Source organism: Vipera berus (genome assembly GCF_964194415.1).
Source record: "Vipera berus genome assembly, chromosome: 2".
Classification (NCBI taxonomy): Eukaryota; Metazoa; Chordata; class Lepidosauria; order Squamata; family Viperidae; genus Vipera; species Vipera berus.
In genome coordinates, this window is record NC_138203.1 from 158,601,777 (window position 1) to 158,673,865 (window position 72,089).

Consider the following 72,089-nt stretch of genomic DNA (forward strand, 5'->3'; position numbering starts at 1 on the left):
CCAAGGGGAGTCTGTGTGTGTGTGTGTGTGTGTGTGTGTGTGTGTGTAGATGTCATCTATAGGCATGATAAAGCTTCCTTTAAGTCAAGCCTGACATCTTGGCAACAGAGCAGAACAGAAGCCATTTGCCCCTGCCTTCTTCCAGGATGGTTTTGATTTACCAGTCATAGCTAGCTAGAGTCTGAGTATTCCCTGGAAGTCTTCTGTGCAACTTCTAATTATGCCGAACCCTGCTTAACTTTCAACCCAGGTTTAGCCAGGCACTACTTATTTGCATATGCATGTGTGTATGTAAAAACATGCCTCATCACCACGGTCAGAAAAAAGGTCCATTTATTTATTTATGTGTTTGATAGAGGTGTGGCTTGCATTTTCCTACTCCTGATTTATCCATCTTCTACAACGGGGTTCTTCAAAGGTGGCCCTTTTATGACTTGTGGACTTCAACTCCCAGAATTCCTCAACCAGGCATGCTGGCTGAGGAATTCTGGGAGTTGAAGTCCACAAGTCATATAAGGGCCACGTTTGAAGACCCCTGTTCTACAACAACACTGTGGAGTGTTTTGGGCTTAGAGACATGGCCTGACCCAATGCCAGCCAATGGTCTTCAATAGCTGTCAGAGGACTCAATCCTAGGTCTCCAGAGCATCACTCCAATGATTTAACTACTACGCTATCCTAGCTCTCTTTTACTGCAGACTATTTAAGCGTCCATGTAGAACAAGGGTGTCCAACCTTGGCAACTTTAAGACTTGTGGACTTCAAGTCTTGTGCGTAGGGAATTCTGGGAGATGAAGTCTGCAAAACTTAACGTTGCCAAAGTTGGACTCCCCTGATCTAAAATATAGCCTGTTTCTTGGGGGGCGGAATATTGTGTATGTCACAACTAATTTAATCTGGAGACTAAATTCTCCAGGGAAAAAAGGTTAAAGAGTGAAATTAAAAATCAGGATATTTCTTAGGCAGGATCCTTAAATGGCAACACCTGAGTCCATGTTTTCCTTCAAGCTTTTCTGAGCAATGAAGACATGGAACATAGTAGTAGACTTTTTTATGTGCTTGGCCTGACTACATGTACAACCTTACAAGAACCTTTTATTAGGATAACCTGCTCCAACTTCCAGAAGAGCTGGACTTCAGAAATGACTATGTAAACTAGGAACTATGGAAATCCAATACATCTCAAGACCACTAGAAAGAAAATTTAGAAAATTAATAAATTACTTCAGGTTGCTCACTATCTTTCTAATACACAAAATAAAGTGTTTTATTCTAAGTAATGCATTACATTATTTCAAGTACAATAAGCAACTAACACAAGAAATCCCCACTACGAAAGCATTTTAAACCATCAGGATTACAGTAAATGGATTATGACATAGACAAATCTATGGTAATTACATGGATTAGAGATGATTCTGTTTGGTATATGGCAGAAATATTGAGCATCATTTAGATAGGAGGGTACAGCTGCAATAGCAAAAGTATTGAAATACAATGCAACATAAAGTGATCTTCCTTGTTTCACAAAGCAGTATGGTATATTTTTATTGCTGTGTGCCACCGGTGTAATAAAAGAAATAAAATTGTTCTGGCCATAAATCTCACAGGATGATGGCTTAGACCACTTATCATCTTGGAGCTCAGTCCTACCTAAGCTGATAACCTCAAGATCCCTTTCAACTCTGTTACTATTACTATAATATGTTTTTAAATGCAACTCCCGGGTAGTGGGCAAGGAATTTTTGACTTACAAAATTGCTGGGAGGAAGGGAGGGGGAAATTTCCTGTGAATTAATCAATTTCTTTAAGCAAATTTGATATAACAGAAAAGTGCTTCGTGATAATCACTAGTATGATAGGATAGAAATATATTGTGGATGGGCACACAAACTCACCTGTATCCCTCTGTGTGTCTGTGTTTGTACACAATAAATTATTAGACAGTTGAACATACACTTATGTTTAACAGAGTCACTGTGTAATGTAAATGTTAAAAGAGTTTCCCTCCCCCTACTGTTAGAGAAGTACCCCATATTCTACAAAAATGCACGGTAGTGTAGACTCCAGTTATATGTTTAGCTTGGCCAACAAATTGGCAGTCTGGCTTATGCTGATGGCCTTATTCTCCTGGCAGAGAAATCCACTAGGCTGCAAGAGAAACTTGATCATCTGTCTGTTCAGTGTGTTCCACTCAGCCAAATTGCTTAACACTAAGAAGTCATTTAACCTTACCAGCATCAAAGGTGGGAAGCATAAATGCATGCCCCTGCTAACAACTTTCTATCAGTATGTGGGCAATTCTCTCCACACCCTACAGGCCAATGACTCAGTGAGATACTTAGATCTCTAGTTTAACTGGAAGGACCAAATCATCCCCAAACATACTGGCACAGTGGACAAGACGTCTCTAAGCCTAAGGCACCACTTAAGCTTCACCAATGGCTTGCACTTCTGAAAACATACTTGGTGTCCACATTCACCCATGAGCTTGTACTAGGTCATGCCCATTGTAACACCTTGAAGAAACTAGACTGTTTCATTTGCTCCAAAATCAGTCGTCTGGTGATGACTACCATAGGATACTTCCTTAGGTTACTTTTACTCCAATGTCAAAGACAGAGGCTTAGGAGTTTCCTGCTTCTCCATCTCCATCCTGCTTCTGCAAAAGGCCCAGCTGGAGAAGTTTGCAGAGAATCCTGCCATGCTGTTTGATATTCTTCAGTGACAAGATGTCTTTCGCTACCTGGGGCGACAGCTCAACAAGCCATCTAAGCTGAACTCCATAGTTATCACCAAAGCAGAAGGGTGGGCAGGCCACATGGAAGAATCTACTCTCATAATCCATCAACAGCTGAGAGCTGAGTATCCCTAACATCAACATAGCCAGTAACAAGGAGCTTTCCCTGGTGTTTCCTCACCTGTACTTATGGTACATCCAGTTGAGGGATAGAGTTCTCCCCACCAAGTCCAGGAGTCTGCAATGCACTTCTCATCACTGACAAGTGCTGCAGAGGTGCCTGCCCAAAATGCTCAACCAGATCCTGCAATTCTGCGAGGTCACCCACAACCTGAGATGTGCACAATGTAATCATGTTCTTCAGCACCTTGAACAACTTTTGCACTGAGACAGTGTCCACTCCTGGGTCAAGCCCATCATTCCATACAGATCATCATTCATGAAATCAGATCGATCATGGAGAGAATGCATCAATTGTGGGTACTTGACATCTCTGTGGTTGTCAGCTACCGAATGAAAGAGGCATGGGACTTGAAAAAAACAAAGTATGGTCATACCAATCATGTTTGGAGAACTTCTTCCCTGAGCCAATTCCTCAGTTCCAGTTCACCATCTGCCCATCACCATCTCCAGTTAGAGACTGTTCTACAATCCGTTGAGTAATGGACTTTGGGCTTTGGGTTTGAGCCACCAAGACATCATGGACCTTTGTTAACCTATCCTCAGAGGCTTCCTCAAATGCTACAACTTACATACCCGGGGAATTAAGCCTGGCTGTTTCTGAACTGTCCAAACACATTTATAATTTATGACCTGCCTGGCGGTGACTACTCTTATGTAACAGTCTGTAAGTGATTCTATCACCTTAGAGAGTTGACTTATGGGGGTAGGAATTGTTCTGTTTGAGATTACCCTTTCTTTGCCTGTAAAGTTGATCCATCTAATAATAAATGCTACATAGCTGAATATATATCTGTAGTATTTACTATGCCATACCTTCTGTTCATAGACTTCTTGTTATTGGACTGGTCAACCACAGGCTATATGTACTGAAGATTCTGACTGGGTTCTCCAATCACATTCCAAATGCGCTCTCATTTCCTGCTCCCCAGGTCATTTTGTCCCTTTGAATCATTGTTGTAGACCGATGATGCAAAACACTGAGCAGAGCTCAGAGCCGCCAATGCTCAGGGCCATCAGGCTCAAGGAGTGGATAATTAATATTGAAAGGTGTGATTGCAGTCAAGTGGGATGGCTAATCAGCTACTGATTTCTCTCTAATGTCTTAGATTATTTAGAAATCTAATCTCTATGGGGAGGGAGGGAAGGGATCTGGGATAGTGGAATTGTAGTAGAAACATGCTATCTCGTTTCAAATATAAACATGGAGCAATTATGCCAGCAAGCTGGTCTCATTATTCATTAGGCTGTGTCCTCAAGCAAGGACAAACTTTTCCTTGGCTGTTTCTTTGACGTTGCCAAAAACAGACACAAAAATCACATTTCATATCATCAAAATCGAAGACCTGCACCATAAGACAAACTATAATGGAACTAGACATTTAAACATATATTCTTCCTATACCTGTGTGGCCTGTCCTTCAGATACATAGATTTTATTTTGAAATGGGGAAGAATCCACAGTATTGTTTTAACCAGAGGTGGGAGGGGAGTGTTAATCATGATTTGTGGTAAGGGAACTGATATATGAATATGTAAAATATATTACAAAATAAGTAGGAAGCTCCATCAAGTAAGCTCCTTTTTTTCAATATGCAGGCGCATGTATCAGAACTGCAAGACAGAAGTTCCTGTACACCTATATTTAAACTATTACAGTACAACATTGTTGACTCACTGATGTCAGAGGAAGTATTTTGAAGAAATGATTTGTAGGTTGTGGGTCTTCCACCAGTGCAAACCGGAGGTTTCAAGAAAATGAGGGCATCCACGTTAACAATATTTGTTTTAAAAACAGTTAAGATTCCACCAAAACTTGAAGTACCTTCTAAGGACTTGGTGTGAAGAAGGCTCACTGGTTGTTTGCAGAAGACAAGTCCTTACATTGCAGCTTCCATCTCACTGCTAGCCGAATACTGAAGCAATAACAAGGTCAGCGTTAGGTGTTCTGACATCAGAATAGGATTTTCCCAGCAATCACATAAGAAGGCTTCCTTTGCACACTTTTAGAGATTTCAGAAAATGTGAACAGAAGGCTCGCTTTGTCCAAGCAGTCACCAATCTTTCCATTTGGGAGCCAGTTTGGTCTAGTGGTTAAGGCACAAGGCTAGAAAGCTGGAGACTGTGAGTTCTAGTCCCATCTTAGGCATGAAAGCCAGCTGGGTGACTCTGGGCCAGTCCCTCTCTCTCAGTCCAATTCCACCTCAAAGGGTTGCTGTTATTGTGGCAATGTATATATATATATATATATATATATATATATATATATATATATATATATATATATATATATATATATATATATATATATATATATATATATATATATATATATATATATATATATATATATGGAAGAAGGAGCACTAGGCATGCTTGTCACCTTGAGTAATTTGTGAAAATAATAAAGGCATGATATTAAAAAAATAAATAAAATTCCAAGGCCTTTGTGCTGTGGCTGTGAGAAATATAGGACACTTTATTTACGCAGCTTTCTCTTTCACTCATGTTCGTTCATATGTTCTCAGAGAAGGAAATACTGATCTTTTAAAAGACTGAATGCAGGGTTGCCAGGAGGTCAATATTCTCAAGAATAGTCTCCAAGAAAAAAAAACAGGCCTCTGTCTTTGAGCTTCAGCATTAGTCAGATTCTTGAAAGGGCTTATTTCCCTCAAAGCACTGCTTTCATATGCTCCGTAACACATAATGGGACTTCTGAAAAATCAGTACAGGTAGTCCTTGACTTACAGCAGTTCATTTAGTGAACATTCAAAGTTATAACAGCACTAAAAAAAGTGACTTATGATCATTTTTTACACTTACAACCGTTGCAGCATCCACATGGTCACATGATCAAAATTCGAACACTTGGCAACTAGTTCGTATTTATGATGGTTGCAGTGTCCCAGGGTCACGTGATAATTCACTTAATAAATGTTTCACTCAGCAACAGAAATGTTGGGCTCAGTTGTGGTCATAAGTTGAGAACTACCTGTGCCTGATTCTCAGTACCTGGAAGAAGAAACAAAATGGCTGTTTCAACAGCCCAGCCTCCCATTAAGGGCTGGCCACTGGGAGGAGCCACTCTGTACATAGAACTATCTAGTTTTTTTCCCCTCTGCTGGGAATCCACCATTCATTCACCTGAAACTGTCATGTGATATTTATTTTATTTTATTTATTTTGATTTATATACCGCCCTTTCCCGAAGGACTCAGGGCGGTTTACAGGGTATTTAAAACAAGAAATACAAAAGTTAAAAACAATTTAAAAAATTACATCAATCCCTGAAAAAAGTAAAAACCCCAATTATATGGAGTGAGGGAAGCCACACCATCAGCCTCGCTTATTTATTTAAGAGTTTTACATGGCCACCTGTCTTAAACTACTCTGGGCAGCTCAAAACAACAGTTAAAACCAGTAACTATAAAACATAAACCAATAAAACAGTAAAACACGATCAAAACAAAAACAAAAGCCAGATACCTTAATCATCCCATTAGGATGATTGCCCTGCAATCCAGCTCCCACCAATCGCCCTCATTTGGTAGTAGCACAGTGATTAGAATGCAGTATTGCAGGCTATAGTAACTCAGCTCATGGCCAGGAGTTTGATCATGACTGGCTCAAGGTTAACTCAGCCTTCCATCCTTTTGAGGTTGGTAAAATGAGGACCCAGATTGCTGGGGGCAATTATGCTGACTACTTAGAGAGGGCTCCGTAAAGCACTGAGAAGTGGTATATAAGTCTAAGTGCTATTGCTATTTCTTTCTTTCTCTTTCTTTTCTATCTTTTTTTGTATCTAAGAACTTTTGTACATCTAATAACTGCAGTTGCAATGATGAATCAATGTATCAAACTCAACCACAGAATCTTTCAAACATGGATGGTGTTTGTTTTAAGGAAATCCTTTAAGAAGAACATTATGACTCTTAATACGACTTTAGAATGAAGAATAATTTTAACCTAAAAAGAATCACTTCCTAACAAAATATTATGTGTCATACTGCATTCTTATAAAATTTTATAAGGCATACAGCTGGAATACTGCAACCAATTTTGGTCACCAAATCACAAAAAAGATGTTGAGAGTCTGGAAAACATTCAGAGAAGAGCAACTAAGATGATCAAAGGCCTGGAGACTAAAACATCCGAAGAACGGCTGCAGGACTTGGGTTTGGCTAATCTAAAGAAAACAAAAAATAGGGGAGACATGATAGCAGTACTCCAGTATTTGAGGGGCTGCCACAAAGAAAAGGGGGTCACGTTATTCACCAAAGAAACAATGGTTGGAAACTGATCAAAGAGAGAAGCAACCTGGAATTAAGGAGAAACTTCCTGACAGTGAGGACAGTTAATCAGTGGAACAGATTGCCTTCAGAAATTGTGGGCTCTCCATCACTGGAGATTTTCAAGAAGAGACTAGACGTCATTTGTCTGAGATGGTATAGGTTCTCCTGCTTGAGCAGAGGGTTGGACTAGAAGACCTCCAAGGTTCTATTCTATTCTATTCTATTCTATTCTATTCTATTCTATTCTATTCTATTCTATTCTATTCTATTCTATTCTATAGAAGGACCATGGGGCAGAGCATTTGGTGTCTACTACAGACTTTGACATTTCCCCTTCAGGATGAAGAAAATGCTATGGTTTAAAGCAGTGTCCCTCAACCTTGGTGACTTTACTGTAAAGCTGTATGGAATTCAACTCCTGGAATTCCCCAGCCAACCAATAAGCCAGTTCCTTTATCCCTTCAACTCCGCCCAGCAAGCTTTGAACACAGTCCTCCACCACTGAAGCTTTACAAAGTTACAGCAGACCCATTTTTATTCTCCACGGCCTATTATGGCTCATAATTAAACTTTATTCCTGTTGATTTTAAGGCTTTTGGTTTTAGTTTCATTGTAGTTTTATCTGATTTATATGATGTGAATTTATTATGTGGCGCTGATGTGATGTGATATAATGTGAATTTATTAGCACTGATAATGTTACCTAGTTAGGGTAATGAAAAGTTTGCAAGAAAACAAGCAAGCTCAGAGAGCACCAAAGACACCTAATTATGTGGCCCTTCTTAGGGCTACATAGTGAGATATAAATCCTCTAGAATATCTGAACTACAAGTCCCAGAATCCTTGCTATTCATCACAATGATTGGGATGATGGTAGTTGTAGTTGAAAAAAAAAGATTATTTACCCTGCTAAAGGGGGATAAATAAGCGTCCAGATATTTGGAACTACATTTCCCATCATTCCAACCATTGTGATAAATAATACAGATTTTCAGAGTTGTAGTTAAGACTGTTGCCCCAACTACACCCCAAACAGGGATTACAGGATCATAAAAAGGGAGATTTTTGAAATTTTTTATCCCTGTTGAAGTCATTCAAACTGCTGTCCTGGGATAGCATGTTATAAGGATTTTACTGCCTCTGCTCATTCTAATGCTTAAGGTGGAAAGTGTAGACCAGGGGTGTCAAACTCAATTTCATTGAGGGCCGCATCAGCATTGCGGTTGCCCTCGGGGGGGGGCGAGTGGGTATGGCCTGGGTGGGCATGGCCTACTGGGTGGGCGTGGCTAGAGTGTGTATGACCTACTGGGTGGGCATGGCCAACTTACATCGTTCGCATCAAGGGTGCCTATGGGGGCCTGGGCAGGAGTGGGACAGATCTGAGGGTGTCTGGCAGAAGGAGGGTCTCTGGGCCAGGGCCAAGTGGGGGGCCGTTCTCTCACTGTTTCCAGGATGGCTTCGCAGGCCACATGAAACCACTTCACGGGCCGGATCCGGCCCCCGGGCCTTGTGTTTGACATGTCTGGTGTAGACTGATGCTCTTAGCCTTACATTCATTCAAACCCCATAACTGTCTCTCCATGCACAACAGCACTGATGCCTTCAAGAATATGAGTGGAATCAGTAGCTCAATCTTCAGTTCAGTGGTGAACTCCCTGGCCATGCTATTTCAGCCAGTCCTTCCTTCTTCTAGCAAGCTGTCACATGAAAAGGCTACATTGGTGAATTTCAGTCATTATCCAATGCTCAAGAAATGATTTACGGTCATGATCCCTAAAAGTATAAATCACAGGTTCTTTCTCAAGATATATCAACTATATCTGATCTACACACATCCTTTCTCTCCACAAAGCAGATCATGACTCATTTTTTTGACTTAAGCAAACACCTGCATCCTTTTTGTCTGCACAACACTGTAATGACAGTCATTCTGTAAAAGCCCTGGGAATTTCTCTCTTCTGCTGATCCGTCTGGGCTGCCTCCCACCTGCTCTTTTGGGAAGGCCAACATTCCTTCAGAAACTCAGGAGGAGGGTGTTGGTGCATGTTGCTCAATGAGGATTAAAACCAACGTCTTTTGCCCCCAAATAAAAATGCTTTATTTGTCTCGGATCTCTGGAGGATTACTGTGTTACTCGCTTAATTAAGAAAAAAACGGTCTCTTGCAGTGTTCTTTTATTTTTCCATTTAGCCTTGTCTTCTGCTTTTCTCTTTGATCTTCTCTGCTCATGTACTCTCAATCACTACCTGTTTCCTAGAAAATCAGCTAATACAGATCACTTCGTTAGGCCCCATCATAGCACTCTGCTGGAGAAATCACATTATATTTCAACACACACACACACCCCTGCACTTTTTGCATGTGTGTGTTTGCACACTTTTTTTGTTTCTATCTCTTTAATTCAGTCTCTTGCGACACAGGGCTCCCATTCTGGGAGGGTGCATCCTTTGCAATGTCTGTTTATTTTGGCTATGAAGCCTAATGCCTCTGGCCTGGATGTTAGTCAAACTGACCTTTCCTGTTTTCTGAGTCAATGATCTTAGATCCCTAAGTCAGGCACAAGATGTTGGGAATTAACCAGCATCTACGGACTGACAAGAAAGAATTTGGGCAGGGGCTAGGTAAAGACTAGTTCTTAATGGAAAGAAGGTTTCATGGTATTAAACTTGCTGATGTGACTCTCGATCACATATGCATTCAATGGGATCATCTAACCACAGCAAAACTGACATCCTGGCCACAGTCAGGGGCAACATTAAGCCAGTTAAATCAAAGCACTCAGATAGTACTGTGTCCTATGCCTACCAAAATGTGATGCAACATGCACACCAAAACATCTTTGCAGATTAGGCATATTTCCTTTTTCTCTCAGGGAATAGTTGCATGATATAATCGGATCAGGCCCCACCATCAGACAAAGTGAGACATTTGCCCGGTGGTAGATAGTAAAAGATGGGAAACAGCTGCAAGGTACTAGAAAAGGGAGCTGATTGTCATATAGCCTGGCCCAGTGGTGGGATTCAAATATGTGAACAACTGGTTCTCTTGTGTGGATGCCACTTCCGGAGGTCCATTCTCGGCCTGGGCAACAAAAAATTAGCTACCGGTTCTGCCAAAGTAGTGTGAACCAGCTGAATCCCACCACTGGCCCTGTTGCCTTTATATCCTTAACAAATCTGCTGTCCTCCGTGCATGGGAAAATGCTACCTTCCTGCCATTTTAGCTGCCATTCTGTTCAGTGGGATGGGGATTCTGGCTTTCCACTTCTAGCAGAAGATCATCAGCCATCCTGCTTTCCATAACTGCTCTGCTTTTCCTTTTCTTAATACCAGGTTTCTAACGAATGCAGAGAAGCTAAGAGAGAATTGCTTCCAATAGCCTTTGTTTAAGGAATATCATCCGTAATTCGGGGCTTACCTTAGAAGATCATATAGTAGCCGTGACTAGGGGGGCTTTCGCTCAGGTTCGCCTGGTGCGTCAGTTGCGGCCCTATCTAGACCGGGATGCCTTGTGTACGGTCACTCATGCGCTCGTGACCTCTCGTCTTGACTATTGCAATGCTCTCTACATGGGGCTTCCCTTGAAGACCACTCGGAGGCTCCAACTGGTACAGAATGCGGCCGCGAGAGTTGTCTTGGGAGTTTCCCGGTACTCCCATGTTACACCTTTGCTCCGCGAGCTGCATTGGTTACCAGTTGTCTTCCGGGTGAGGTTCAAGGTCTTAGTGATGGTTTTTAAGTCCTTACATGGCATGGGTCCGGAATACCTCGGGGACCACCTGCTGCCGGCGTCAACTCCCCTCCGCCCTGTGCGTTCCCACAGAGAGGGCCTCCTCAGGGTGCCTCCGGTCAGAGAATGCCGGCTGGTGGCCCCCAGGGGGAGGGCCTTCTCTGTGGGATCAACTGCCGGTTGAGCTCCGGATGGCACCGGATCTCTGCTCCTTCCGGCGCGGGTTAAAGACCCACTTATTCGAACAAGCTGGCCTGGCCTGATGGGGAGTTAATTTTGGGTTTTAAATATTTGTATATTTTATTGTTTTATTTTGGGCATTAATTTAATTCTATTTTAACTTTTGTATTTTTGTATTTTTATTATATGCCCTGTTCACCGCCCTGAGTCCTTCGGGAGAAGGGCGGTATAAAAATTTAATAAAACTAAACTAAACTAAACTAAACCTAATATTTTGATCCCATTTGCAGGCTCACTCCTAACTCCTTTCTCGTTGGAGGAGTCCTTTCCCACAGATGAGCTGCAGTGATTCTGTCTCTCTGTGTGTGTGTACACAGGGAGAGTAGACACACAAAACTATGATCTTGGATGATTACTTATTAAAAGCCTTGCTACAGACTTTCTTTTATCCAGATTTTTTTAGGAGATCTGCGGAGCCAACTGAACTGTAAAACCAGCCTTCTATTTTTTATTTTATTAGTGCCGAAGAGGTTTCTTTGCTTTGTGGAGGATTACAGGCCTCCTTGCCTAACAATCTTGGATGCAGGGGTGGGACCTGGTAGAATCACGGGACACAGTATAACTGTAGTACAATATAAGGAAACATCATATTGAATGTTTTGGGTTCCTCTGCTCCTGAAACAGAGGCTGAGAAAGTCCAAGGGTAATACGTTCGCTTAGTAAACATGTTTCATGTGTCAAGGAGAGGATGACATGAGACTTAACAACCCTACAAATAAATATGACAAATAGTACAGATATATTTGATTCCTTGTAGCCCTCTGTCCCAAACACCTCTACAAATTTGCTTTGGAACTACATTTTGTATATATTCCCCTGAAAAACCTAATGCCAAAATGCCACAGCAGGTGGCAGCCTTTGGTTGACTTTGGCACAACTTTAAAAAAAAAACCTAATCAAAATCCTAGCAGATCTGCCCCTGAATGGGACACCATCAGGAGATCCTGGTTTTTATACTGTTGCCATGAAAGCTTTGTGGACATGCCCACCTCTGCTGTGAAATAAATTTCCATAATGAGGACCATCACCATCTCCTAACCCATGAAGGGGAGGTGCTTAGCTGCTGTCCCCATTCTTAAGTTATTCCTCCACTGGACTTACAGAACACTGTTGCACTGATGTTTAGCCTTGAACCCCATCTCTAACATCAGCCCCCTCAAAGGTCATTCAATCTGCTCCCCATCCTTTACACCCTACCCACCACCCAACCTACTCCACTCTTTGCTGCTGCCAAATGCCATGCTATAATTATGGGCCACTTGCTGCTCAAATCCACCAGACACCGAAGGCATTATCCAAGACCCTGTTTTCCTTCAGGTCCATCCAAAGCAACGTTTGACACTGCCAGGCAATTTCTGAGGGCAAAATAATAAGCTGTTCTCAAGGAATGTCATCATGAACCTGTCATAGCAAGAAATGAGCCAAATTCTTCCTTTGTTTCCAATTTGTGCTCTTACAGCCCCCCCTTCCCCCCCTTTCTCTTCTAAAAAATAAAGGCAATACAATAGATCCTTTCAGGCTGTGCCAAGCTGCTTCTCAACTCGTCTCAGATAAGCACTGGCAGGAAAGGTGACTGTCATCAATATTTTGGTGAATGTTAACTACCTGGGGGACAGCTTTGTGAGGGAATAATCCCAAGTAGTTTCGAAGCATGTTTTAAAACACAGCATGCAGGAACGCCTCCATCAGACCCTTCTTGTCAGACAGGCATTTAGGCAGCCCAGCTTCCTAATTACAAGAGCAAAGCCGATAGTCCTCCTTGTCAAGGTAGGTTTCCCCATCCTGGGTGCAATTTCTATCCCTTTTTTCATTCCTTCGTTCATAAAGATCTTTCATCTAAAAATGTCTTGAGGGTGGCAGCACATTTTTCCCCTTAATATGTTCCTCTGGGACCATGAGGTAAACATCTTGTTGGAAGATTTGTGTAGATCTAGAACGGTTTTGTGTTGGAGCTCTCAATATGAAAGCCGCAGTCCTTGAAATCCCAATTCAGCTCTCCAACCTACAAATTATATGGATGTTTCTAGTCAATCACCGCTCTTCTGCAGCGCAGGAATAACAATCTGGTAGTCACTGTACCATTTTGGTATTCAGATTGTTGGGGGCAATTAAGCTGACTTTGTAATAATGCCGCTTGGGGGGTGCATGAAAGCCCTAATAAGCAGGCATATACATAGAATGAAGGCTACTGCTAAGCTTGTAAGCCACCCTGAGTCTTCGGAGAAGGGCGGGATATAAATGGAATTAAAATAAAATAAAATAAAATAAAATAAAATAAAATAAAATAAATAAATAATATATATATATGTGAATTGTTTTGAACCCTCGTTAAGGTTTTATATTTTTTTTCTTTCTGAATCTATGCCCCCCTCTTTAAAATATTTCTATCCTCTGGTGTTATATAGCATCATATACCACATTTATATTTATAATTATCATATTTTAAGCAACCTGCAATTTTCATAACAGATAAAATGAATTTATGATATAAGAATATTCCATCTCAGAATTATGTCTAGGACAAGTATCTGCAACATCTGACACAATAAAACCGGGTAGAAACCATGATCGTGCCAAAATATTATTTATCTGAACTTGACTGTGCAAACTTCTTAGGTAAACCCATGTTTGATTATCCTAGGATTTGGGATAGCCCCCAAGCCATAGGAATAAATGTGCATGTTTTTGCAAAAGAGACCTCCTTTGATCAAAGCTGCAATGATATCATTGCTGCTTTTGTTCCCTGCCATTATTTGGAGATATTTGTTCCTTTTGTTTGAATAATATTCTCCACCTATTAAAACATCAGATGGCATGAAGGACATAGCCGAGCAAATATATGTTGGTGAATATATATGCGCATGTGAGCTCATGTATATCAGAGATATCTGCAGCTACAATTGTAAATGTTATGAAATTGGAAAGAATAGAAATGCAGCTCAAATTTAGTGTATGGTAAATTATGAATTAGAAGGCCATTATTAATTCTACATTCAGATCACTGCTGTCTCTACATCTTCTTCTAAAATACTGAGGGAATGTGTGACTTGGGCCCAGTCTAAGTCAAGAGAAGGAAAACTAGGGTGCTCCAGATGTTTTGAGCTTTCCAACAATAGCAGTCCATACGGCTAAGGGCAAGGGACTGTGACAGTCACAACTCAAATTTTTAGAGCACAGCAGGTTGTCTGCCTGCAGCACTGCTGGGACTTACTCTCCACAACTGTACACTCATATACTGCTCAAAAAAATAAAGGGAACACAAGATAAGACATCCTACTATTAAATACAGTACATTGTGTTGTTTAAGTGTTCCCTTTATTTTTTTGAGCAGTATATTTTTATTTCCCACTTATGGGCATGGATGTGTACACAAGCAGTCTGCAAGGGCTTTGGGTTTATCATATATGCTCACAAACATCTACTGCTCTGAGGGACATGATCTATGCCAGCAGAGGCAGAATTAAAACACTTGCCATCTCACCACACAGGTGTACAGTGCACAACTGAGACTTGGTCTTTAACAAAATGAGTTCCTATATTCTCTATTGCAAACCATTCCAATCTGATTCTATATTCTGCCACAAAGAGATAAACCCAAGTCAGTATTAAAACTAGTCTTATGCAATATCAACATGTTTCTAAACATCACCAGAGAGTTTTGTGTATCTTTCAACCAAGACTGGTGTGGTTGCTGGGACATCAGCAAAGGGTCAAGTCTCCGTTGACATCCTCACTCAAACCCCAAGTAAGGAATCTCAGCCAGTCTTGGGTTTTTTTTTTTTTTTTGTCTAGCCTACTCTACCACTTTGTTCTGACAATTAAATAGGGATGAGGGTTAAAAATTGTGTATGCCATTTGCAACTTTTTGGAGGAAGACCCCAGATAAACTAATCTGTAAAGCGAAAGACTCAGTTCCAGGCAGTTTATCAAACCACGGACTGGTTGATTGGTTTACCATGCTAAACTGCAATAGTAGTTTCTATTGGTATCTCATTTTCAGATATTTCTTTTAATTAGTGTTTTTGATTAGGCATATCCTAATTTTATTATGCTGCCTGTTATAGACTTTCCCTGGAGATTTTGATTAATTTCATCAGTCATCCAGGGAAAGGCAAGCATTTTTATCATGGACTGTATGGGTGCTATCATCTAGAATTAATGAATAAGTTATTGCATACAAACCGGTAGTACATTAATAGCAGTGGCATATAAATTTGTATCTCTGCTTACACTCGTACGTAGCCATATACTTGACAATCTGTATATATTATGGAGTAAAGCAAATCTGAGTTTTTAAAACAACTTTTCCATGTGTAAACAAACTCCCCACCTTGAGCAAACTTCAAGCAATCTCTGAACAGATTTTTCTATTTCTGAAATAAATCATTATTTCAAATGATTGTGGACCTGGCAGTTAAGATTATCCAAATGATTCGATATTTGGGGCACTATTTTGAAACAACTCAGGTGAACTATTTTACAAGTTTGAGAAGTAAATTCTTTCTTTCTTTCTCTTTCTTTCTTTCTCTCTTTCTTTTTCTTTTTTCTTTCTATATTTTTTTCTTTCTTTCTCTTTATTTCTTTCTTTCTAATTTGAAGGGCTAGAAGGGGAGGGAAGGGGGGGTGCTCTTTGGCCCATAGGAAATCAATGACCCAGAGACATCTGCAAGCGATTAGGACACAGACTTCAGGTAGCTCATAGGAACACGTGCTATCCATATTACACTCTGCAAGTATATTTCCACAACTTTACTTCTGCAAATAAACAGTCTGGCTTGTCCTGCATTAGCAAGAAACTACACAAACAGGTAGAGAGAATGGCTGTTCTATTCTCTCTTCCAGTTCTGATGGATTTCTCGCAAGCCATCACTTGGCCATGTAATTTGAACGGTTCCCTGGCAGTAATTTAACACGAGCCTGGTTTCTAAACAGAATATGGCTAGCTTTAACTTACTGTCATTTATTTATCTCTGCTATGAAACATCATATATAATTTTCACAGGATGTTAGCTTTGACGTACATGTCATAATTTAACAGCTGCTTGCAAAAGTATAAGAAAAATCAACACTGGGAGCAATAATAATAGTATAATGTAAAATAGACTGGTTTACAACATTGCTAACATAATTTAATTTTGAAACCGCTGGTAATTGCTTGTGTTGAGAGATTGTAGTAATTTCTTGTACAGAGAGGAATCAGTGTACTTAAGACTTAAATCACTTATCTGCAATTTAAGTGCCCCTGAATTCCATAAGATTCAGTAGATATACATAAAATTTGTCCTTACCTATTCAAGCATGAATATTGAAAAAGTCTATATGATAGACTCCAATAGAATTCTGAAAATAAACACAGTAAAGCTAAATAAAAAATTATACTATGACTGAACTAGTAAAAAAAAGGAAAGTCAGGGAAGATAAATTATAGTTTCAGCTTTTCCAATATACACTTACTATGTGAGACTATTAAGAGTTTATGCGATAATCAGCCATAACGGGAAAGTAATTAAATACTTTGAAAGTCAGGGACCTCCCCCCCTTCAAACCAATAAAATTTTTGTGAACATCATGTTGAAATCAACAAGGTTGAAGACTGTTGTAACAACCTCCCACCCACCCTTCTCCATTCTCCAGCAAGATTTAAACCTGATTAAGCTCTTTTGGGGGGAAAGGAACCAACAAGATTTAAACAGTAAAACTGAGTATCTTTCAACTCAGCAACTGCAATGAAATTATTCAGTCATGTAGCTGCAGAGGTATTGATTGCTTATAAATAAATTCTCCCTTTTGAATCAAACAATCAAAATTCCTTAGAATTTTTTTTTATTGTGAAAAAAAATGCACTGGAATCAATAGGGCTTTGGAAAAAGAAAGTTTTCCTGTTTGTTGTAAAGCCCAGTGCTGAGGACTCCGCCAGAACATAAGCTATTCAGATAATTTTGTGTCTAAAGGTCCTTGCTGGCTAAGGAAGCTCCTGCCCAGACTCTGTGTGCACATGTGAACACACTCACTGGACCTCCAATACACCTAAAACCAGGCAGAGCTTTATCAGATTGTTCCAACACAAATGGCAATAGGAAATATAATCCAGTTTCAGTTGAATGCTTTGATAATCCATTGATTTTATCTAAACGAAAGGAAAATAAAAGTGTTCAACGTGAGTTTGATTATCCTCCCTGAATGTTACACAGTCATCTTTGTTTAATAAATCTGCTATTTCATTGTCAGGCTATTTTGAATGTGATGAATTCACACATTCTTATCAGAATAATTTCAATATGCCTAAATGGAAAGTAAAATGGATTAGAAATAAGCCAATATTTTCCAGATGCTTTGCTGTTCAACTGCTGTTAGGCTAAGCCAACATTTCCAGTGCAAAGATAATGAAGGCTATAGTTCAAAGCATCTGCCTGCTTCTGCTCACAAACCTATCTTTTACTTTTTGTTTCCAAAACGTCCATGGGGAAGGAAGGAAGGAAGGAAGGAAGGAAGGAAGGAAGGAAGGAAGGAAGGAAGGAAGGAAGGAAGGAAGGCAAGTGATTGTATGCATGTATTTTTTAAGCAAAAAAAAAAATCCAATGTGATGAATATTAAGAAAAATATTGTACTTCTCCCTTTCTACAATGTGCTTTGGATTCACTACTCATTCAGGGTAGAAAGCATGGTCAAGATGTTTGCTTGGCATCGTAGTTTACATCTTAGAACACTGGCCAAAATGCCCTAAATGGGAATTGTGGGAAATAATAAGATCAACAAAGCGGGGAAAATATTTAAACAAACATTTTAAGCATGTTTTAACGGGGAAAAATTAAAGAGTTTGTATAGGGTGGGGGATTGACAGAATTTCACACCTATATACTTGAACTTTTTTAAACATTCACTGAGGCACTGTTTGGCACCCTAAATTTTCATTGAAGAATTTTAACTGCATGGTAGCTTAAAGTCAACTTTTCATTCTAAAAAAAAATAAATTGTAGCAAACTGGATTAGAATGAATTTATTAGTTGGAAGGGATATTTAAAGTCAAAGTCCAGTACTCCTGTTACAGGGCAGAAATCCATTAAAATGTCTCTGAAAAGTGGCCACCCAGTCCCCATTAAACTACTGTCAGCAGTTGGGAAGTCAACGACTATTCCAGGAAGATGGCTCCACTATTTAATAGCTTACAAAAGTCCTTCAGCCTTAAGCTCCTTTCTTTTAATTTGGCCATTGGTCCATTACCTGCTTTCAGTTTCAACACAGAACACAACTTCTTGCCCATCGCAGTGTTTCACATGGACCTCTACAGGGAAAGTGACCAAATGTGCATCATATTATAATGCAAACTCCTTTTGTGTGTAAGCCATGATGGTAGATACAGACATATAAAAGGCAAAGCTTGTGTCACAACATCATGGCACACATTTCATCACTTTGACAGAATCTCAGTTTACTGGGACTCAGGGCTTTTTTTCTCATAGAACGCTCAGAACGGAGTTCCGGCACCTTTTTTGGATGGAACCTTGTAGGATAGGCAAGGCGGGTTACATAACATGTGTGAGTTCCGGCACCTTTTTCTTTTACAAAAAAAGCACTGCTGGGACTATTATATATTTGTAAATCTCTGTCACCCCATCCCATCCCACTCAGTCTTTATTGTTATAAAAAGCCAAACTCCTTTCATAATTCTTCATAGGAACGAGTTCCAGATCTTCTATCATCCTTGTAGCTTTTCTTTGAATTCACTCCAGCTTCTCCATATCCATTGACATAGCACTCCAAAATACGGTCTAGCCAGCAGCAAGTATAATGGAATGATTGCCTCTGGTGAACCAAATGCAATGATTTGGTTAATGCAAGCCAGGAGTGCATTGTCCTTTCCAGCTGTTGCATCACAAGGATGGCTCATGTTCTGCTGGCAGTACACTGGTACTCTTAGCATCCCTTCCATTTCATCCTCCATTCCATTTATAAAGGTGCTGAATAGCAGTGAGTCAAGGATGGGGATTTGGTGGGGATTTCACCAAATATTTCATTCCAAAATAATGCAGAACTATTTACTAGCACCCTTTGCGTCTGAGCTAGTAGTATTTAGCTGCATTTCTCTTTCTTGTCCCACAAGGATATCATGAGAGGGAAACACCACAGGTAGTCCTCGACTTATAACCATTCATTTAGTGACTGTTTGAAATTATAACAATGACTTATGATTGATTTTTTTCACACTTACGACCATCGCAGCATCCCCATGGCCAGGTGATCAAAATTCAAGAGATGGCAACTGGCATGTATTTATGATGGTGGCACTGTCCCCAGGTAATCTGATCATTTGCAACCATCCTAGCCAGCTTTCAATAAGCAAAGTCAATGGGGGAAGAACCAGGTTCATTTAACAAATGATTCACTTAAAAACTGCAGGGATTTGCTTAGCAGGTCTTAAAATGGGGCACCTGCCTTGCTTAACAACAAAAATGTTGGGATCAACTGCGGTTGTTAACCCAGTACTTAGCTGTATAGTACCTTTGTTGACCGCACTAATTAGCTTGTCATTTGCTAAGAAATAAAGCAGGGGTCCTCAAACCTGGCCACTTTAAGACTTGTGGACTTCAATTCCAGAATTCCTCAGCCAGATGGCTGGCTGGGGAATTCTCAGAGAGTTGAAGTCCACAAGTCTTAAAGTGGCCACGTTTGAGGACCCCTGAAATAAAGGAAGGCCAAGGTCCATATTTGTTCTTCAGAAATACATGCTAGTTCCTGGGAATGGCAAGTGTTTCCCCCCCCCCCTCATATTGAGGGTCCCTTGGTTGTGCTCTCTGAGTTTGGTTGTGCACTATTCCCATCATCATAGTGTACTTAGTTTGGGTAATGAAATGTCTGCAAGAAAATAACCAAGCTCAGAGATCTCCAAGGACCCCTCGTTATAACCCTGAGCTACAAATATTCTCCTGTATTTTCTCATACTGCTTGATTATCTATTTTTGCACAGGACAGGCATCAGATTAATTTGTTTGAGCTCTTCTAGAGCCCCCCCACCACTAGCAGCCTTTTTCTCCTTTTTGAATATTAAAAGCACATGTGCTCTTCCCTTCATTTCTGCAGTTCCCAAGTTTTCCAAGGGTTTTCAGTGATTACAAGCAGCAGTTCTAAGATCACTTTTACCAGGTCTTTCATAAACCTGGAATATAATTCATCTGTTCCTCGATACACACATTTATATAAGATTGCGATGTGGGTTCTTTCCATATTTTAACAATTCTGAACTGTTTTTCTTTTTTTCATTTCCTGGATCATGTGAGGAAGAGCTTTATTTTATTTATTCATTTAAACCACTCATCTTTCAGCCTATAAAATAGTAAATAATGCATTGAATTAATGCTATGGATATTATAGCAAATTAAGACATGCACTTTAAAATCCAGATTTTGGATATGGTGCAATTCCAAGTATAAAATTACAGTCCAAGAATGGCTTCCAATTAAAATTAAATGCTATATTGGATTTACTTTTCAAATACAAAGTTATTCTATACATCAAAACATACTTCCACAATTTAATTAACCATTCTTCCAAAGACAGAATCAAAGCATTTTTATTGGAAAAGTGTATAGAATTCCCGCAGCTGCTACAATGCCAATTCAGTATATTTTGAAGGGATATGTGTTTAGTGAAATTTAGTAAGAAAATCTGAGGTTGCAATGGGATTGTAACTTTCAGAATTTGTTCCATTCTTTAATAAATCATTTTCTGATATTATTAGGTTTTATAATGCTACTACATATGAAAAAAAGATACAACCTTCTTATATTTTAAAAGTTTTTTAAAAAAATATATTATTCATTTTAGCAATCCAATCTAGAGTGATAGACCAATTGTAAAATATCTTATAACCTCAGAGAGGGCCTCCTCAGGGTGTCTCCGATCAAAGAATGCCAATTGGTGGCCCCCAGGGGGAGAGCGTTCTCTGTGGGCGTGCCAGACCTATGGAACCGCTTACCGGTCGAGCTCCGGATGGCCCCCGACCTTCGCTCCTTCCGGCGCGATCTCAAAACCTTCTTTTTTGAACAAGCTGGCCTGGTCTGACAGGATGGGGTTGGGTTTTTTATAATTAGTTTCAATTTTTAATATGTATCAATTACTACGGGCATAGTTGTTTAATCACTTTTTAATTTTTGTATCCTGTTTTTTATTTGTATTGCCCTGTTCACCGCCCTGAGTCCTTCGGGAGAAGGGCGGTATACAAATTAAATTATTAAATTATTAAATTATTAAACCTCTCTAAGAAAAAAAAATGTTCCTTCAGATTTATTTTATTAATATGCCCTATCCAAGCTTTTCTTCTTAAATTGCTTTCCTCTCCACATTAACCTCATTTAAAATTGTAGCCTTCCTAATTTCCATTTGTGTTCATCTATTAAGCTCTTTATTCATCCACACAGACATCTTGAAGATTTTCTCATTTTTTTCCAGGATCTCTTCTCCTTTTAACTTATGATTTAAGAAATTGTAACAATAGAATATCTACACTGCACCTGAAGTCAATAAATTCAGTCTTCCTGAAGGCTGAGATACTTGACTAACTAATCTCAGTTAGTGGCATCTTTGGTGCTCTCCGAACTTGGCGGTTTGTTTGCGGATGTTTTATTACCCAACTAGGTAACCTCATCAATTGCTTCTGACCTTGTTGTCTTGAAGTCCTCCATGAAGTTGTTGCTTTTCTCCAAGATGTCTATCTTCCAGTATTTCTTGTTCAGGATAAAATCCAGAATTACTGACTTTTTATTTCTTCCACTTCTGCAAAATGAAGTTGATAGCAAGAGAGATCAGATTTTTTTTAGCCTTCCATGCTTGGCTCAGTTAGTTTTCCATCAAGTTGGTTGAAGTCTCCCATTACTGCTGTACCTTGTGCTTTTAAGAACTTGACAATTGGTTTTAAAAGGCATTTATCGTCCTCGTGTTCTGCCTGGATAACTGTCTGTAGTAAGTTCTCACATTAATGTCCCTCTTGTTTCCTACTCATTTTAATCTTAAAGGAGGAAGTGAGAAGATATATATATATTTCTTCAGGTATGGGGGTTTCTCAACCCGTCCCTTTTCGCTGGATCTGTTTCTTTTGAATAGGTTGTATTCTTCAACTCTACTTTCTAATCCTGACTCTCATCCCATTATCTTATGTGATAATTATCATTTTTGTACGATAACTAACACATTTTTTTCCATATTAGGACTTTTAGTCCCCCACTCCCACCCCATTTGTTCTCTGGGCATTTGTTTACAAACATTGGAGACTGGCAATGTTATTGTTTTCACTATCACGTTTTGAGGATTTCTGATACCATTTCCTGTTTCATACTTCCTTATCACATGCAACCACATTCCTAAGATCCAGGACTTATTTTTTTTCTCCTGCGCAAGTTTAATTTAAATCCCTCCAGATGAGGTTTGCATGGCTCTTTCCAAAATATCTTCTTCCCTCTCCTTATGAGCTTCCTAAGAGTCTTTTCTATTTCTCTTTTAGGACTCTTTCAAGCATCCTATCATTCTTGGTGACATCTTTTTAACCTGTGGGTACCCTTTCCCTATTTTCTCTGTTTCTAGATAACTTTTTGTTCCCTGTTCTTCTCACGAGGCTCATTATGCTGGGCTTCTGCGCAAGAATTGTGGGCTCTTCCACCTTTCTGGATGAGACATAAAGAAGAAAGGCCTCCTTCCTTTCTTCTTCTCCTCCAGTAAGGAATCAAACCTGCATTGCAACAGGTACATTTGGTTTAGTGTATTCTTCTGGTAAGAAAACAATCATGCCTAGCAACTAGCAAGTTCTTGTTATCACCTTAAATTGCCTTTTGACTTGTTCCTCCCTTCACTAAATTCCATCATAAAATCCCCAGTCTCTTCTGCTCATCAAGAAGTCCTCAAGACTCCTGGCTGAGACTACTATAGCTAAAGACAATTATGATAGGGTACACTATAATCCCTTGTTTCAAGAAACATAGTTCCAGATCCAGCAAAGACACTCATAAAAAATGAGTGATTTCCTTTTACTTCAGTTTTAGAACAATATATAAAGAATCAATGTTGTCTATTTGTTCTATCCAATTCATCGTTTTATGGCACAAATTCAGTTAAGTCATATTTATAAGCAGGAAAGCTTCAGAAAATAGGATAAACCAATACACAAATTTTACTAAACCTCTATAAGTTAGCTATTCAGTTTCACAGTGCATATTGCCATCGCATGTAAAAACAAGAAATGCTAGAGAAAGCATGTTGCTTTATCTCAATGTCTGATCATTTTCCTGTTCTAGATATCCTTTAAACCATTCAGATAATGTACAGCTCCTATACACTCCGACAAAAAGGCATTAGAACTGTTCAAAAATCCTCAATAAGAAAGTTTTATGATAGAATCAGTGTGATGTTATAACTCTTACACATCAGTCTTACGGGAGTTCTCATTTGCTTACAAGAAGTTGATTAAAAATCCCTCACTAGCTCTTTATTTACCATTCTACTGGCTATGTCTGTTTCATGCTGAGATCCCTCCTCACAGAAAGAACTTAACTCACAAGTAAATTCCTTCAGAGATCAAGGGAGATTTCTCCCAGGTAAGCGAGTACAGGATTATTTCATAATTTTTCCAAGAAAAAACATTTAAATGTAATGCAGTCGTTTACCAGTAAATGGTGAAGTTGTTTCTTTTGAATTAACTAATGTTGTGCTTTTTTCAATATCTCAAAAATCATACTTTTGCAGAAGTGCAAACAAATTGGTAGCCATACTGTGGTATTGTGGAAGAGATATTATAATAAATATGTAACTATATCCTGTTATTAAATTTTATCTTTAATTTTAAAAGAGAGGTTTTAAAAATATATTCTTATTTAATATAATACAAAAACATTTATTGAATATAACGAAACAAGTAGTACAATGATTTGGGGGATTGATATTATGCATAGAAAGCACACTTCCCAACATGGCTGGGAATTTTGGAGATTAACAAATTGGGGGATTGCAATACAAAGTAGTGTTTTTTAAAGAATAAATCAAGAATTGTGACTCTTTTCTCTAAATGTATAAAATCAAGAAACATAAAACTTATTGTTTTATTTGTATATCATTATATGTCCACAGAAATGCAACATTTATATTTCTTAAAAATAAATATAGAAAAAGGTAATAAGAGGATCAGGCTTTTAGAAGCATAATATTAATGGGATTACAAGTGGTTGGAAATTGTAATTATACTCCAATGCAAATTAAATATCTTTCAGTGCAACAGTAGTAAAATGTTTAGCATGCGATTCATCATCTTAGTGAAATTATTAAAGTAAAAGTCTTTCTTAATCTTTTTAAAGCTAATCATATCTTAAACTGCCAAAATGGCGAAGAAAATGCATCAAAGAAATAATTTCCACAAGTAGGCTTTTATAGGTGTTAACTGTTGCATACTAGAATTTCTTATAGAATAATTTACTTCTGTAAGTAAATTCAAAATCCTAAATTATTCCACTTTGCTAATTTTCTTACATTCAGAATCTGCCTCCTTGGGCAGCTTTTGAGAATACCTAAACATAGTATGTATTGCATAGATAGGCACACATGCATATATGTATATGTGCATGTACATGAACAAATTGGGTAACCATAAATCATTACTCCCTAATTTCTACACCAAAATGTAAACTAAACAAAAAAAATCACTTTTGCTATATTGTCAAACTTGTGGTAATGAATATTATGACTGGGCTAGACATTCAGGCCTTGCAGGACAAGTAGCCAAAATGGATGGGAAACAAATACTTCACATAGTGGAACTTGCAACTTTAAATCAGAAGTGGACAAAGTTGCACAGGCTAGTTGCACTAGCCCGTTAATCAAAACCAGGTAGAAACTCCAAGTTAAACTCCAAGTAAAGTTAAATGGAACAACAACAGAAGGCAGATGAGTCAATGGCTCACCCTACTCCACCAATAGGCTTATTATAGAGATGGTGGTCAAAGAAATCATTGCTCTTGATTCAGAATTTGAACACTAATCTCTCGAAATAGCTATTAAAGCCAGGCCTGGTCAAAGACAACCATTTAAAACAGGGGGGAGGGGAAAAGTCAGGAATAGGGGGATGACAGTGAACATAAAGCATTGCAAAGTTGTTTTTTTAATATCAATTTTAAAATTATTCCTTCAATTAAATTCCTATTAACTATTAAATGTTAAACTATGGGTAGTCAAAAACTGTTGGCAGCTTGCTGCCCGTCATCCAGAGGTCAGTTGATTTCTGATGTCTCTTTGATCACCCTTTGATTTCTCCCACAATTAGATAGATAATCTTCATTGTCATTTTTTACTGTGGGCACAATGGCACACATTAAAAATGAAATTTAGTTGCTTGCTCTCAAAGTGTACACATGCATAACACACACTTAAGCATACTATACACAACATATCAGTCACCAGATGTAAAAGGTGTCTTTACCCTTTTGATTAGCTAGAGCTGAACTTAAGGAAGGAACTCTACCTGAAGCTCAGCCAAACAAAGGATGAGCAACATCTCATAAAAAGAAATCATTCTATATAATAGGTAATTTCTATAAGTCTAGCAACACCAGGCAGCCAAATTTTCTTCACTCTAGCAAAGCACAAAGAGCACTTGCTCACTCACTGTCTATCTCTCTGATGGCTGGCAAGATATAAGGCTGAACTTCTTGCCACTGCCTACTAAAACTGGAGTCGGTTCTGTTTATAATGGTGTCAACTGTGAAAAGCCTAACAGTAGTTCCTTAGTTTCAAGAAAGGTTTTAGCTCTTGCTCCTTTTTTCAGAGAAACTGGAGCAAATATCTGCCCTTCTTCTTCTTCTTCTTCTTCAGAAACAGGGGAACGAGGGAGATTAGGATGTACAACATATTCCTCTTCTGTAACCTTCTTAATTTGGAACTATTAAAAGTATCTAATAGAAATAGTATCCCCTTCTTGGAAACACTTAAAAACTTTCCTCTGTGCACAAGTCAATCACAGCCTTTGAATCTCCCTCCAGTATTTCTAGGGATCTTCCCTGGGGTAGGTGGGTGGGTGGGTGGAATAATAAATAAAACATTATAAAAGAAACTGACATGGGTAAAATGCCTTTGATAAAAAAAAAGCGATTTAACGGATTAAAGGTGAGCTTTTCCAATAAACAAACAAACAAAAAATATCCCTATCATATATTTTATTTAAAAGTGGATTTACACGGTTTGGAAAACACCAGAGGAAATAAAAGGATATTATTTCATCTCCGGCGTGTCGTCGGGGGTTGGCGGGGTTGGCGGCCGGTGAAATTCATTAGTTAGGCGAGATGGGCTTAAAGCAAAATCCAGGGTCCTCTCCCCATTGTGTGCCCTGCGTGTGTGCGTGTGTTTCGAAAAGGCTTCCAGCGCGCCTCTAAAATAGAGGGGAGTGGTGGTGGTGTGGGGGCTGGGGGGGTGTCTCTTGCCTTTGATGGCTCGAGAGCAGTTGGCTACTACAGTCTTTAGAAAAATCAGGTTTCCTTCCGCGGCGGCTCAGAGAGACCCCAGCTTCCCCACCGGCATCGCCCCACCAAAAACTTTCCTCGCGCCTCTCTTCGCGGCTGTGTCCCCCCCCCCCCTGCACACACACACACACCCCTCCTTTCGCCAGCGCCGGCCGGCCGGCTGGCTCTCTTTTGCTTCAAACCTTCTCGCCGCTTCGTCACCGCAGGTTTGCGGGTGACATCACGCTTTGCAAACAGCAGCTCGGGGGCCCGAACGCTCGGCGCGCCCAAGGCGAAGAGCGGGACGCCTTGCAAAAAAAGTTTTTGGGAATGGCGGGGGAGGGAAGGAGGCGGCGGAGGCGGGGGGGGGGGGCGGCGGTGAGGGAGGAGGCTGCTGGACTTGCAAATCCTGCAAGTAGCTCCAGAAACGAGCTCGTAACGTAGCCCGGGATGCGAACTTGTAGCACTTCGCAGGGACCCCCCCGCCACACACACACACACACACCAAAACGGTGTCGGGTTTGCCTCTAGCGACAGCGACCCGCTTGGACCTTGGTTCGCCTGATCTGCACCCGGAGGGGGGTCCTAACCATCCCTCTCGACCCCCGGTAGCTCGGCAGAGAAGCGCTCCGAAAACTTTAGGGTAGCAACGCGGTCGAGGATAAAGCCGCCCGCCTCCCCCCCCCCTCCTTCCCCCCGCGCCGCTTTTTTTGAAATGCAACTTCTCAGAAAACTCTTGATACTTGTCCCTTATTTCCAAACTGGCTTTAAAAAAACATGGGAATAAAAGTGGGAGAATCAAAAGAGAACAGCCGTTGCGATCAATCTCCACACCCATGGGGAAATCCAAATATAAAGCACTGATAATGGGCACGGTCGACAGGTCCTCTCTCTATATATCGAATTGGTATATAGGGTATGGTTCCAACACCCATTTTTATTGTTATTATTATCCCTCAATCTTATTAAAATGAAGTTTATGGGTGGGTACAAATATAGATCCATAGTCAGGGATGGAGATGTGATCACGATAATATCGTTTCTGCTTTGGGGCAATTGATATTTTAGAACGAAGAATGTTAGCTTTACTTAGTTGATTGCTTCTCATAACGTCATCCAACTAAACGTTTTGTTTTGTTTTGTTTATTCCTGCCTATTCGACATAAACGTGCAAAGCCACCTGGTTTTCCCGATCTCTTAATTTTCGGCAAAGTCTGATTTTTTTCCCCGTTTTGTTTTCTGGAGGATGGGGAAAAGACGAAAGAAATGTTTTTAGTTTGACAAAAGTGAAGCTTTTTGCCCCGCCGAAGAAACCCTGAACAATAATTGTTGCTTCCAGTCTCACAACCATCTTCTCCGTTAAAGGAAAGTGTTTGTGCCCCAGACTCATAACAAAGCAAGAGAGTTAGTCCTAAATGCCATTGGGAACTAAGAGAGGCTAAGATTTAAACCGAATGCAATAATTAATCGCTGGCAAATATGGTGCCAAAGAGATCATTTATTTCCCACTGAACTAGGGAGTGAAATGTTGCAAAAAAAATATACAAAGCGATAGATTCATTTCATGGGTGTTTCTCCCCCCCCTTGTGAAAGCTTCCCCCTTTCCTCGGCTAACCCCTTATTGATCGGTTAACTCTCCCTACCCGCTAATTATTGTTAAATATATTGGGGGCGGGGAGACACTACTATATTGGCGTGGTGGTTAAAGAAACAGCTCTCACAATTTATATTCTGTACCTCAATCCTTTTAAAACATTTTTTCCCATCTAGAATATCCAATCGGGTATTAGGATCATTCAGTCCGTGGTGAGATAAAAACACAAGATTCTCCTAAATACAAGTGGCCTTTGGGAACGACCTAGCAGCACAAAAGCTACAGGGGGTGGAGGGAAAAGGAGAAACCTAGTTACGGTGCAGACAACTGGGAGTTGGAACTGCGCGCGGATTCATCAGAAAGGCCGCGGAGTCAATGCTTTGCAAGGAGCAGCCCCCTTTTACGGAGATTTTTTTTTCCCTTTAAACTCGGAACTTACGTAAACTCTCGCCCCAGTTTGGACATTGAGCGAAGAGCTGAGCGCAGATCAAAAAAGCGGACAGGACGCTCAAACAGGGCAATCTCATATTTCCCTGTTTTGATGTTAATGACGATCCTATTACAATGGTAACTGTGATAGTCTAATCATACCATCGTTGAAACGACTTTTAATTTTTTTTAAAAAAAATAAATGCACCTAAGAAACCGACCTCTGCAGTCTGTGAAACGGATTAGCTAACCAGGACAATCTCAATTTAAGTGCCGCGTCTCGAAACGGAGCATTCCTCTTGAGGAAAGTCCGGTTGAAACGTCCCCCGGTTGATTCAGGCTGGGAGAAACTTAAGATCAAATTGCGGACAGACAGTTGCTCAACCGTTCCTTCGCCCTCTTCTCTCCCCATTAGGGGAAATGGCTGCGCGTATTCCTTTCACCCTCGCCTCACTTTGCGCACTGAGATAGGGAGAATGCATAAGCATCTTTTGGCAACCGATAGGGATTGGATTTTAAAAATGTCTTTCTTTTAAATAATTCGGGGAGACACACACATAATAATAATAATAATAATAATAATAATAATAATAATAATAATAATAATAATAATAATAATAATAATAATAATAATAATAATAATAATAATATGATGATGATGATGATGATAATGATGATGGAAGGGACCTTGGAGGTCATCTAGTCCAACACCCTGCTCAGACAGGAACCCCTATACCATTTCGGACAAATGGCTGTCCAGTCTCTTCTTAAAAACTTCCAATGTTGGAGCATTCACAGCTTCTGGAGGCAGGTTGTTCCACTGGTTAATTGTTCTGTCTGTCAGGAAGTTTCTCCTTAGTTCTAGGTTGCTTCCCTCCTTGATTAGTTTCCATCCGTTGCTTCTTGTCCTGCCTTCAGGTGTTTTGGAGAATAGCTTGACTCCCTCTTCTTTGTGGCAGCCCCTGAGATATTGGAATACTGCTATCATGTCCCCCCTCGTCCTTCTCTTCATTAAACTATGTGACACTTCACCATCTAATCTGGCAAATGAGACCCACCGAGGTCAGCCAAACATTTTCCACCTTATTATTGCGCTGCGTTTCGTTAAAATCATTTCCCCAGTTTCTTCACTGAGATTTACTCCGAGGTTAAGTACGGCCGTCTTCACCGGGGACCCTGCGTGTCTCCCATGTTTCCTACTGATGCGCGATTGTGCATCAATATTGCGCATACCTACGTTGTAGCCTTAATTGTAAGGCGGGTGCGTGGTAATTGGATGATAATGCAAAAGAAGCAGTTGTTACACACCTGGAAAAATTCTGGGAGGTGGAAGCGGAGAAATGATTTGAAGTAGTATAACGAGGGGGAAGAGGTCCGCTCTCCGCATAAGCGCCACTGCCACCTTTGTAGATCTCTTTGAAAACACTGCCCTGTTATTCTAAAGTCCTTTGATAGGTTTATCATTTGCATTGACTTTAATGAGATTTCATCAGCATATTTCATTAATTTCATCCTTGAATCACAAACGAGGCAAAGGAAAATACTGACTGATGAAATCGCCAGACTTAATCCGAGTTTTAGTGTTCGCGGGAGGGGGGGGGCGTGCTCTGCATGCGTACGAGTGTGCGTGTGCGCGCTTTTTAAACAACCTTCAAGAGACATCTTTTAACTTTAAAAGCATAAAGGCGGTTAGTTTCTGAGCCTATGGCGCCCCCTCTGGATGGAAGTGGGAATTACACTTTATCTGCCGCAAAGGTGATTTGTTTACTGTATAGAAATAACTGTTAAATGCCAAGAAGAAGAAAAAAAACGAGACTGAAGGGAGAGTGGAAAAAGCGCAAGCCAAGCCAAGGGAAGGCGCCTGTCCTCCCAGGCAACATGACAGCTAATGATTTAAAGAACTGACAATGCGGGAAGCGCCCGTCGCCGACGGGCTCCCTAAAAGACCTTGCCTTTGCGGAGGATGCCCACGTTGTCTCTCGATGAAGGGGCGATTATATCAAGAGGCCAATACATCACTCAGTGCACCCGGTTTCTTTCTAGCCATCTTGACTGCTTGGTTTTACTCTTCCGCCTCACTTTCCCCGGACGCTGCACTGACAACTTAATCGTCTGTTCATTGGCATACTTTTCCTCCTCTGCCTCAATTAATTTTAGAAGAAAAAGGAACGGAAAGCACTGTCCCCCTCCCCCCCCCGCAAACATTAAAAATGACTCGAGATTCCGGGAATTAAACCTTAATTTTAAAAGCTCACAAATTCACGCAGTACTGATACCCATTCAGTAAGGAACCTCTGAAATCAGCGACGACTATGGACGCTTTTAAAACTAATTTAGTAAAAATTTCGCCTCTCTTAGGGAAGGAGGTGAGTGGGAAGAGTAGGAGAGAGATATACATAGGTCTGAAGTTTGTCAAGACGTTCAACAAGCAAACTCAGATCTTCAATAGAAAAGACTTAGCTTAAAGAAGAAATAACTGCATCTCTGATTATTATATATCCCCCTTTGCAAGCGTATTCTGTTCCCATTTCATAAAAGCTTGCCGTGCGCGCTCTGTGCCGTTTAACTCAGTCCTACTGCATCCAAAGGAAGGTTAATTCCCACGTTAAATCAGAAGTCTAACCTTAGATATACCTGCTATTTTTTTTACTTTACAAATGCTTCGTCGACACAGTCTGAAAGGGAAGTCTTGTCATATAAGAGAACGTTTTTGATAACATCATTAAGGGAAGATTGAGCTGTCATTTAAACAGTTTAAAAAGGGGGGGGCATTAACCTTACTTGCACAAAGCGGGATAGGCGGCTTTAAATGCTAACCGCTTGATTAAAAGGTTACGCTAAACGACTAGAAAAAACGTCGCCTTACTTAAGAAGCCCCTAGCTCGATTTTCTTCCTCTCACGCCGCCCCCCCGACCATCACCATAGCCCCTCCTGTCCCGCGAACGGCAGCTTAGCGCGTCGGCTCCTTCTTCGCCTTGAAACTTTTCAGCACGAGCGAAGCATTAAGACGAGCAAAATCAAAACAAAACCCTCCCATAGGAGAAGTGAATCACAACACACTGACGGGGGGGGGAGGAGGAGGAGGAGGAGGAGGAAGAGGAAGAGAAGGGTGAGAGACAGAACGAACTAAGTTCTTTCTCCGAGCAAACGGGAGAGTGGGATTTGCCGCTCCGTTTTAGTTGAAGCGATGCGCGTGTTAGGGATGTCAAGCCCTTCCTTCCCCCCCCCCCCCGCAAGCAACCCCAGAGATCTACTTCAATCGGTGGAAAAAGGCAAGGAGAAATTTACTCGGAGGTCTCGCAACAGTTGGAAGTACAAAGACCCAACGGCAGCGTGCGACCAACTTTTCCTTTCTTCCCCCCCCCTCCCTCCCTCCCTCCCTCCGCCTCGGCGCCCCCCTCCCTCTCCAGAGGGAGGAAAAAACTTTTTCAGCCAATCAACGGCGTGCCAGCCCTTCTCAGCAAGGGCTGCCATTGGCGTTTCTACGGCGAAATAGCAGAGGCAGAAGTATTTATTAAAGAGAGTCGCAGGGAGCGTTAGCAGAGCCGAAGTTGAGTATTAAGCAGGCGATCCGGGGAGCCTTACGACTCTTTGCTTTACTCCCCCCCTCCCTCCAGCGAGCTGAGGAATTCGTCTCCCTTCTTTTCCGAAAGAGGTGGAAAACAAAACAACAACAACAAAAAAATTTTTTCCCCTCCGACTCTTTTCAACTTCGCCCGCCGGTCTCAGCCAGCTCCGCTTCCAAGCTTCCGCGGACGGGAGCGGCAGCTCGTCCACATGTCCGTTTCTTGAGATCCGTTTTCCTCAAGCGACGACTTCGGAGCAGCGCGCCCGGCAGCCGAGTTTCTGCAAAAAGACGCGGCTTTGCGCGCGGGCGCGGGCGCGAGCGAGCGAGCGAAAGAGACGCTCGGCCTGGGCGCGTGCGGGGGTTTTTCCTCGCCTCCTTCCCAGCTGTCCGTAAAGTAGGCGCCGCTCTTGCCGCTTGCTTAAGCCCCCTTCCCCGTTCTCCTCCCCACCCCTCTCTCCCCTCCGCCTCGATATATATATATTTTTATTATTATTATTATTTCCCCCCCCCGCTCATATTTTGGCTTTCCCCACCCCCCCCTTTTCTCGCATGAATCTCCTCGACCCCTTCGTGAAGATGACCGAAGAGCAGGAAAAGTGTCTGTCTGGCGCTCCCAGCCCGACCATGTCGGAGGATTCCGCGGGGTCTCCCTGCCCTTCGGGCTCCGGCTCGGACACCGAGAACACGAGACCCCAAGAGAACACCTTCCCCAAGAGCGACCCGGACCTGAAGAAAGAGAGCGACGAGGACAAGTTCCCGGTGTGCATCCGAGAAGCCGTCAGCCAGGTCCTCAAGGGCTACGACTGGACCCTGGTGCCCATGCCCGTCCGGGTGAACGGATCCAGTAAGAACAAGCCCCACGTCAAGCGCCCCATGAACGCCTTTATGGTGTGGGCTCAAGCGGCTCGCAGGAAGCTGGCGGACCAGTATCCCCACCTGCACAACGCCGAGCTGAGCAAGACGCTGGGGAAACTCTGGAGGTAAAAGGGGCGGCGGCGGGGGGGGGGGGGAGAAAATTAGTGCAATTAGTGCAGGTTCGCGTCCCACCAGGCTCAAGGTTGACTCAGCCTTCCATCCTTCCGAGGTAGTTAAAATGAGGACCCAGATTGTTGGGGGCAATTAAGCTGACTTTGTAATAATGCCGCTGGGGTGTGTGTGAAAGCCCTAATAAGCAGGCATATACATAGAATGAAGGCTATTGCTAAGCACATTGATTTGTGCTTCTTAGATTGTAAGCCGCCCTGAGTCTTCGGAGAAGGGCGGGATATAAATGGGATTTTTTTTTAAAAAAAAGCCAGGCTGGGGCGCCCGGGTGGGCGAGGGCAGCCGAGGAGAAGGAAGCGGCTCGGGGCTGCTCCCAGAAGAAAAGGGCGCGAAGGCTTGCAGACTCGCCCGGCCGTGCGCGGGAGGGGCCGAGAAGAGCGAGGGCGAAGGGAAGGAGCAGCGTTACGGCGGCTGGCTGGGCACGGCTTGGGATCCACGAGGGAATGCATGCCTTGCAAGGAGCAAGGGCCGAAATCGCGCGTGGCTTGAAGCGCAGCAGGCCAACTTTTTTAGTGCGGCGGCAGGAGACTGGAACTGGGCAGGAAGGCGGCGAGCACTTGGGCGCACAGATGGAGTTCGCTGGGCTTTGCCCGGAGACTCGCTTTTTTTTCCCCCCCGAAAAGGGGATCTGGGGCGAAAAACCTTGCCTTCTCCTCCTCCTCCAGTCGAGTTTGAGTTTAGGGGCCGGAGCGGAGGGACAAAGATGGAATGAGAGAGCCCTGCGTTAGAAGAGAAACCACTGAGGGAAAAGATGGGAATGCTTTAGACAAGAACATTGTGGAATCTCGTTAGAAAGACGACAAGGTCAAGGCTTTCACCAAAGCCTGGCTTTTTATATCCCTGAACAGGTATAAAAAAATATTCCTTAAGAGATAGGAAGAATATTCTGAAAAGCTCGTTGTGTGTGTCCAGCAAGTCAGTCGTCTCTGTTTAGATATTTGGCCTACCTGTTGAAAAACAAAATGACAAAAGTTAAGCCCTTGACATAACTTGAGCCCTTCTCTGGAGAAAAACAGGAGCAGCACATCTTGGGTGTAATGATGATTGGCACGAATTAGCAAGTGCCAACCAATAAGAAGTTGGCACAGAAGGATGACTAGCAAGAGAGACGTGGGGTGGGGAGGCAGGAGAGAAGAGAAAGTGAGTCAGCTGGCTGAAGCATAAGCTAATGACTTGCAAAAAAAAGGGCTAAGGGAGCCACTTTTGTGGCCGCAGAAAGTTTGGGGTGAGTTTAGATGTTAATTTCCCCAAATGCCTAGAGGTATCCTGGTATCTGAGCTGTGGCTGAAGGTGCTTATGTGCATGTGTCTACACAGCGTTTGAGTGCTGTCTTGGGTCTTCTTTCTTATGGGAAAGAGAGTAGGGCCCCAGAGTGATGGAAAGAATTGCTGAGAAAAAATGAAAGGAGTGGTCCGAATCTTTTTTTTTTCCTTCAAGAGGCTTTGGAGAAGTTTTGCAGTGTGTTTCTACCCAGAGGGTTATGCGGGAATAACAGAATGCTAAAGGTTGCCTTTCCTGATGCCTGCCATTTTGTGGTGGATTTTATACACCTTATGTTTTGTCCTCTGCATTATCAGAAGTTCATTTTACCCAAGTTTGGGGCTTCTGACAGCTGCCTGCAGGGATGCTGGCCTAGGGGTGCAGCAGCAGAATCTAGAGTAAATTTCTAGCAAAGCAAAGGTGCTCTAAGTAGTAAAATCAGGAAGCTTAAGCTTTGGGTAGAACTTAATCAGCCAATGCATGGCTTTGCTTAATTGCTTAGGTTATTGAATGAGAGCGAGAAACGCCCATTTGTGGAGGAGGCTGAACGCTTGAGAGTGCAACATAAAAAAGACCATCCAGACTACAAGTACCAGCCACGAAGGAGAAAGTCAGTGAAGAACGGACAGGCTGAGCAAGAAGAAGGATCGGAGCAGACCCACATCTCTCCAAATGCTATCTTCAAGGCCCTGCAGGCAGATTCGCCCCAGTCTTCATCCAGCATGAGTGAAGTACATTCACCTGGAGAGCATTCTGGTGAGTGTGCCATCTTCCCCTCCTTGTAGAAGATGAGGAAGATCATCCCATGTAGACAAGTCTTCTGAAGAAGACTATCAGATAAGTTAACAGTTTGTTGCTTTTCTGGAGCAGTTTGTCAAGGAAACACAAAAGAGCTAGATGGCTATCGGGAAAAAGCAATAGCTTTTGTGTACCTACAAGCAAGGTCTTCAAATAATATTACACATCAAACCCATGGGAATTAGATAGCTGTAGGTCGTCCTCAAATATTTCAATATCAAATTCATTGCTTTTGCTAAGCCATTCCACCAGTAGTACTGGTCTTAGTTTTCATCTTGGTGTATTACCACCCCTCATAAACTATAAACATCTATTATTGTGGCCTTATAAAGCAGCCAGTTTTCAACTACATGCAACAATCTGCATTGGTACTTCATTCTTATTGGCAAGCTCTCCATTGTCTCCTTTGCATCCAGCCATAGTTAATCTTTAGCTAAGTTATCACTGCCATGCAACACCTTCTGCTCATTAAAAGTGGCCGCTGGTGGGAGCTTTATGGCTCTCTGGCTGTGCCTGTTATCAGAAAGGAAAGAGCCCCAGGTGTGGCTTGCTTGCCATGTGACTTCAAAGGCATCAAAGAGAACCTGTTCCCTTTGTAACAGCTACTATCTCCTTTGTATTCTTTACAGGGCAGTCTCAAGGGCCACCTACTCCTCCTACCACTCCTAAAACAGATGTCCAGCCTGGTAAGCAGGACCTGAAGCGGGAAGGTCGCCCACTGCAAGAAGGAGGAAGACAGCCACCCCATATTGACTTCCGAGACGTGGACATTGGGGAACTCAGCAGTGATGTCATCTCTAACATTGAGACTTTTGATGTTAATGAGTTTGACCAGTATCTCCCACCCAATGGCCACCCAGGAGTTCCAGTCACCCATGGCCAGCCTGGCCAAGTCACCTACACAGGCAGCTACGGGATCAGTAGCACCACAGCTACCCCAGCAGGCACTGGGCATGTCTGGATGTCCAAGCAGCAGCAGCAGCCACCACCGCCTTCTCAGCAGCCACCCTCCCAAGCTCAGCCACAACCACCACCCCCACCGCCGCAGCAGCACACACTCACCACCCTGAGTAGTGAACCAGGTCAGCCTCAACAGAGGACACATATTAAGACCGAGCAGCTCAGTCCCAGCCATTACACTGACCAACAGCAGCATTCACCTCAGCAGATCAGCTACAGTTCCTTCAATCTCCAGCACTATGGCTCTTCTTACCCGACCATCACTCGCTCCCAGTATGACTACACAGACCATCAGAGCTCCAATACTTACTACAGCCATGCTGCCAGCCAGAGTTCCAGCCTCTATTCTACATTCACTTACATGAACCCCACCCAGAGGCCCATGTACACCCCAATTGCAGATACTACGGGGGTACCTTCCATTCCTCAGACCCATAGCCCACAACACTGGGAACAGCCAGTCTATACACAGCTCACCAGACCATAAAGCTCTGAAGGATGGTGTCAATTCCCCAGACTTATAAAAATATTTTTAAGGTAAAAGTGAATGGAAGAGAGGAAAAAAAAATATCTCAGAATGCATTATGCACTACAACACCCTTTCAAAACTGACCAGATTATTCTCAGTCAAGAAACATTCCATGATGGACTAAATCTTTTGATTTGAAGGCAGTTTTTTATTTTCTTCAAACAGCCAGCTTAGCTTGCATAGGTATGAACTTGTTAATTATTTTTTAACAATAACTAAAAACAAAAAAATGAAAAAAAATATAAACTCAAAAGTATTCCTCTGTGAGGAATATTCTCTATTTTAAATATTTTTAGTATGTATTGTTTATGATTTGTTACCAATATGATGGGATTTATACGTACTTGTTTTTAGAGAAACTTAAAAACTCCTTTTTCTTTTTTTTTTTTTTGGACACTTGAACCACACTTAGCAAAAGATTATGCCTTAGCTTTTTTTCCCTGCTGTCAGAGGTATTTTTCTATAGCTAACTGATACTTTTAGAGACTAAAATGTGTGCATTAAAAATCAAGGAAAAAAATTGGGGGGAAGGAAATAAGTGCTCATTAATATGATTGTGGGAATTTGGAAAGAGACTTTTATTTTTCTAGCATGGAAATAAAATATGTTGAGAAAAAAAGAATTAAAGAAAAAGCAAAAATACCTTGAGCCTTAAAAGTAACACTATCAGACGCCTTAAAGAAAAATCCTGTGAAATCTTCCAAAAGACTTGCACAATTATTTTTCCCCCTGCCAGGGGAAAATATGGAATTCCCAAGAAGAGAGCTCAGTTTTAAAGGTCTGAAACTTTTTAATTATTATTTTATTTGCAACTACAAGCACCAAGTTTGAAAGCCAGAACCAGCATTCCCTACCTTGACCCCTTTTCTTCAGCTTCCAACACCAGGCCAACATTTGTGAGACAAATGAGGTCACTCAAAACCAGGAGCCTCCCCTGTAAATTGCATGAAAAACTAGAATTCTTTATTCCACGAAGACAGCTTACAAGAGAAGGAGATGGGAATGACACAGGGACACCAGCTTTAGCAAGGTTCATGGATGACAGTAGTAGGTGGTTTTTCTTCTTTTAAAATTATATATATTTATTTTGTGAAAAAGATGTTTTTAATCGAGGTTTTTTTTTCAATTCCCCCCTTCCATATTAGAAATCTTTGTAATGTAAACAGAAATACCAGCATCTTACTCAGAGGGTATATGGTGCCTAATTGTTAAATTATGGTCTAAATCAATAACCCTTTATTTTATTTATCTCTCAGTCTTTTTGTATTTTATTATTCCTTCAGAATGTGTCTTAGGTTTGTACAAATACCTGGCTCCTATTTGTCTTTCTATCTTTTCTATTTCTTTGGTAAGAATAAACTGGAAAGCTTTTTCTGTTGTTTTTCTCATTGTACAAACAAAGCATGGCTAATTAGTGTATCACTGAGTTATTTCTGCCTGAATACTTTTGGACTCGTGATTTGGATCGGACTAAATTAATGCAACAGTGTGGTGAGCACAGAAGGTAAGAGTGGACTGAACCACTCTTTCTTTCGTGAAAAATTCCCCAAGTTACAGCCAATCAGCAAACCTTCCTTTACATGCGGATGTCTGACTTCTGGGGATTTCATTTTGCATGGAGGAACATTTAACAGATTCCCTAAATTGCTATCCAAAATGGTCCAATCCACCATATTGCCTTAAGGTTCCACCTCTTTATTCTTTTGTCTGGATAGGCCTAGGCCAGGGGTCGGCAACCTTGGCTCTTTTATGACTCGTGGACTTCAACTCCCAGAATTCCTGAGCCAGCATAGCTGGCTCAGGAATTCTGGAAGTTGAAGTCCGCGAGTCATAAAAGAGCCAAGGTTGCCGACCCCTGGCCTAGGCTTATTCTGCCCAAGTGAAGCAAAGCAACAGTGAATGTAAACCAACAAGGCAGGAAGTGGCACATTTCCATTATTTTTCTGTCTCTTGAAGGGGCCAGAGAAATGAATGGGTGCTGCTGGAACCACCAGACAGCCTTTCACTTCATTTGGGAGGAAAATTAGAGAAAGCGACACTGGTGAACTTGTGGCCAAACAGTTAAAATACTGCTTTTGGAAAAAAGTTAGCTAACTTTTTTTATTTTAAAATGTTATATGTGTTAATTATTTTATAGGGAATTCAGTAGAAGAAAAGCTTAAAGCACTCTTATAATATGGTATCTTTTCTACTATATTTAAAAAAGCAGATCTCTTGAAAGTATTTCTGTAACTTAAGTAATGTCCTTTCAGAAAGATTAGTTTTAGATAAAAACAGTTTTTCAGTCATTTTGTTTGCAAATCCTTTGGGTCTCTGTAAAACTTATCCTTTTGTATATTATTGTTTGCAATAAATACACATTGTATTAAACTTGGAATGAAAGAGCTATTTTAGCTGCAATTCTGGAAGTGATCTAAATGATCTTAGCATTATTTTTGTTTGATGCAATTACATCTACTGGTGACCTAATCTATATACGGTATACTGAAAAATGTAGTGCATACTGTTCTAACCAAAGTCGACTTTGGAGTGTACAGCACCACCTATCTACAACTCTTTAAAGCAACTGCATCTTTTCCTGAGAACACATGGTTTGGAAAAGTCACAACTGGTTTAAAGAGTAGAAACAGGTGTTACATTCTTCATAGCAGTTTTGGAACGGCCTAGAGTATTTGTATAACCCTATTCTATAATAACATACCTATGAGACTCAAATCAGTTTACAAATTATCACAAATATAGCTAACCAACTTTTCTGGAGGGATGGTCTGTTTAGATGTGTTGCTTGCTAATTCTCTTGCCAAATAAATGGAAGGAATCATAGTTGTTCCAGGACTTAAAACTACTGGAGATTTTATTTTCCCTGTTTAAATATTACAGCATATTGTTTCTTACACAACCTGAAAATACCATTTTCTTTTCCATACATGATTTTTCTTACAATAGATTAACTTAAGTTGTGTTGTCTTCAGAATGCACAGAAATAAATACCTGACCAGTTCCAACATCTTTGACCAAAGAGTATTGTTCTAAAGGAATTACCAAAAAAAGAAAAAAGAAAACGCTGAATGCTTCAAGATTCAACTGAATTTGAAAACTATGTAATACAAAATTTGGAACATTTGCTGGGCCTTATTTAAAAGGGCTAAGGAAATATGAGTCGGAAACAAAACAAGTTAAAAATTGAAAGATTAAATGGATTTAGCACTGAAAACAATATGCACAACAATGGGAATTTCAGTGGAATAAAAAAATAGTAGTAAATAACACACTTAGTGAAAACTGGTATGAAGCATTTGCAAATAATATACCACTCCAGTGTGGATTGTTAAAAAGGGTAATACATTTTCTAAAAAAAGCCTGGGAAGTGTAATAAGGTTGGATCTTGCCCTCGTATTAATGGCAATGTAGAAATTTACAAAAAGATCTATAACAGAATGAAACATTCTAAAAGTTGAATTTCCTTTCTAACTTGCAATCTTTCTATTAAATATTACTAAAACTTATTTTTACAGCGCATACTGAATTATCTTTGTACATGCCAACAGCATCTAGGGTACCTTACAGTTCTCATTAGAAAATGCATACAGTTCCTATAGCAGATAAAGAGCAAATAACAGCATGCTTCATTGTCTAAAATAGCTTCACATTTTAAAAATACATCTGACCCAGAATTTAATTTAATATGAAAACTATCTTTGGACTATAATTCTACCCATGGACTTGTAGCATATCTGAAGTCTAGGTTTGTCTTATTTAAGATGGTTTTGTAAATCGAAATAGATTTTTTACAGGATAAGACTAATTTTTCACTTTACCTTCATTAATCAGTTTTAATAATATTTTCAAAATGATGTAGGATATTTAAATAATCATTTTAATAATGATATTTTCAAAATGATGTAGGATATTTAAATCTCCAAGGGAGATGGGCAGTTTAGAATAGGAAATATAAATATTTAGATCTAAACTTTATTCTCAGGATGTGTACTTAATTTACTTACTAGTGTGATGCTTGTAAATCTCTTGTTTGTTCACTTTGTGTTTTTCTTTTCTCCTTGCTTCTGTTTCTTTCTGCCTTTCTTTTTTTCCTTTAAAATTTTCAATTAAAAATATCATTTAAAAATGGGTCAAGGCAACCAATTTATGAGCAAAAGATGCTAAAGTGCATGTACTGGCTCCTGTTTCCACCTGAAATTCATAGACACCACTGGCCACACCCACTGGGCAAGTCTCCTTCTACCACCCTTCATTCAGGAAAAAAAATGATGAGATATGGATGGTGCTGATGGCTGAGACAGAATAAAGTAGCAGGGCGCCATTCAGATGCTTTTGGAGTTCGACCTTCATAACATCTGTCTTTGGCTTTACTGCCTGGAGCTTATGGGAATCTGTCCTTCCTTTGCCTAGTTCTGTGCTTAATGCTGCATGAGCCCAGATTTGGCCTCACAATCTCAAAAAGTAACTTGCATTTGCCAGCTTTAGGCTGGGTGGCTGCCTGGAACAGAACTCTGGCTAAGTAACACATTGCCTTGTTGAAGGTAATGACGAAGGAAGGATACAAGGTAGACTGCTTGCTTTGGCATGAATCACCTAGGGAGTTCACAGGATCATACGGGCTTGCAAATCCTCTCCAGCAAAACAAACATATGAGGTCATTCCTTGAACTTCTGGGTTTTAATCTAAACTGCTGCTGCTGCTGCTGTTCTTAGTGATTTTCTTGCTCTCAAAGCATTGGTGAAATTTCTGCCCACACAGATCTTGGTAATGGCATGAACAACAGAGAAAGTTAGCTGTCCATGAAAAGCAAGATACAATTCCAAGAACAGTAGTAAAGTCATCCCAATGGTGGCCTTTTCCAGTCAGAGATGTCAATAAACAGTTTAAGGGGAAAACAACAACAACAATAAAATCTGTGTTATCAAGTCAACTAATCACTGACCAAGATTTAGTGCCAACTTTTGAGGATTTTTAACCACACTACTTAGTTTTGCTTCTGTTGTTAAGGGATAAATTAATATTTTTTGTGTGTTTTGGAGGGGTCTGATGTTCGGCTGCCTAAATTTCATTTTAAAGATGAGGACAGGTGAGTTTTATCAAGCAAACATTGAGGGAAACAACGTGTCTTGAAGAAGCTACCAATCTTGGTAAGAAAGAATGCAAAAATAATCCTTTGCAGCAGCAGCATCTGTAGCAAACTGGTTCGGCCAAAATGACCACATGCTCATGATGCCATCAGACGAGTTTCAGCATTGTGTATTTATGTCCTGTCTTTTGTCACAGGTAAGTTGTACCGGTAGCATGATGATGACATGCATCTATTGTCATTTGCTCCTCTTCCAAACCCCTCCTACAAAATGCCCAGGAACTATTCCCACATAAGCTGCTATTCCATTATTTTACTTTCTCTTACTAGAAAACATTGGAAAGAAATCCCAGCTCCCTTTAATTTGGCCAATGTATCTGGAAAGAAAGAAATCAGACTTTAATTATTTAAATTCTTAAGCCCAGAGAGAGAGGGAGTCAAATATATCCTAGCTGTTTCCATGCCTATGGAGAAAGAGACCATCCAAGTAAAATGACAAAAACTTACTTTAACCCAAAAAATAATAATCCAAGAACTTGATGAAATCCTTCCACTATCAGTTGTAGTCCTTTAACTTTGTACCATCCATGACTCCAATTTAAGAACAGACAACTTCTGACACCTTTTTCATTTTACATTTTGCTTCCAACTTTGCCTTCGCTTTTGTAACTCCTTGTTTTTGATTCCCTATTCAAGACTCCTAAAGTCTATTGTAAGTTCCAACTCAGCCAGAAAAAGATAGAAAAGATGCTATATTTTACAACCCTGACTGCTCTAAACAATGCAAAGAAATAAGTAAGGATTGTTAATTGCAGTGAAGGAAGCTGTCTCGTAAATCGGGTGACTGGTACATTCTTGGTCCCACTAAGTCCAAAGTTTCATAAAGAATGCTTTTCTTTTTCCTCCTCTTGTAGAATTGAATTATTATTACACGGTTACTTACATCTAGAAAAAGCAGTTATATTATTATTAAACTTGTACATTGTGTATGCACACACATACTGTTATTAAATACATTTAAATATTTTTAAATGACTTTCTTCCACATAGTAAAATACATATTCTTTGCTGCTCTGGTTGAAAAGAAGAAATACTTGCTGTTATTAGAAAACCAAGTTAGTGGTCTGAAATTTAACAGCATCTATTCAAGGACCAGATGCATCCAGATTGCACCCTTTATGTTCCCATGCACACAAAAATGTCTGGCCATCCATATTTGTCTCTTTTCTTCACTGCCAGCTCATTACTGTACTCTGAAAGGGCCAGGCTTTAGGGAATGTGTTGTCAACTGAGGTCTTAATAGGGAGGCCTAATCAGCCAAATTCAGTTAATTGGTCAAGTCCAGCCCTTTCCTGCTTAAAAAATTTCCTTATACTGTATTCATACAATCAGACTTTCAACTAAACCCACCAGCAGGAATTTGTTTTGGTGTGCTCAGAATTATTTTTGAAACTTTCTGGTCCAAATAATATGCCAGTGGTTCAAACTGGAATCCATGATTGTTGTGCTGCCTGTTGTGTCTAATCCCGTTTTGCAAACAACACTTAAGGGGCAAGCCAGAAACACAAATGGTTCTTTTCATCCTAGCTCTTTTCTAAAGACTATTTTGGGAGTTTGAATGATGTAATCCTGACAGATGTTCTCTTGAGAAATGTATACTGTATTCTGGATTACAGAAAAAGAGTGCTTTTACAGTAAACTTCTCTTTCAAAATGATGTTTTGAACTCATATTTGTTGGTAAGCTAAAACACATGTACACAATATCCTTACACAATTTCAGTATAGTTTGAGAAACCTAAATCAGTTCAAAGGTGTGAACCAAGACAGATTTCAACTATCGTAAATTCCGAAATAAACGTCTGTCCCATAATATCCCTCACCTACATATTTTTCTGCTGGTGCAGTGACCTCTATATCACTCCTTGCTTTTAAAGGCTAATAGTTCCATTGCAGATATACCTTTTTTTAAAAAAAATAGCTTCCACATATATAGTCAGCAAAAGTCTAAGGGGAAGATTACCCATATGAACGCATGAAATGAAAGTGAAGTTTAAAAGGCAGAGCTGGTTCAACTATTATAAATCTTCAGTGACATCTGCAATATGAAGACTCTTAAGTATTCCCAAATCCAAATCTCCTGTGCAAAATACAACAGACTTATGATTGTGTGAACCAGTGATGTTGCTGTTACATTTCTTGAAGGAATCAGCTTCCAAATATCACCAATAGCAAACACTATAATTTTCAGACTATTTCCATACCCCAATTTCTTTCTGTGAAAGAAAGCAATCTTTAAAATAAAAACAAAAATGATCACAGGCTTATTAGAGATGCAGGTGTGTGTGTGTGAATTAACATGCTATGGAGTCAGACAAGGATTTGCAAATTATTTTAAATGAAGAATCAAGTGCATCACTGTGGAATTCACTTGCTTCCTATGTACGTATTCATATCACTAAATCAGGGGTCTTCAGACTTGGCCCTTTTATGACTTGTGGACTTCAACTACCAGAATTCCTCAGCCAGACACGCTGGCTGAGGAATTCTCGGAGTTGAAGTCCACAAGTCATAAAAGGGCCAGGTTTGAAGACCCCTGCTCTAAGTGGTCCTCAGAGAGCCTGTCCTCTGCCCTGTCTTTAAGTTATTCTTAAACTACCAAGGCACAGGCCTCTCATGTAATGACCACAATGTATGACAGTGACAACTCTATAAAGTTCCTTTCTTACAGCTTTTGAGCACATCCTTCAGATGGAATGGGACAATTTGCCACAGCCAATTCACTGCAGCCAACTCGCCACAGCCAACGTACTACAGGACAATTTAACAATTCTATTTAATTATTTAAAATAATTATTTTAATTTTTGCCATTCACATTTCATTCTGTCCTTCCTCTTGCACCCTTTCTTTAATGATTCTATTCCACCATTTCTTTGATATTCCTGCAGCGAGTTGTCCTGGCCGTGGCGAATTGTTATAGACCCTCCTCAGAACCTGTTTGACCGAGATTTTTATTGCTTTGATAGTCTGTGAGCTCATTGATCTTAATTTGCAACTCATGTCAGGGATTCCATACAAAGATTTTGTTTTTAAAGAAAATCATTTAGGGAAGCTTGTTCTAAAAGAGGGGATATATTGAAAAAAAATGAAAGAGGGGAAGGGGGGAAGTATGTAGCATCCAGGTTTGCCCAGTAGCATGACAGAATCCTAGAGTTGGGTGGGGCCATTTAGGCTAACAATTTCAACTGCTTGCTCAGCGCAGGAATCCAACTTAAAATATCCCAGGCTGCTTTCATTGCAACTTATGTAGGGAAGGAAGTTCACCACCTGTCTGGACAATTGGTTCCACTGTTGAGCTGTTCTTACTGTTAGCAAGTTTCTATTAACATTCATTCAGAACCTGCCATCCTGAAATTTAAATCCATTATTCCATAACTTGCACTCTGCAACTAGTGGGAGCAGACTTTACCTTCTTCTATCTACCGTCCTTTCAGGGACAGTAAACCCTCGGTTTATCAGCCCTTGATACCAAAGAGTGCAATGATGTATAGTATACTGCCACACTGTTGTACTATTGTATTGAATGGACATTCATCAAAAATATTAAGCATCAAGTTAGTTTGCTAAAATGAGGTTTCACTGTATTTGAAGGCTACCCTATATGCCCTTTGTCTTCTTTTATCAAGAGCAGACTTACCCAGATATTTCAGTCTATCAAATGCAGTTTCTAGCCCCTTAATCATTCTGTTTGCTCTTCTCTGAATCTCTAGAGGTAATTCAAGAAGCCCACAATAGGTGTTGAACCACAATTTGCACATCTATGCATTATTTCCTTGATCCTATTTGTGCACTTTCCCAAGTCTATCTTATTTTTTACTTATATTTTTGAATTGGTCTCTATTAATATTTTTTTTAAAAAAACACCTCAAGGTGGGTTGCACTAACAAGAATTATACACAATGATAAAATTCCATCAGTGAACTGGTAAGTGTTATGATAAAGGTAAAGGTAAAGGTTCCCCCGCACATGCGTGCTAGTCGTTTCTGACTCTAGGGGCCGGTGCTCATCTCCGTTTCAAAGCCAAAGAGCCAGCGCTTGTCCGAGGACGTCTCCGTGGTCATGTGGCCAGCATGACTAGACGCCAAAGGCGTACGGAACGCTGTTACCTTCCCACCGTAGTGGTCCCTATTTTTCTACTTGCATTTTTACGTGCTTTCGAACTGCTAGGTTGGCAGAAGCTGGAACGAGTAACAGGCGCTCACTCTGTTACGCAGCACTCGGGATTCGACCCGCCAAACTGCCGACCTTCCGATCGACAAGCTCAGCGTCCTAACCCACTGAGCCACCGCGTCCCTTTTAAGTGTTATGATATTATCCTACATTTCTTTTCCCAAAGATACCACTATAGAAAGACCTTTTCTACAGCTGTTGCCCACAGCTATGCACAATTTCTCCCAAATCCTTTTCTTAATCAATTACTATGATTTGTGACAGAGACTCTCAAACATATTCCTTGATTGCTCAAATAGAATTGAAATCTTCATGCTTCTACTGTAAGAACAAATCATTTATGAATTAGTTAGGTACATTGAGTTGGACCAGCAACTGTATGAACAAATAACAATTATTTCAAATTACCCCTGCACATATACAATGATACAGAGCATCCAGTTCTCACAAGTGCTTATTACGGTACTACCTTTGTTGTCATAGACACATCATTGTTGTTCATGATCTTGTATATATTTACCAACGCCTTCCTCCTTAGAATTGATATCTTTATTCTCCAAGTACACTATTTTTAATCTATTTTTAAGCTCCCAAAACAACTATCTACCACTTTCATATCTTTGCTGTCAACTGTAAATTCACTAAGCAGGCTGACTGGCATTTCGTTTGTATTTAACATTAAAATTAATTTACTTTCATGATTACTTCTAAGACACCTTTATTTTCCAGTAGCCAAGTGGTTTCATCTACATATCTCATTTTTTTATATCTCCAGCTTTCATTCCTAATAAAATAAAAATAAATAAAAATAAAAATAAAATTAATAAAAATAAAATTAATTAATTAATTAATTCCGGCTGTCATTTCTTCCAATCCTGCTATTTTTATTACCTATTTGTTCAAGTTAAACAGCTATGGGAACAATATGTCTCACTCTCTCACTTTCTTTCCTAGTTTGTACCCATTTGATTTTTCAAATTCAATAATTACAACATCACTAAGTTTATTTTAAAGGCTTCTAAAAAAATTAAACAGATAATCTAACATACCCTTTAATGCCATTTTACTGCAGCGGTTAAAGGCATCAAGCTAGATGGAAACCAGTAGACCAAGTTCTAGTCTTTCTTAGGCCTGAAGCCAGCTGGGAGACTTTGGGCAAGTCACTTTGTCGCAGCTCTAAGAAGAAAGCAGTAGCAAGCACTTCTGAAAATGTTGCCAAGAAAACTTGGAGTCACTGGAAAATAATGATGACTTGAAAATGCACACACATAGCTCAATTATTAGGCCTAGTATGCTTCACATTCTGACATGATCTACAGAATCATAAGTTTCTTTCTAGTCTTGGAATAAACAGATAAAGATGATATCAAGTCAAGCTCAACTCCTGGCGAGAATAGCTATATCTATTCAGTTTTCTAGATGAAAATACATAATTGGTTGTTAGTGACTTTTGCCAAGATATTTCTTGACTTCTTGATCTAAAGCTTTGGAGCTCTCTGGTGATCTGCCACCTGGTCCTAAATAAGCCACTCTTTACTTAGCTTCCTATCACAGACAAGGTTAGCCAGGTGTAACCAAAGCTGGTCTTGACTCCCCTGCCAATCTATAAAATGACATCTCTTATTCAATTTCAGAAGATTGAAGGGTTTTTTTGAAGAAGGGGTATGTGAGAGCCTTCAGAGACAGACAAGCAGCCTAAAAGAGGAAGTGACAAACAGGAAGAAGAAACAGCCCCAGTTCCAACTTAGTTCTGAGTATTTTGATTTGGTTTATTCTTCTGAATAATAGTGTAGTCGGATTCCATTTGATACCACTTTCAGACTCAACTGGGAGGGAACTCTGATGAGATATAAAGAGTGTAATGCATTCAGAAGGGCAAAACCAGAGTGAAATGAGTGCTGTGCTAATGCTCATGTTGTAAGCATGCATGTAAGCATGCTCCACAGACTGTTCTAGTACACAGCTGCATCTGAATGACACCAGAGTAGACCTGCATACAAGGCTATCATTACCACTAAATAATACATTCATTGCAGATATAGCCTTCCTATGACTGTCCTACTTTTTATATTCACTTTCTGGTTTTCAGCAGCACTCCAAAACAACTTTAAACTACCAACCCAGCATCCTTGTTCCTGATGATGAAATCACTTTATACAGACCTTCAGGTCTCTATATATTGTTTTAAGGCCCAATTCAAAGGGGTAATGGCGGCTTGTTATTAAATAGCTGCAGGCTTATCTCTGGGATACCTGCTTTCTTTCTCTCACAGTCTTCCACAGCCCGTTTCCATTTTTTAAATAATAGGAACTTACTCTATGCATCTTCCATGAACATGTAGTTGGTCATAGAAGGATTTTGATACTGGGTCTCCCCAATATATTCTACTCAATATAATTTAGTTTCCTGCATTCCTTAATATTTCATAGCAGATCTAGGACTGTGCTCATTCTGGATACAGGGAAAATGTTAAGAAACAGATGGCGTAAGTGTGAAATTGGGCTTTGTTCCCTAGATATGGGGACTAATTACACCAGGTTGCTTGACCATCAAACTGCTATCAACACACAAAGTCTCACTTCATAAATTTTAAGCTACTAATAACAGGACTGGACAGAAGTTTTAAAGCTTCAGTGGGCAGTTTAAAATTAACTTACTCCCTTTTAGTGGAAAAATCAACCAATATGATTCCAGCTCTGCTTCTTAAATCGCTTAGATTCCCATGGCACTCCTTGAAAAGGGCATGGCAGAATCTCCATGAAGTGATCCATATTATGAGCTCAACTCAGTGACCAAAAGTCCCTAAGACAGGGAGCCAAAGTCCATGTTATGCTGGGAGATCATGAGAGATTTCTCAATCGGTGCAGTCGTGGGAAGTAGGATAGCTGATTTGATGAAGAAAACAGCAAGAGGGGTTTGCTAAATTTAAATTTTGCTTGGTGCTATTTTCCTGATCTCAGCTCCTGTCTTCAATGCTCATGGCCTTATATGTTAATGGGAGTGAGAAATATAGTTGATTGCATGATGCTTTTTTTTTCTTGTATGAAGCAAATAACATTACCTTCTTGGCTGAGAAGGTAATGTTGAAAGTTGACCACTCTCAGCTGCCATACTGCTTTTTTTTTATTGAAAAGTTTTAACATACAGTTTATCTTTAACAGTCCCCCCTCCCCCTCCCCTCTCCCTCCCTCCCTACCCCTCCCCCCCTCCCCCCCCGACTTCCCAGAGCTAAATACAAGGTATAGGGGGAAAAAACCAATCATAAGCAACCATATACTAACAACCATAAACTCTAAAATCCATCACTCTCTAAATCTTAATGATATTAAATATATATAGAAAAGAAAAAAGAAAGGAAAAAAAGGAAATAAAGAAAGAAAAAACGAAGGAAGACTTATTCAAATGCTACATGAAACTTCTTAACCCTATATTTGTTCTGGATGTACTCAACCCATTTTCTCCATTCCATAATATAACGTTCTTGCGAGTGATCTTTCAAGTAAGCCGAAATCTTTGCCATCTCTGCCAGGTCGGAAACCTTTAAAGTCCATTCTTCTATAGTCGGCAGTTCCTCTTTCTTCCAATACTGACCTATTAAAAGTCTTGCTGCCGTGATTAAATTCAACATCAACTTAGTGTCCACAACCGTAGCATCTGTAATTATTCCCAACAAGAAGAGTTGCGGACAAAACTTTATCCTTTGCTTGAAAATCTTCTGCATATTCCACCAAATTTTTATCCAAAAGGCCTTAACCTTTTTACAAGTCCACCATACATGAAAATATGTTGCATCTTCATCACCACACCTCCAACATTTTGGTTGATAATTCGGATACATACTTGCCAGCTTTTTAGGATCTAAATGCCATCTATAAAACATTTTATAAAAGTTCTCTCTTAGATTTTGAGCTTGTGTAAATTTTACATTCCTCACCCAAATCTTCTCCCACATGTCCATTGTAATAACTTCTTGAATATTTTGGGCCCATTTTATCATACAATCCTTAACAAGTTCTGTTTCTGAGTCGATCTCTATCAATGCAAGATATATCCGTTTAATATGTGCTGGACCCTGATTTCTGATTTGCTTTATCAGATTTTCATCAGTCATTGTAAAACCATTTTTCTGATCTTCTTTCCACCTGGCCCGTAGCTGAGTATATTGAAACCAATTCTGAACAATCTTCTCATCTCGCAAGAGACTATATGGTTTCAAACACCAGACATTTCTTTCCAAGTTTAGAATCTCCTTGTACGTAGTCACATCATGTTTAAAACCAGCATGTATATTTTCTATTGCGTGTTTTGGAATTGCCCACATTGGTATCTTGCAGTCTAGCTTATGTCTGTACTTCTTCCAAACTCTCAGCAGTGCCTGTCTTAAAATATGCACTCTAAACACATTATCTACCTTCTTATCATACAACAAATATGCATGCCAACCAAACAACAAGTCGTGGCCCTCAAGATTTAATAATCTGTCTTGTGTCAAATTAATCCAATCACTTATACCTACTAACGCAGCAGCTTCATAATATAATTTAAGATTAGGCATTTTAAGACCACCTCTTTCACGAGTATCCTGCATAATCTTAAGTTTGACTCGTGGTCTTTTCCCTGCCCAAACAAATCTATTGATACCTCTCTGCCATTCCTCCAAATTAGAATCTTTCTTAAGAATCGGTATCATTTGAAATAAAAACAAAAATTTAGGCAGGACATTCATTTTCACTGCTGCAATTCTTCCCAGTAAAGACAATTGCAATTTTTCCCAACTCTCCATTTCTTTTTGAATTTTTCCCCATAATTTTTCATAATTATTTTTATATAATTTTGTATTAGAGGGCGACAAAAGCACCCCCAAATATTTGACCCTTTTGACAATCTCAAATCCAGTTAACCCTTCTAGAAGGGCCTTTTGCGATGCTGTCATGTTTTTGGCCAAGATTTTAGTTTTTTGTACATTAACTTTAAGTCCAGAAACCTTCCCATATTGCATTATTATCTCCATCAGGTCCACAACAGAGCTCTCCGGCTGGGTCACTGTAACAACCAGATCATCTGCAAACGCTCTCAATCTATAATCCTGATCTCTAATCCGTATACCCTTAATTCTTTCCGAATTTCGTATTTTTACCAATAATATCTCCAATGTTAACACAAATAACAAAGGCGATAGCGGGCACCCTTGCCTTGTACCCTTCTCAATACTACATACTTCTGACAAACTATTGTTAACTATTATTCGAGCTGTTTGTTTTTGATATAATGCCCTAATTGGTTGCAAAAATTTATCCCCAAAATTCATTTTATCTAAAACTTTCATCAAAAATTGCCAATTCAATTGATCAAAAGCTTTTTCAGCATCTAAAAAAATTAGCGCCGCAGGGATCTGGTTGTTCCTTTCCAAGAATTCCAACACATCAACTATATGCCTCACGTTATTTTTCATTTGCCTACCACTAATAAACCCAGTTTGATCCCCATGAATCACCCGTTGCAGAACCCTCATCAGTCTATTAGCCAGCACCTTAGCAAATATCTTGTAGTCTGTATTTAATAGTGATATCGGTCTATAGTTTTTTACTTGAGTAGCATCTTGGTCTTCCTTCGGGATCAGAGAGATAAAAGCAGTTCTCCAAGATGGAGGCACCTTTCCCCCTCTCTGGATTGTCTGGAACAATTCCTTTAACGGTTTAACCATCTCTAATTGTAAATTTTTGTAGTAAGCCGCAGTCAAACCATCTGTACCTGGCGCTTTGTCGACCTTCAACTCCTTAATTGCTGTAAATATTTCTTCTTCTGTAATCAATTGATTAATCTCCTCTTTTTGTACTTGCGTAAGAACCAGGATGCTAGCATTCTCCAAATACTCATCAGTATCTTTTTCATTAATCTTCTCCTTAGCATATAATTTAGAATAAAAATCCACAAAGGCTTCCTTAATAAGATCCTGTTGAAACACTACCTTCCCCTTATGTTCAATTTTGTCTATGTTAGAAGCCCTCTGCTTTTTCCTTAGTCTATAAGCTAGCCATCTACCTGGCTTATTAGCATTGCAAAAAGTATTATGCCTGGCAAACCTCAAGTTGGTTGCCACTTGATCAGCCATTAATTTATCAAATTGTCCTCTTAATAGCTTGATAGCCTCCTTAGTCTTCACATCCAATGGATTCAACATCAAGGCCTTCTCTTTTTCCTTAATTTCATTCTCCAATTCTTTCCTTCTAGCTTCCAAAGTACGTCTGTATTTATTATTCATATATATCAGCACCCCTCTCATATATGCCTTGCTAGCATCCCAAACCATGTCCATAGACGTATCCTTATTCATATTAATTTCAAAAAAATCCTTCATCCGTTGTTTACATTCTTCCACATTTTTCTGATTTCTAAACAAGTTCTCATTTACGCGCCACGAGCGCCTATCTCTATTGTCCTTATTGATCTCTAACCATACTGGACTATGGTCAGAAATAGCTCTTGCACAGATCTTTACCTTCTTAATCCTAGAAAAAAAGTCATTAGTCAGCAAAATGAAGTCAATCCTAGAAAAAGATTGATGTCTATCAGAAAAAAAAGTATAATCCTTTTCATGCAGGTGTGTGTCACGCCAAATGTCTCGCAATTCCAAATCATCCTTCATTTCAAAAAAAGACTTAGGCAGTCTGGCATGGCACGGAATACGCTTAAAAAAACCAGCCTTATCCATCTGTACGTCCAAAACGCCATTCCAATCCCCCATAAAAATAAACGATTTGTAATCCAACTGAGTAAGCTTTGTATGAAGTGAGCTAAAAAAGTCAGCCTGTTGTTGTTGTTGATTAGGAGCATACAGTCCAACTAAAAGCGTTTTTTTACCTTCTAACAACAAATCTATCATTACGTATCTTCCATGCTTGTCTGCTTCAATTAAGTCCGCTGTTATAGCACTTTTAACATAAACAACCACTCCGTTTTTCTTATTCATTGCAGAGGCAACAAATTGCGTACCCAATCTTGAATTCAGTAAAAACTTTTGGTCCATAGCCCTAATATGCGTTTCTTGCAAACATATAACATCAGTCTTAAATTGTTTTAAGTATTGAAAAACTTTCTTCCTCTTCTGAGGCGAATTTAGTCCATTAACATTCCAAGTTAAGAATTTAGTCGCCATTCTTGTCGCCCCAAAGCTTCTGGAGCACCTCTCCAATGGCCCTATCTTCTTTGGGCCGCGCTCCTCCCACTGCCTCGCTGTAAGTACGCTTTGAAAGTTCCATAAATTTCTGCTGGTCTTGTTCTTTTATTTGTTTTGCTCTTTTTAAAGCAGCACGCGTCACCCTTAGCTCTCCAGCATCAGCCAACAAAGTTGTAATTTGATCCCTTCCAGCACCATCCTCCTCTGTCTGACCATCTTCAGCCATCCTCCTCTGTCTGACCATCTTCAGACCATACTGCTTCTTAACTCAATCAACAATACTCCAACATTCTTGGATCATACTAGTTCATAATTGCACTGAACTGTCATTTGTTAAATGATGTATAATGACTTATTTCACACATAAGGCAAAGTTATAATCCTGATGCACAACTTTCTTTATCACGGTTGGCTTTTGAGTGGTATGCCATGTGCCAAAATCCCCAAAGTAGGAGACTTAAGCAAAAAAAAATCCTTTTTTTTACATAAAAATGAAATTAAAATTACATGTTATAGAAGGATGACTCTCAATAATCTAACACACTATGTTTTGGAGATTTCTAAGACCATAATGAAAACTACAGTGACCTCAGGTTATAAACTATAGTTTAAACCATAATGCATGGGTTCAGACATCACACTAAGCCCAAGCCAAACAAATCATATTATTGCCCATTGTTTAAACCCAGCAATGGTGGCTGCTACTGGAAAAATTGGTTACAGATGTTGCAGTGCATTGTGTAACCTGACTCAAATTCCTTGCCTCCTAATGTGACCGCTACGGAAGTGTTTGAATTCTTACAGTTCTGGTCAGAACTATGGATTCCCTTACCACTTGCCATTTACATTACTGGAAGAGCCAGTTTTTAAAGGAAGGGGAAGTTACATGCCTTCATGTTTTAGGCATATGCTAGTGAGCAGATTCCCCATTCACTAAAATATTACACCAAATGGGGAAATGGGGAAAGCAGAGGACAGAAATGGTTTCCCCTTTACTTTCAAAACTTCCCTGTAACACCAGCCCATTCCCTGATTTTTTGGGATAGTATTTGGTGGGACCAGAAGCCATCTGCTTCTTCAAATACAGTTGCCATTTACTGAAGTCATGCACCAAGACTAGACCAGGGGCCTTTGTCCTATAACTTTCTTGAGGCATTGGAATCAACTTGTAGGTTCCATTTTCTGGGGGGGGGGGGGAAACATTTTAACGTATGTATGTGATTTGTCAAAATGATTTTTTAGATATTAAAAGAGCAAAATGAATAAAAGTGCATCTTAAAATTAAAGTGTCAAAAGAGATAAGTAATTTCAAACAATAAGGAAAATGCATTCACATAGCTATTTGGTATCTGTGGCTTTAAGGGTTCTAAAACATATGCAGAATCTTCAACTATAATAGAACTATTATAAATAATTGCTTCCTAACATGTGGGAGACTAGGCAAGGGACAGAATTAGTGTGCTTGTCCTACTTCTGCTCCTTGTTCAAGGGAGAAGTTTTCAACTTGTCCCAATTTTCTCTTTTTACTTTTCCTAATAAATAGACGGGGTATCCACCATATTTGATGTAGTGGTTAAGGTGTTGGCCTAGTCCTGCCTGAGACATGAAAGCCAGCTGGATGACTTTGGGCCAGTCACTCTTTCTCAGCCCAATCCACCTTGCAGGGTTATTGTTGTGGGGAAAATAGGAGGAGGAAGGAGTTATAGTATGTTTGCCACTTTGGGTTGCTTATAAAAGTAATAAAGGATGAATAAAAAACCTAATACATACTCTTGCCAGACTCTCTGCTTTTCCATTTGAGCGACCATGTTTAATATCCAGCCTAGGAAAGGTTTAGCAAAGGCTTCTGATTCTGATAAGTTGTACTTATCCTGACAAATGTATGAAGCAACTATTACTGTTAGTGATATCTAGGCACAAATGGGTCTCATTCGTTCATTCCATTGATGCGCTAGGTAAATTTTAGAATTTATATCTAATAGTTTAACTTAATTTGCTGGGGAGGTTTCTCTTTGGTTTGTAATATTGTGTCCCTTTGCTGCAGAAAAGAGCAATCTATTTTTAAAGTAAACACAGTAAAACTAGTATTTTGATAGTGTATATGTCCAGATGTGTCTCCATAATTATAAAATATTTTTTAAAACTCTTTTTCTCTCTCTCTTGTATGAAAATATGCTACAGTTAGTGTCACTGGCCCTGATGTTCCTTTCATTCCACCAACTGCCCTGGTCTTTTTTGTTGCTATCCTCATGACCTGCCAATCTCCCAATAGTCGTTTTAGACTCTATGGTTATTGAGGAAGACCCTGAACCTTAGTCTCAGATCCAAGCTTAGAAGTATATGAAATATTCAATGTGGGAGTTCTTCTCCAAGGTTGCAGATTTCCACTTCCCCATACTGACCCACGTTTCCATAGAGTTCTGCAGGTCAGTATCAAATGACATGAAAATGCAATCATGTTTTATTTTCATTATTGTTTAAAAATGATATAAAACTTATTGTGATGTTTTTCTTCTACAGGAAACTGCTAGATCAAGTGCCATCATCATATCAGGCAGAGAAAATTATTTCTCTCAGAATTCCTTTCGTCTCTGAAGATGAAAATAATTAATCAAGGGCAGATTTAATAAAAGGCAAAACTGAGATAGGAAGAATGGAAGGTATGTTGAAAAAAACCTCAAAACCTCTAAAATTAATGCACATTAAAAAACAACAACAACAATGCCCTGCGATTTTCTAAGATGAGGAGGGAAATTTCTTTCTTCAAAATACTTGGAACAAAATGTGGTGTTGTCATGGTTTCACCCTCACTGGCTGGAAATGACAATATTAGCGGCAGTGACCTGGCAATTAGAAACTCTGTTCCCAGGTCAGACTACAGGGAAAATAAAGAGCGATTACTGAGCTTAGAGAAGGCAGAATAATGGCTTGGGCTCCTGGGCTCCCTACCTTTTATAACTGGCCCATTTAAATGCAGATTTTGATGACTTTCTACCTGGGGCCTCTAATCTGTCTCCCAGTCCAATCAAACAATAAGCATCTTTTGGCAGAGGAGGCAGGAAGGGATAGAGAGTCGGTCAGTTGTTTTTCCAAGAAGAAAAAAGTCAGCATCCCCACATTCAACCGTTTCTCAAATCCTCACCGTTGGCTTTTCTTTTCTTCCTTCTTCCCATACCAGACTTCAAGTGCTACGGTTTCACCACAGCCTTTGTTATCCTTTGGAGGCTACCAAGCAGAGAGAGCCAATCGTATTATTAAGCAGTCAAAGATGATGAAATCCTTTCACTGGCCTAAAGAAATGGCCTATGTTGATAATTGCTGGGCTGCCAAATTTTAATCACTAGATTAATCACAGAATGGCTTTGTGTAAAAATTGGCTTATCTGAGAGAAGAGAGGTTTCCAAGCACTCATGGGTTGAAGCACAATTGATTCTGTTGCATAACTGTAGTGGGGGAGTGACACTTTAATGTACATGGGTCTGCTTAGGATGGGAATACAACACAGAATTGCTTACATTGATCCCTTGTTGCTCTAGATCAGTGGTGCCCAACCCCTGGTCCATGGACTGGCACCGGGTCGCAGCATGTGGGAAACCGCACCGCACAAACAAGCGAAGACCCTTCTGTGGGATGCAGGCAGGATGGTCTGTGGAAAAACCTTTCTCCACAGAATCAGTCCCTGGTACCCATAAGGGTGGGAGACACTACACTAGATCACTTTCAACTTTGGATACTTTAGGAAATGCGGACTTCAACTCCCAGAGTTCCTGGCTAGGGAATTTGGGGAAGTCCAAATTTGAACTCCACATCTTGTATATTAAAGTTGCTGAGATTGGGAAATACTCCGCTAGGTGAAACTCAGCATTATGCACTGTGTGTGGCTTCAGCCTCATCAAATAGCAGCCTCTGTCACCTGATCTGGATTCAGAATCCAGGTAGGGTTGGGTGTGGTTAGCATCTAGCTGGGAGATCCAGGGAATCCCACAGACATAGGCTAAAAATCTAAGAACATCATGGAAGAAGATCATGCCAAACCATTTCCAGATTGCTGCCAAGTGAATTACATGAAGTAACCAGGAGTTGAGCTCAGTCTGAAGGATCGTATTGTAGTTAATACAATCTTACCACCAAAACCAGTTAGTGCCATATCTCCCTTACTGTCTGAATTCCTGCTCATCTCTTACTAAAAATACCATTTCCTCAATCTTGTTCCATAATGGATTCTTTCTTATAGAGGCAATTCAGATGATACAGGGTGGTGAAAGGAGGAGTTTGAGGGGTCTGATGATGAGAGGAGCCATAGACTACTATAATGGTACCTTATCATACTGGCCACATAGTCTTCGATAGTCTGTAAATAATAATAATGTGTTAACATTTATAGCATATAGCACTCTGTCTCAATAGGTAGATTCCCTCTCTCCCTCCCTCCCTCCCTCCCTTTCTTCCTTCCTTCCTCTTTCTTTTTCTTTCTTTCTTTCTTTCTTTCTTTCTTTCTTTCTTTCTTTCTTTCTTTCTTTCTTTCTCTTTCTTTCTTTCTTTCTTTCTTTCTTTCTTTCTTTCTTTCTTTCTTTCTTTCTTTCTTCCCCTCTCCCTCCCTCAAGAAACTTTTCCCAGGGTGCTCCAACATGCCTGGGGCCCATTAGCATCCCTTGTGCATAATTAGAGCTCGATGCACTGTTATGCAAAGCAGCCTCAGATGACAAAACTGCATCCTGGACAACTACAGAAATCTGGGAGACACTTTCTCACACAGTTTTAGCCAATGCAAACTGGCACTCTGCATAGTTTCAAAATTAATTAATTGGGGACAGTTGGATCCTCTTGCACCCACTCGTGGCACGCTTCCGATCCCAGCTGCTGAAAAGGACTCTCTTTACAGATCAGTGTGTATTTGTGCTACTGCGTATCTCTGCGTGTGAAGGAAAGGGGGAAGAATAATTTTTTTTAAAGTCCTTTTTTTAAAAAGTCCTTAGTTTTTTTAATCCCATCTTCTGTCTCAAATGAATAAAAGATCTCGCAAGAAAAAAGAATAGTTCTCTTTGCCCCTTAAAACAAAAATCATAAGAGGCTGCCTTATGCAGATTAAGCTATTTGTCCATCAACTCCAGAATAAAGGAAGCACCATGTGGGAGGAAAAGCCAGGCTTCTGAAGGTTTGAAGGCTCTTCCAGATAGCCACATTCGAGTACAGTATTATCCACCAGTTCTTAAGCCAGGAAAAAACGTTGCTGGCATAAACAGTGTTGCTCTAATGGCTGGGTCCTCCCCACTCTGCCACAGTAAGGAAGCCAACAAAGCATTACTTGTCCTTACTGATTTATAGTAGGCCAGTGACTGGACCATACCCTTAACTTTGTTTTCCCCAGGGGCATCTGTGGAAGAGAGGGAGTGGCCATAGCTGCAATTGAAGCTGCATACATGCAGCATAGGACCATTGCATAAATATAGTTGGCAGGAAAAAGTGAGAAAGACCCTCTATGAAGCACTCACAAAGCTTCAATCTTTTGTGAGTTCCTGGTCTGAGAACTGGCCAAACTTCGAAGGAATCTGCCCGCTTCTGCCTTCAGTCTGATTGGTCCCAATGTTAGCAGTGAGTTTCGGCAAGAATTTAAACATGGTTATCCCCAGTTCTAACTCACAAAGTTCAATTTGACATTTGGGGAAGAGGAAAAAAGAGAAGAATACTAATCTGAACCACCTAAATCCCCTTCAGGTAAAGGGGGATTTTCTCCAATGGAAAGCACCTTCTCTGTGAATTCTCCCTTTTGGAGTTTGGGATCCAGGAAAATTATGATTTTAATTGGCATAGAGAGCTTCCAAGCCACAGACAGGTTTGCTTTCTTTTCATTACAGACTTCAACTCAGACTTTTTTGCCTGTAGCAGAAAGAGTCGTGTCAGTCATTTTATTACAGCCGTTGACCAGCAAAACAAAATAAGAGTCACCTTTAACTTACTGACTATGAATACAGCCTATACAGCATAGAAATTGACTAGAGTAAAACAAGCTATACAATTATATAATACAAAGTAAAATTGTAAATTTAACTTTAAGAATTTTAGGCATAACATTAATATTCCTAAGGTACTTCACATTTTATATAAGGCGATTAAATGATTATTTAGAACAAAAGAATAGTTAAGTTACGGATCTAAAATATAGAACTATTATAATACCAAAAATCATGGTGAATAACAGGCATTTTATTTCTATTCACACCATAAGGCTTTTATTTCTTATCATCCATTTTAGACAACACATTCATTCACAGCTGAGTTTTACCAATATTAGCAGGATTCTAGAATCCACCCACATATAATGTAGCAAACTGCAACCAACAAAAAAAAACCCACCCCAAATCCAATCCATACTAGTCAGAAGGTCAAAATCTAACACCATAAATGAATAGCCACTTGTCCAAATTAATGTTCCGTCCATCAATGTTGCATCAGAATTCATGGGAAGATTCCTCCATGAATGAAGCTTGACTCCTATTGACTTCATGTTATTTTATTGACAAAGTGGTTTTCCATTGATTTCTTTTTGGGACTGGTTTTGGTCTCCCAGCTAAGCATCAATGAGATTTGGCTTTTACTTATGGTTTCTGAGTTACAATTCATAACTCCTCCTGAAATCCAGATACAGTGGAAATAGCAAAATTTTCCCCTACCTTGATTAAGTTGTTCCTTCGTAGTGCTCTGTGTGATCTAAAGTTGTATTAACCCAGCTTTGTTTTTTTCCAGTGTCACTCTCCATATTTGGTAAAATGAGAGGCTTGGTCTCTGTGCAGTTGAAACGTCTTGTTTCTGGATCCTAATCAGTGAGTTCAGAGAAGAAAGCTTTATGGAGAAGGTAGCAGAGAGGACAGAAAGTCATATACTGTAGGAGGAAGAGCAGGGAGAAGAAGAAAGTAGCAGAAATGGGGTGCGAGGAAAAGAGAAGCAGATAAGTGGCCACAGTGGTGCCCATAAAAACATCTTATCTGTCATCTTTTCAAACCTGATGGAAGACCAGAGCAAATCCAAATTTGTTTGACCCAGTTTTGTAGGAAAGTGCGGTGCTACTGAACAGAATATTTTGGGGATTTGTGCTTAAATATTCACAATCACAGAGGTGGCATTCTTCTAATACATCTTCTACAAAGTGTTTATAACAAAAGAAAATTGTAGTTCAAAGATACAGCCAAAGTTACTCTGATGAAAACATGACACTGTTTCACTGCTGAATATCAAGAGCTCTATGTGTTGCCTCTGCTGCCAAAACCATAGGGGTGAGAGAGGTTTGCCTCAAAAACCTCTTGGTAATTTCTGATGGATGATGAATCATGAGGTTTAGAGGAGTTGCCTTCAGGTCAGGACAATGCAAATATCTATGATTCTAACTTCGAGCTGAGTTGAATGAAATCTGGTTGAAATGCAGTTACTACTGGCTTTTGTATTAGAGAGAACCTCAGGCAGGCAATGTTGAATTTCAATGTTCTGCTTAGAGGAACAGCAAACACTTGAGAAGGGATACATTATGAGACAACAATTTCTTGGCTTCCATAATCCCTTTACTCTCTAAGGCTCTCAAAACCATAATCAAACACACGGGTGGTACCTTAATATGCAAGCTAAGTAGAGCAAAGGTCCCTGAACTGATTCTATTCAAATGCAGTAAGAATGTATGGCCTTCGGGATGCTGTGGGACCAAGCTGGAGAAATATTCATGGTCTACCCACCTATAAATGCACACAAAGACATGTATATGCATGTGCTCAAAATTTATCCTTACTAACATCTCCCCCATCTCAGCTGCATGGTGATCAGAGCAGATGGGAAATTAAAGTACTCCATTCCATCCAACAATGTCAATGTCCAGGAGCCTCAGCCTCTATCCACAAGTTAAAGAATAGAAGTTAAAGCTACCTTTGCTACGAACAATGGTTCACTAATGTGCCACTGCCACTGCTTTTGCTATAAGTCCTTGCTCTTTCTCCAAACATCTATTGCCATTTTTTTTTTCATTCCTTCCATTCAGCACCCAGAAATACCACAAAGAGAAATGAAAGCATGGATGTCCGATGGAAACCATGATGACAGCATCAAACAAATGTCACAGATGATGTAAATCTGCACCAGTCATATCTCGATGCAAACAAAATACAGGATATAATTCACATAATTTGTGTGATAAATTCATGGTGCACATGACATCTCTGCCCTTGGCTTTTCCCTACATGAGTAGCTAGAAAAAGTCAGCCTTATCATGATTATACATATTCTGCTCACATCAAGGCTGGATTAATGGAATAGATCTACATGAGTTGTGGCTCAAGACATTTTAAAATACAAAAATCCACAATAGTCCAGATGCTTTTGGCGGTCAAGCACCTAAACATTTTTTTTAATCCCATTTATATCCCGCCCTTCTCCGAAGACTCAGGGCGGCTTACAATCTAAAGCACAAACCAATGTGCTTAGCAATAGCCTTCATTCTATGTATATGCCTGCTTATTAGGGCTTTCACACACACCCCCAAGCGGCATTATTACAAAGTCAGCTTAATTGCCCCCAACAATCTGGGTCCTCATTTTACCTACCTCGGAAGGATGGAAGGCTGAGTCAACCTTGAGCCTGGTGGGATGCGAACCTGTACTAATTGCAGGCAGCTGGTGTTACTTAAGGAGGCATTAGTCCACTGCTCCACCAAGGCTGTAATTGTACATAATTGTACTTACTACTAAATCAACTCCTAGCACTTCCCAGTCTTAATATCCAGTGCTGATGCTTACTTTTAAAGGCCTAGCACTTTGGACCATTTGCACCCATACCACAAATTCTGAAGTGGTCCTATCCTTAAAATATATTAACTTAGTGGATGTTCTAGACAGATCATTTTGTGTTGCCAGGCCCTCCCAACAAATGCCATTTCCTCTAGGCTACCCAATTAAACAAACCTTGAAAAATATTCTACTCCCAGATGACATCAATGGATGTTCTATATATAGCTCTATATTAAGCTATTACTTTTTGAAGTCTTCATTTAGCCACTCTGATTTCATATTTGTCCTTTGTGTAGCTTATAGTGTTGCACTGTTGCTAGAACAACTGCTCATTGCCTTAAGGTCATTATGGGCTAAACTTTACAGACCATATCTGTTTAACACATTACAAAACTATAATGAAGGAAGCAAGTAATGTCCTTAACTCAGGGCTTTTCAACCAGTGGTACGGGTACCACCTGTGGTACATTGGCACTTGGCAAGTGGTATGCGACCATCCTAGAAAAGTGGTAGCCAGGGAGGAGATTGAGCTGAACCAGTGGCAGCATGGCACAAGCCTGAGCGAGAGACGGCTGGAGCTGCAGGGCTGTCAGGGCTCAGTAGAAACAGCAGGTTCAGCGCCAGGCTCCAGCTGGAGCTCAGCGCTGATCCCGGCACTTCTGAGCCCAGAGGAAGTGCCAATCAGCTGGAATGTTGCAGCATCTCCAGGGTCTTGTGATTTACATTCAGATTCTTGGCAACTGATTCATATTTATGACGGTCAGGGCTTTTTTTCTCATAGAATGCTCAGAACGGAGTTCCGGCACCTTTTTTGGATGGAACCTTGTAGGATAGGCAAGGCGGGTTGTATGACATGTGTGAGTTCCGGCACCTTTTTCTTATACAAAAAAGCACTGATGACTGTCACAGTGTCCCAGGGTCATGTGAAGTGATCAAAACCTGCTGCAACCACCCAGCAGATGGGGGAAATAAAAACCAAACACCTCCACCCCCCACTGCTCACAACAATGAAAACCTTGGACAGGAGGAAGAGCGCAGCTGGCAGGCAGGCAGGTGTCTTGCTCGGCTATGGCTTGGGGGGCACTTTTTTCAGTGCCATTGTAACTTCAAACAGTCACTAAGCGAACTGTTGTAAGTTGAGGACTACCTGTACTTCATCACTTTTTCCCTTTTTTTTTTGGTCATCAAGTTTTTGACACCTTGGTAGGCAACTGGTGGTACTTGGATGTTGCCATATCCTAAAAGTAGTACAATGGGTGAAAAGGTTGAAAAGCCCTGCCTTAATTCATTGAGCGTTAGATTCCTAAAGACACTCTTTTCTTATGATAGGAGATAAATGTTTTCCCCATTAAGGGAGTGCAGAAATTGCTAGCTTTCCTCCCCCCCCCCACCATTCATTGCTGGAGAATGGAAATGCAGATCACTTAGACAGTGCAGCCAATTGCTACATCCATGGAGATCTGCATTTCTATATGCAATACATGAAAGAATTGGATGTAAGGTATTTTCTGAAAAGCTTGCATTTTCTTTGAAAAGGCTATGTGCAACAGAGATGGGTGCTCTGAAGATCCTTATCAGTAGGAGAGTGACAGGCCAGTTTCCTCCATCTGTCTATTAGTCAGTCAACTGTTAAAGTAATGAGAAAGGCAAATTGGGAATAGAACCCCTCCCCCTGCCATATTCCCGCCCTACTGAGGAATATGGACCACCAACTATGAAGACTGAGTTCAGAGGTAAACAGGTGCAGTCAACTAAGGCTGCAAACCAGGAAGAAGGCACATCAGGAAGCCTGCTTACTTCCTCTCTCCAGTCATCCATCCTGTGGAACAACAGAAAAAGGACATCAGGGGCTAGTGCAGAGAGGAAAGAAAGCTTTGATGGTGACCTTTAGGAGTATCCCTGCCTTTGATTCTTCCCCAGGGCACACATTCTGTATTGCAACACTTGCCAATCAGCCCAGCATGAGGCTACATATTATTTGAACCTATAGCTTCTAGTACTGCCATTTAATCTGCTTGAGAGACTGCATTGAAAGGCTGATTAGTACACAACCTAAAGTTGATGCAGATAGCAGGGAATGAATCAGTCTGCTTCTCCTTATTCTCTTATCATCAGGCTAGACCCATATTGGGAACGGTTGCTGGAATTGGGTATGTGTAGTTTAATGAAGTAAGGACGCGGTGGCTCAGTGGGTTAGGACACTGAGCTAGTCGATCAGAAGGATGGCAGTTTGGCGGGTCGAATCCCGAGTGCCGCGTAACAGAGTGAGCGCCTGTTACTCGTCCCAGCTTCTGCCAACCTAGCAGTTCGAAAGCACGTCAAAATGCAAGTAGAAAAATAGGGACCACTACAGTGGGAAGGTAACAGCGTTCCGTGCGCCTTTGGCGTCTAGTCATGCCGGCCACATGACCATGGAGACGTCCTCGGACAAGCGCTGGCTCTTCGGCTTTGAAACGGAGATGAGCACCGGCCCCTAGAGTCGGAAACGACTAGCACGCATGTGCGGGGGAACCTTTACCTTTACCTTTTTAGTTTAATGAAGAGAAGGGTGAGGGGTGACATGATAGCAGTGTTCCAATATCTCAGGGGCTACCACAAAGAAGAGGGAATCAAGCTATTCTCCAAAGCACCTGAGGGCAGGACAAGAAGCAATGGATGGAAACTAACCAAAGAGAGAAGCAACCTAAAACTAAGGAGAAATTTCCTGACAGTTAGAACAACTACTCAGTGAAGCAACTTGCCTCCAGACGTTGTGAATGCTCCAACACTGGAATTTTTTAAGAAGAGATTGGACAACCATTTGTCTGAAATGATATAGGGTTTCCTGCCGGAGCAGAGGTTTGGACTAGAGTTGGTCCCTTCCAACTCTGTTATTCTAGTCTGTTCTGTTCTTGTGAATGCTTTGACTGGGGTAGATTAGCACATTATTAGTGTCTTATCATTGAATAGAGGAGACTTGTGGACCTGAAGCTCATTTAATTATTGACTACACCGCCTATATGTAACTTTCAAAAGAATCTTTCAAAAACTTCCTTAAATATTATGAAGACTAAACCAGGGACTTTCACCATGCAAACATATTCTATATCAGCAGGCAAAAGTTATCGCCCATTCAGATTTTTTTAAGCAGTCACTAATGAAAACAAAAATATCAGAAACTCTGACTAAGTGAGGAAGATAGGAAAATTCACAAACAAAGGAGCATTTCATCAATTATCATATTTTGCCTCCCCCCTCCACTTAGGAAGGGCGGACAGCTTCACAGCAGCCAGTTGGTGTTATGGTTGTTATTGTTATTTGACATAAGTTGATACAGACAGGAAATGGCCTTATTGGAAGGGATGAATTGGAACTTTCAACCTGTTTTTTGGTACCCTGTGCTTCCCCATCGTCTCTCTTCCCTTATCCAGATGCACTAAACATCTGCAAGAAAAACCCCATCCATTGACTCTTTTGCTTTGCTCTGTTTCCAAGCCAAGACTGGACTGCCATTTTTTCAACTACTTGCCATCAGATTGTGTTGACCCAAACACAACGGGCTGCACTGTTGCATCAAGACCATAGGCTCTCCCTCCCACTTCTGTAGCGATGCCTTTGAAATCGTCCACATGTGGCCCTCTCCTGAGATTTGTGGGATCCAAACTTCCAGATCTTTTTAAAAAACATTTCCAAAATTTAGGATTCTACCATTTATCCCCTTTTGGATTTTTTCCTCTTCAGTCTTGTGCCACCATGCTCTTTTAATAGGATGTGCCCTTATTTTAACTCATATGTTATTGATTTGTTAAATTCTTGTACTTGTAAGCGTGGTAATCTAATACAGGTAGTCCTCAGCTTACAACAATTCATTGAGTGACTGTTCGGAGTTACAACAGCACCCTAAAAAAGTTATGACCATTTTTCACACTTATCACTATTACATTATCCCCATGATCACGTGATCAAAATTTGGATGGTTGGCAACTGCCATGTCCTTCTGACGGTTGCAGGGTCCTGGGGTCATGTGATCTCCTTTTGTGTCCTTCTGACAAGCAAGGTCAATGGGGAAGCCAGATTCACTTAACAACCAGGTTACTAACTTAACCACTGTGGCAAGAAAGGTTGTAAAATGGGGCAAAGTCCACTTTACAACTGTCTCACTTAGCAATGGAAATTTGGTTCAATTGTGGTCATAAGTCAAGGACTACCAGTACTGGTTTGCTGAGCAACATGTTCTACCAGGTTGGATAGGACTGGATTTCTGTCCTAGATAAATATGCAGGATGGGAAACTTGCTGGCTTGTATGTGAAACCCCACCCATATTTATGCGCCCCCTTCAGAATACACTATTGAAATTTTGTAGCAAAAGCATAATTATCATCATGGATGTTTTCCCAAAGGGCAAAGTGGTGCATTACAGCCACCTATTTTTTTTATTTATTTAGTGATTCAACGTGTGCAGCCGCCATCTCACATGAGCGACCGAATCACAGAATTAACAACCACAGCAAAATAAAATACAAAGTACAAATAGTTATATTAGAGCAAGATTAAAGATCATATTTCAAAGGGTGGGCACCAAGACAGAAAAGGCTTTCTGCCTGTGCCCTGTTCAAATGACACTTCTTATAGACAGGATAGGGACGCAGTGGCTCAGTGGGTTAGGACGCTGAGCTTGTCGATCAGAAGGTCGGCAGTTTGGCGGGTCGAATCCCGAGTGCCGCGTAGCAGAGTGAGCGCCTGTTACTCGTCCCAGCTTCTGCCAACCTAGCAGTTCGAAAGCATGTAAAAATGCAAGTAGAAAAATAGGGACCACTACGGTGGGAAGGTAACAGCGTTCCGTGCGCCTTTGGCGTCTAGTCAGGCCAGCCACATGACCACGGAGACGTCCTCGGACAAGCGCTGGCTCTTCGGCTTTGAAACGGAGATGAGCACTGGCCCCTAGAGTCGGAAATGACTAGCACGCATGTACGGGGGAACCTTTACCTTTACCTTATAGAAAGGATCCATAGCATGCCTCTCCTGCTAAACCTGATGGGGTGATAAGATGCCATTGGGTGAAGCAGTCCCCCAGATAACTTGGTTCTATATCATGTAGGCTTCATAGGTCATCACCAGCACCTTGAAATGGACTTGGGAGCAAACTGGCAATCAATGCTACTCACGGCCCAGAGGTGTCATATTTTATCTTTTAAATCCTCCAAGAGCCAGGGTGGTTAAATCTAAAATAATTTTAAAAGGACTAGCATTACAGTCTCAAATATTTAAGTGTCAAATGCAAAAAAAAAAAAAAAGAGAGAGAACAAAGTCAAGTGTGATTTTTCTATCTGCAAAAAAGAGTACCGGAGCCAATGAATAGGGGAAAAAAACCCCTTCAATTGCAAGGCAAATGAAATATTGATATGATAACTTGGCTGCATCTGAATTTTCTATTCTGTGATTTAGCAACATTTCCTAATGAACCTCAGCATCCTTCAAATCAGACATGTCAAACACAAGGCCCACGGGCCGGAAGCAGCCTGAGATGGGCCCAGATTTGGATCACGGGACCACCCCAGAGATGGCAAGGAACTGGCCACTGCTGCCCTGGCCCTGGAACAGCCACTTGGGGGGCACACATGTGATCCGGCCCACTGGACATGCCTGCTCCATCCCACTTTGTCTTTGTGTGGCCACCACACCACCAGCAGGCCAGATTGCAGGCTTCTCCCCAGGGCTCTCCCTCCTCCTGCTGCCAGTGCCACCACTGCGCCTGCTGTTTTTAAGGCCAACCTGGTGGTCTCAGCAGGCTATGGAGCTCCAGAGTGCACCGGTTGAGGGGCTGGCGGGCTGTGGCTGCTGCCAGAAACCATTGCGCCCCCCCATGTGCTTGCCCCCTCCTGTGTGTGTACTAGGGGAGTGGCCGGCTGGGGTGGGCTGGGGTGGGAGGGGTCAGTCCCTCACCGTCTCCAAGGGAGCCCCATTCAGGCAATGGGAGGCAGGTGGTAGGGCGGGCAGGGTGCCATGTCACAGCCCCTATGCTCTTGGCCCCCGCCATCCAAACTTGTCTTCCAGCAAGTACCCTGGGAGCTCAAGGGCCAGGCTGGGTGCCTACTATCCAGAGTTCCAGACAGCCCATGATGCCATCCCATCCCCCCACCACCGGCACACAGTCCAAGAGGGTTGGCAAGGCTCATCCAGTGGATCAGGCCCCAGCACCCATCCTGGTCATGCCCCCCTCTGTGGGAGACCCCTGGATCCCCCTGCCCCCCTGCCCCCCCCCACAGACACCCAACATGAGTGACGTCAAACTGGCCATGCCCACCCAGTCAGCCATGACTGCCCAACTACACCCAACCTGGCCGCAAGCACCCCAGGCCCCCAAGGGCAACCACAATTGAAATCGAGTTTGACACTCCTGTCCAAATCATCATCAATTTATATGATGTGGCAACATCTTTTATCAAAAATTAGCTCCAGAAAGTTTAACCACGGAGTTCAATAATGTCAAATGCTGCTGGTAAAATTGCGTCTCCAGGCATTTATATATCCTGTGCAAATTGGAGATGTATGCAGTGCAATCAACTGTACAGGATTGCACAATCTAGTTTAACTAGGCATCCTCCAGATGTATTGGACTTCAACCCCATAACTTCCCAGTCAATGTACCAGACTACCAGACAGCCCTAGTGTATTACAGTCCCATTCCATTTCAGTAGAAATAGAAGATACTGAGATGTATGTGACAAGTTGGTAAAATTCTGTGAATATAAGAATGTCATCTATGGTAAAAATTGAATTATATACCTGAAAGTTATTCGCATTTGCAGTCTTCTTGGATCTGAAAAAAGTAAACAGAGTCAAAACTGAACAGCATTTGGATGGATGGATACTGATCAGAAATAACACAGCTATAATAAAAACAAAATTGGGGGCGGGGGGGGGGGTAATCCAGAAAAACACCACAATCACAATCCACTTTCAAACTGTTGCCATGAAAATAACCTGAGGGGTCTACGAGATCCCCAGGAGTCAAGCTCAAATCAAAGCGCCTTTTCCTTTAACTCTGTAAATAACTGTGGCTTCAACTCCAGTTTAAAGAAGAATATGCTACAGAAGAATTGCGACCAAAGTACTTGGCTTTTTAGAGCACCAATGGGTTTTAAACATTTAATTAAATGGACTGACTGATTGGTTCCAGGAAGGAACAGAGTTCTTCTGGAAAACCGAGGCATTCTGGAAGTGTCATATTAAGTGTCTGAACTCCACAGGATTTCATTAAAATGCTTATGTCACCCAGAAGGTTGCAATCAGGAGCTTCGATGAGCCAGTTCTGGGTCACTAGAAAGGTCAGCGCCCGAGTTTCCCTCGGTCAGAAGGTCCATGGGGCAGGCAAAGCAAACACACTGGGGAACTCCAGCCAGAATTGGGTTTTGACCTTTTTCGGCCTTGGATGTCCATGGTGATCACAACTTCCTGTGTTTTGCCTAGGGATACGGACTTCAGAAAGCCGGGAGGAGGGCAATAGGACATAGGAAGTGCTTGTTCCTATGCAGGCAGCTGGGAGAAGGAAACACTTGTGCATCAACAAGGGCTGGGCAGAAAAGCAGTTCACTTCAAAGCAATCCCTAATTTTTCACCCTTGCATTTAACAGCTACTAGAGGGATATTTTTAGTAACTGTAACTAATACGTGAACTGATGGATCTGTTTCCTCTGTCAGCTAATCAATTGACCAATCAATCAGCATTAGAGCACCGAAGAGTTTTTCAAGGATAATACATTCAAATGACCATCCGGCTCGGAAAGTACATCTCCACAGTCAGGTTAAGCAACCAGAAGCGCAGCTTTCAGCCCATCTCTGCCAATGAGTTTCAGAGGGGGAGAGGATCTTTCTCTAGACCACAATCTCACTCACTTTTCTTTCTCTAGGTAGCTGGATGAGTCAATTTAGGAAAACAAAGTAGGTTATCTGCTTTTAAATGTGCAGTGAGAATTAGTGAGGTTGGCTTACTTTTTATCTCACTGTTCCATTGTTAATTTTATTATGGACAGGGGAAAGCGTTGCTCAGTTTTTCGAGGAGGACTGTCTATAAAATAAGCAGTTCTTCATTATACAGAAGATGACCCTGAGTTAACCTCTCACCCTATGGCTTTCTGCTCCAGAGTGTCACTGACAATGTAAGTCAGCATTCAACAACTTGGCAAGTTGGACTACAGGAGCTTTTCAGTCTACCAAAGTCAGCCAAGGCTTTCTGCATATCCTGTGACATGAAAGGGCATTCTCTTGTTACAATTATCTCTAGCCCTTAAGAGATCCATTCCTTTGCCTGATGTTAACTCAGCATAGTTTGTTGATGGTTTTGCTCCTCAGCCTTCTGATAGCCCTGGAGTTTGATTGATTGAATTGGTGACGAGGGTTTCTACCTGCTCCTGCTATTTATTTTCAACTCATTCTTCTTTTTTTAATGCAAGCGTTTCAGCATTAGTCTGTTTGCTGATTCAGGCATTTTATTAAACTGTAAGGGCAGTATAGGAATACTCCGATAAATAAATGTACTGCCATGGTTTACTAAGTGGGAAAAGCTGTTAAGAGACTGGGCCTGGTGAGTGAAAAAGTCTTGATCAAAGGGGACTCTGCACCATGGGACCATGGGACAGCAGCTGTGCACATTTTCATTTCAACAAGGTACATCCAATTGCATGGCCAAACAGCATGTGTTAACAGGATTGCCCAGGCCAATGTCTATCCCGCTTTTTGGGGGTCTGATCAATAACACATGTGTGATTGACAGTTGTGAATATGCCTAAAGTGATTCCTGACCACCCACGTGCAGTGAGTAACATGTCCTATCACTGTTGTGTAATTGTACTCTGTCTGCTCTTCATCCACACTCGGCCTGTTATTGTAAACGCGGCTACTTCAAAACATTCTTTAAGGAGAAGATAAATCCACAGAGAAGCTGAAGAATAGAGTTTGTGATTAATGATTAATCCAGAGCACCTTGCCAAGTTCTCTAGAATTAGCTTCCTCCACCCATGTCTGTAAACAAATACAGGTCAGCTATCACACCTGTTGGAGAAAAGATGGAAGGGTTTTTAGAGTAAGGTGCTCAATAAAGAATTTTTTTTGTTGTTGATGTTTTTAAGGGAAAGGAACATCATTCTTGTCCCAAATTCTCTGGGGCAGTGATCCAAAATATAGAAGTATTTAGATCAATTTGTATGTACCGTACATTAAATAATATAAAGAGGCATTATTAGAGCAGGATGATCCCCAACTTTCAAATATATTTTGGATATATAAGATTCTGGTAGGTTCGGGTGTCTAGATGTCTTGATGTTGTTCAGTCGCTAAGTCATGTCCAACTCTTCATGACCCTCTGGACCATAGGATGCCAGGCTTCCCTGTCCTGGAGCTTGTCCAAATTCATGTCCATTGTGTTGATGACACTATCTAATCATCTCATTCTCTGCCGTCCCATTCTCCTTTTGCCTTCAATTCTTCCCAGCATCAAGGTCTTTTCCAATGAGTCCTCTCTTCTCATTTGGTGGCCAAAGTATTTGCGCTTCAGCTTCAGTAATCTAGATGTCTAGGTGTTTAGAGTTTCATGAAAGACAGGTGCATCTACACTAAGCCTGCATGGTGCTTCCCAAACTTAGGACAGCATATATTATTTTCTTAAAAATTAGCCAATCTCAAATCCTATTTTCACAAACTGAAAGAGATGTATTTGGAGGAATTTCCTCATGAAATCTGAAGACACCAAGTATTTGGAAGTAATAGTAGATTTTGGCCTACTGCAAGTATATAATACAGTCATGGCAAATTTCAATGTCTCATATACATCACTTCATGATACACTTTGCATCATGCCAATCTTAAGGATTACAGGAGGTGTAAATCTTTTTTAAAAAAGAACTAAAGAGAATGTCATTATAGAACAAGCAGGCACCATGGCTCAAACAAACAAGATTTGGTAGGGGGCAAATTCACCTCATCTTCAATGTAGCATACTTAGCCAACAGCAGTAAAAAAACAA

General features: G+C 40.7%; 1 protein-coding gene and 1 long non-coding RNA gene across 3 annotated transcripts; one reads left to right on the forward strand and one right to left on the reverse strand.

Moving 5' to 3' along the window:
- The first annotated feature begins 12,744 nt into the window (after positions 1–12,744).
- SOX9 (SRY-box transcription factor 9) lies at positions 12,745–36,902 on the forward strand. Of its 2 annotated transcripts, XM_081320921.1 has the most exons (4): positions 12,745–12,948; positions 32,817–33,220; positions 35,047–35,300; positions 35,972–36,902. In XM_081320921.1, the coding sequence occupies exons 1-4, from the start codon at positions 12,850–12,852 to the stop codon at positions 36,787–36,789; spliced, it is 1,575 nt and encodes a 524-aa protein (XP_081177047.1). In that variant the 5' UTR covers positions 12,745–12,849; the 3' UTR covers positions 36,790–36,902. The 2 variants fall into 2 exon arrangements, with proteins under 2 accessions (XP_081177047.1, XP_081177048.1); XM_081320922.1 differs by lacking the exon at positions 12,745–12,948 and having other exon boundaries at positions 32,203–33,220.
- Positions 36,903–37,142: 240 nt separating this feature from the next.
- Positions 37,143–40,739, reverse strand: LOC308664013. Its single transcript, XR_014025571.1, has 2 exons — positions 38,692–40,739; positions 37,143–38,548 (listed from the first exon to the last, which is right to left on the reverse strand). It is a non-coding gene; the product is annotated as an uncharacterized lncRNA (long non-coding RNA).
- Between the last annotated feature and the right edge of the window lie 31,350 nt (positions 40,740–72,089).

Excerpts from the sequence above, each read along its gene's own strand:
- SOX9 (XM_081320921.1), top strand. The coding sequence starts at position 12,850 with ATGCAGGAACGCCTCCATCAGACCCTTCTTGTCAGACAGGCATTTAGG. Across the intron at positions 33,221-35,046 it reads ACGCTGGGGAAACTCTGGAG|GTTATTGAATGAGAGCGAGA; the intron begins GTAAAAGGGGCG and ends TTAATTGCTTAG. Across the intron at positions 35,301-35,971 it reads TTCACCTGGAGAGCATTCTG|GGCAGTCTCAAGGGCCACCT; the intron begins GTGAGTGTGCCA and ends TATTCTTTACAG.